The sequence below is a fragment of the Pongo pygmaeus genome, chromosome 13 (assembly GCF_028885625.2).
Source record: "Pongo pygmaeus isolate AG05252 chromosome 13, NHGRI_mPonPyg2-v2.0_pri, whole genome shotgun sequence".
In the NCBI taxonomy this organism is placed as follows: Eukaryota; Metazoa; Chordata; class Mammalia; order Primates; family Hominidae; genus Pongo; species Pongo pygmaeus.
The window spans coordinates 22513876-22569812 of NC_072386.2; the positions used below are offsets into that span (position 1 = coordinate 22513876).

Below are 55937 nucleotides of genomic sequence, written 5' to 3' on the forward strand. Positions count from 1 at the left end.
ATAACAATGGCCTACAAAACCCTGTGTTATCTGGCCCCTGTTATTATCTAACTGTATGTCTCTACCACCCTCCCCTTTTGGCCTCCTTGCTATTCCTCAGATACGCTCTTGCCTCTTTGCCCTTGCTGTTTTCTCTACCTAGAACATCTTCCCACAGACCTCTGCATGAATTTCTCCCTCACCTTCTTCAGGTCAACTCTCTGCTCAAATGTTATTAGTAAAGGTTTTCCTGACTGCCTTATTTAAAATAAGCCTCCCTCAATACTCCCTAACCCTCTTGCCTTCTTTATTTTTCTTCATAGCACTTATTGCCATCTGAGATAGTATAGATGTTTCTTGTTTGCTTATTGTCTGTCTCTTTCATTAGCATAACAACTCTGCAAGAGCAGGAACGTGTATCTGTTGTGCTTACTGCTGTATCTCAGTGCCAAGAATGGTGTCTGGCACATAGGAGGCCCTCAGTAAATATTTATTGAATGAATGTGTAACAGATGCCTTGTTTATTATTATTTCATTATTTCACCCTTTCCTGCTGATTCTCAGGGTCCTTCCCAACAGGCACTCCAGGCAGATGGTATTGAAATTGAATTAAAACCTTTCCACCAGCTTTGCACTATATGATTGTGTCATTTAGGATCTTGGCAGGAAACAAATGGCATGCTCAAAAAAGGTTAATGGAAAAGAATTTAGTGAAGGGACCACTTACAGAGGTGAGAGCACGGTTGTTGTAGGCAGCCACTGCACATGAATTAGTATAGCGCCAAACCTCAGACCATCTCTTCTTCTAGGCAAAGTGTACACTAAATATACGGCCCCAAATTCTGTCCACTGAGAGGACTTCCCTTAACCACTGTATTTCAGGACCATCCCTGGTTGGGGCTGTAATCAGCTGTCTCTTCCAGCTAATGCCAGCATACCTAACAGACCCTCTGTTAACCGTTTGTAGAGAACATCTCCGTGAAGCTGTAAGTGTGATCAGAGGAAGAAGCAGAAAACAACACAAGTAGGAGTCCAAGCCATCTGAACATGCTTTTATTCATACCTTCTGAAACTTCCAAGGTCTGGTGTCATATATACAATTCATTTCATGATGAATGCTGCTGTGCACATCCAACTATATGATTTGCTTAGATAGCACCCTTAGGTCACATTGTCACTGGATGAACTATAATCTGAGTTTTAGACCAGGGCCCCAAGGCCTATCAAGAGCTGCTTTTCAAATAGAAAAGAACTGTTAGCAGAAGAAGCATGGCCTTACTCCACTACACTTAAGATTCTTTGCTTTAACTCTCTTATTAGGGCTCCTACAGCACACCCTTATCTGCCACAGACAACATGAAGTTCACTGGATTTGTGGGTCATTCAGCCAGAGCAGCGGGGCAACTTTCCCTGGAGCCTGGACCTCATTCAAAACTATCAGCTTCGGCTGGGCACGGTGGCTCACACCTGTAATCCCAGCACTTTGGGAGGCCGTGGCAGGTGGATCACCTGAGGTCGGGAGTTCAAGACCAACCTAAACAACACGGAGAAACCCCATCTCTACTAAAAAGACAAAATTAGCCAGGTGTGGTGGTGCATGCACATAGTCCTAGCTACTCAGGAGGCTGAGGCAGGAGAATCACTTGAACCTGGGAGCTGAGATCGCGCGATTGCACTCCAGCCTGGGCAAACAAGAGTGAAACTCCATCTCAAAAAAGAAAAAAAAAAAAACCTGTCATCTTTATGAGCCTTTATGCAATATCCAGTCAAAATTTTGCAGTAGTACATATAAATACGGTATATATTGCCTCTAAAACCCAAAATGCTCTTTAACGTTATGCCCTAGATGACTATTTTTCAGCTCGTCCCCATCTCCTTAGCCTGGAAATTTCACCACATCTTGAAAAACACTGACTAGGAGGAAGATTTATAGAATCCGCCTGTGAAAGAGATCCAGGATCTCCCAGCCCCCCACCCAATCAAGAGGATTCAGTTCTGGGAAACTGGCTTAAGTCTAGGAACTGGGTAAGACTGTAAATCCTTAATATAACCTGAAAATCAAGTTTCTACTTACCAGGTCTAGAATTTTTCCACTTGTATGGGTTGAGTAGAACATTAGTAAGCTGTCCATGTATTTCATTACTAGGAACACCATGATTAATTAGCTACCACCACATATTCCTATGGGGCAAAGTACATGATTACCACACGTGCCTACAGATTTCATAGTAATTTCACTCACCTCACTCATGGTTACGTGGTAACACCTGTCCTCTACCACGCAAGAATTCCATCATTCACCTTGAAATACCGGTCCCAAGAGAGCATCTCACAACCTCATGTCTAGCCTATTAAAGAAGTCACACAGTGCTTTTCAAAGAGTTGGCGTTACCCTCACTAATGTGTTCTTGCTGCCTTGAAGAAGAAAGTATCTTTCTGGGCCCTTCGGAGGTGTACAAAATAGGTAATTTCAACACTCATTTCTAACCTTTGAACCTCTTCCTCTACTTTACTATTCTAGGTATAGTCCAAGGACCACAGCATCAGTATCATTTAAAAGTTTGTGAAACATGAAGGCTGGGCACAGTGGCTCAGGCCTGTAATCCCAGCACTTTGGGAGGCTGAGGCGTGTGGATCATCTGAGGTCAGGAGTTCAAGACCAGCCTGGCCAACATGATGAAACCCTGTCTCTACTAAAAATACAAAAGTTAGCTGGGCGTGATGGCGTGTGCCTGTAATCCCAGCTACTTGGGAGGCTGAGGCAAGAGAATCGCTTGAACCCAGGAGGCAGAGGTTGCAGTGAGCCGAGATTGTGCCACTGCACTCCAGCCTGGGCGACAAGGGTGAAACTCCATCTCAAAAAAAAAAAAAAAATTAGCCAGGCGTGGTGGTGCGTGCCTCTAATCCCAGCTACTTGGGTGGCTGAGGCAGGAGAATTGCTTGAACGTAGGAGGCAGAGGCTGCAGTTAGCTGAGATTGTGCCACTGCACTCCAGCCTGGGTGACATATTGAGACTCTGTATTAAAAAAAAAAAAAAAAAAAAAGAGAGATAGACCCGTGGAAGGGAGGCAACCCAAAAGGATCACTGTAGACCAGTGGGCCTCAATCTGTAGACCACTTTGGGAAGCCAAGGTGAGCCTTGGGATTCTCCTGCCTCAGCCTCCTGAGTAGCTGAGGAGTCAGGAGTTGAGATGGGGTTTCACCATGTTGGCCAGGCTGGTCTCAAACTCCTGTTCCAGATAAACAAAACTTAGGAAGTTCATTAATAGTAGACCTGCCCATAAGAAAAGCTAAAGGGAGAAACAAAAAACAAACAAACAAAGAAATGCTAAAGGGAGACCTTCAGAATGAAACAAAAGGACAAAAAGTAATAACTTACAGCCACACAAAGAAACAAAGATCTCTGATAAACATAACAACATAGCAGGCTGGGCGCAGTGAACTTCTTGGATATGTATATTCATACTTTTCATCAGATTTCAGATGTTTTGTCATTATTTCTTCAATTTTTTTAATGCCCTGTTCTCTCTATTCTCCTCCTGAGACTCCTGTGATGAGGTATATTTGATGGTATCCCTGAGGCTCATTTGGATCTCAAACTTTAGCACGTATCAGAGTCACCTGGAGGGTGTGTGAAAATGCAGTTTGCTGGACCCCATCCTCAGAGTCTCAGATGTGGTAAGTGGGAAATAAAATCTAAGAATTCGTGTTTCTAACAAGTTCCCAAGTGATGCTGCTGCTGCTACCCAAAGGCTACTCTTTGAGAACAACTGTCACAGGGGAAATTATTCACTGCCAGAACTGCAGCAAGATGAAGGATTTGGGGAATTAATACCCCAGCCTCTCTCTTTCCACCACTGATCTCCTGTTGCTGTTTCCCATGGGCCAGCCCCAAACAGAAGCCAGAGAGCAGGGGACCCTGAGTAATGCTATCTGCAGAGGTCAGCCTTCCAGGGAGCAGAGCAGGGCCGTGACGAGTGGCGAATGGATAGGTTGAGGCAAACAGAATAACCAGAATCACCACGGACAGAAGAATGGATAGATCAATGGAAAGAGGGGTGGATGGATGAATTAATGAACAGATACCTGAATAAAAGGATAGAAGGTCAGGCATGGTGGCTCATGCCTGTAATCCCAACACTTTGGGAAGCGGAGGCGAGCAGATCATTTGAGGTCAGGAGTTCGAAACCAGCCTAGCCAACAAAGTGAAACCTCACCTCTACTAAAAATACAAAAATTAGCCAGGTGTGATGGTGGGTGCCTGTAATCCCAGCTACTCAGGAAGCTGAGGCAGGAGAATCCCTTGAGCCCAGGAGGTGGAGGTTGCTCTGAGCCAAGATCATGCCATTGTACTCCAGCCTGGGTGACAGAGTGAGACTCTGTCTCAAAAAAAAAAAAAAAAAAAAAAAAGGACAAAAGAAGAACAATGGCTAACAGAGCTTATTGTGCGTCAGCCTCTAAGCTAAGAGCTTTACTCAGGGTACCTCATTTAATCCTAAGAAGCAGATCTTCTACCATTCCCATTTTACATATAAGGACACTAAGACACAGAGACTGGAGAATTTTCACCTTGTCGCAGTTAGTAAGTGGTGGAATCTGAATCCCAAGCTAGGCGCTCTGTCTACAGTCTCCCTCCTCTGCACCGTGTACTACCTGCGGTGTGCCATGACCAAGTGGCAGACAGGCGGTGTGGGGTGGAGGTAAAGAATGCAAACCCTAGAGCACACCTGGGTCCAAATCATGCTCCAGTACTTACTAGCTGTGTGGCTTTGTGCTCTGAGCCTCATGTTCCTTATGTGTAAAATAAGAATAATAACATGAAAATAAGAAAAACTACATCAATGGTATTGTTTTGGGAAAGTTAAGCAAGGTAATAGTGGCAAAGTCCTTGACATAGAGCCTAGCACATTGTAAACAATCAAAAATACCATTACTATTATTATGATTGATGAATGGGAAGAAGCTAAGTCAGAAATTTAAGAGGAAAATGTTCCCTCTCCCTCTCCACATCCAAAAGAGGGTCTAGGGCTTGGGTGACGATGGGTGAATGGGTGTTTCATATTTAGTTTCTCTTTCGAGGCCTTCTCTTCTGACCTTTCTCATAAGGATGGGAAGTCACTTGTCCCCTCCCCCATCAGCCAATTCCTTGAAATTTTAAGATTTGTCTGAATATGAGCTGGCCAGCCCCTCTCCTTAGAAATCCCCTCTTGGTTCCCAGGACTGAGAAAAGGGGGAAAATGAAGGGGGCTATTCCAAGCCAGGCTCCCTCCAGCTGTTCCTTTGACTCAGGTGTTGGACATAGGAAAACGGTAAATAGAGGAAGGGGAGGGTTTGCTGAGCCCCAGAGGCCTGAGATGTGGGATGGGGGTCCTGGGTCTCCTCCCAAGGTACCTGGCCTTTCAGCTCTGCTTGCCCCAAGGGAAGGACTGGTTCCCACATGGTGGGTGGGCAGGCACTGTGATGACCTTGGAGGCCACCCCAGGCTCTCATGGTTGTCCCGAGGGTGCCAGTGAGCCTTCTTCACCACCAGCCTCCCAAGAAAGAAGCACCAGTGAGGACAAGGGATAAACCTAAGGAAGGGAGCACAGTTCCTCACCGTGGCCCCTACCTTTGACCGTCACTTCTGAACCCCAGCTTCATGGTTGATGATTCAAATGCCCCCAGTGGGATGACAGGGCAATCCCTCTCGCTGGAGAAACAGTGCACAGCCCCTTTACTGGGCCAGACTGCAGACTTAAGTTCTCAGAGCAGGAGCCAAGGAAAGCAGAAGGAAAGGGCAACTGCAGGGGAAGAAGGGGGGCGGGGTGAGGTTCTGCCGGAAAGAGGGGGGTAACCGGGGAATCACAGAATGGGACGTGAAGGGGAATTTCAGGCAGAGAAAGTGAAGCTCTGGCCATAAATAGGAGTCAGCTGCAGGGCTCACATTCCCAGCCTCACATCACTCACACCTTGCATTTCACCCCTGCATCCCAGTCGCCCTGCAGCCTCACACAGATCCTGCGCACACCCAGACAGCTCGCGCTCACATATTCGCCATTGGCCTGCCTCTGTTCACCCTCCATGGCCCTGCTACTGGCCCTCAGCCTGCTGGTTCTCTGGACTTCCCCAGGTAAGGCTGAAGGGAGAGTCAGGGTCAGGGGCAGTGGGGGGCTGGCTGTAGGTAATGTCTAGATCTCAGATTGCCTGGCACTGGACGTAAGGGACATGGTGAGTTCAGGTGAATGCTTAGGTCTGCATGTTTCGGTGAGCCTGGCTGGTCCCTGCATGTGTGCCTGTAAGTGTGGGTGTCCCTGTGCTCCTGAATCCCAACGCGGGTGTGTCTCTTAGCACATCCTGGGGCCTATGGCTGTGCAAGCTCTATTTCCTGCTGCCTCCGTTTCCCAGGCAGAAGGAGATTTGCTTAAGGTAGGGAGAATGGCAGACACTAAGCCAAGGCTGATATTCAAAAATTTTAGCAATTAATAAGGCTCCTAACACCAGCCTACCCCACCCCACGCCCCTCCCACACTGTGACCTGCATTAACTCTTTACTTGCTGGATTGTCCTGGGAGAGAGGTTGGGGTGATCAGGGCACCAGGAAGTCATTTGTGGGGCTCAGGGCAGTGGTTATTTACAAAACAGTTTAGAAGTATGACAATATATTTAGCAACCAGTAGAGCCAGAGCCATATTAGTGCATACTGGCTGAATACCAGGTCTAACTCCTCCCCCACCCCACAAGACACACACACACACACACACACACACACACACACATACACAGATGTCCTCAATCCGAGCTAGGGCCATGGCCACGCCACCCTCAAGGGTCCCTGTGTCCTGTGTCAACCTTCTTTCCCCATCCCAGCCCCAACTCTGAGTGGCACCAATGATGCTGAAGACTGCTGCCTGTCTGTGACCCAGAAACCCATCCCGGGGTACATCGTGAGGAACTTCCGCTACCTTCTCATCAAGGATGGCTGCAGGGTGCCTGCTGTAGTGTGAGTTGTGGGGAGGATGTCTAGCCTCATCTCCCGTTTCAGCCCTTGTTGAGAGTCCCACCTTCCTATTCCCCTTCTCCATGCCAAGCCCAACCCCTTCAAGGAAATCCCTGAAGCAGGTTCCTAGACATGGTCCCCATGCATGCTGGATTCTGGGGCTCCATTCTCTCTGGCCTCTCACCCCAGGTTCACCACACTGAGGGGCCGCCAGCTCTGTGCACCCCCAGACCAGCTCTGGGTAGAACGCATCATCCAGAGACTGCAGAGGACCTCAGCCAAGGCAAGCCTGGCCCTCCCTGGCCCTGTCTCCTCCCTCTGAGCTCCTGTCTAAGATTCCAGCCCATGACCCTTCCTCTCCTTCCTCCTCTAGATGAAGCGCCGCAGCAGTTAACCCATGACAGCACCAGAGGGAGCCCGGAGTCCGAGTGAAGTGTTGTGAATTATTACCTAAGCTGGGGAACCGAGAACCAGAAGGAAGCACCAGGCCTCCAGCTCCTCTGCACCAGACCTGACCAGCCAGGACAGGGCCTGGGGTGTGTGTGAGTGTGAGTGTGAGCGAGAGGGTGAGTGTGGTCAGAGTAAAGCTGCTCCACCCCCAGACTGCAATGCTACCAATAAAGCCACATGGTGTTTACAACTAATTGATCACAACCAGTTACGGATTTCTTTGTTCTTTCTCCACTCCAACTGCTTGACTAGCCTTAAAAAAAAAAAAAAAAAAAAAAAAAAAAGCCACCTGGCACCCATAGATCTGTCTGCTGTCTCTTTGCTGTCTAGCCAGGAGGACAGGAATAGGAAGTGGGAGGTGGAATGGCAGGATCTATTTTCTCTTCTGTGGCCTAGGGGGTCTCCTCGCTCACCTCCACTTAACAACCTGATGCTCTCAGGATCAGCCGCATTGCTTTCCATAGTTCAGCGACACTAAGCTTGGGTCAGTTCCCTGAATGAGCCAGTGTCTCATGCCTCCCAGTCTTTGCTCTCCAAGGCAGGTGTTCAAGCACCCAGGTGTCTGAGGGATCCAGTGTCACTGGGGGGAAGGGAGTTGTGGGGAACCAGCTCTCACGGCTGGGGGAGGTGGAGTGGGGCAAAGGGCCCAGCTCTACTGCCTGGGGGGAGAATACCCATCCACCCATGCCCTTCCCTTGGTCTGGCACACTCTTATCTCTCCTGTGCCCACCTGGCTTCCCATCTGGGTCCAGACACCTCTTCCTCCAGGAAGCCTTCCCTGACCCCACGCTGGGTTAGGTAGCCTCCTGCAGTGGCCCCTCACAGCATTCATCACACTGACTTGTATTTGCTGGTTTGTCCAAATTTGTCCATGTTCTTGGACTGGGATCACATCTATTTTGGGTTCCACTGTTTTTCTGGTGTCCAGCATGCTGCTTGGCACAAGGAAGTCCCTCCATAAATATTTGTTTAGAGAATGAATAAATATGTGAGGAAAGGCTCAGCAGCCAGGGCTGAGGGTCCATCTGTTCATTCTGTCCATACAGAATCTGACCTCCAGGCCAGCCTTCCTCTCTCAGCCAAACTGAGCAAGGTCCAGTCCCATCTTTGCAATCCTGGGGCCATGCCTCTCAGGGACACTGACAGACAGACCTTGGAGTCAGAGGTCAGAGACAGGAGACAGGCCCACGGGGTGGAAGAAGGAGTAGCCAGGGAAGCACAGGAGATTCCACATAGAGGAGCCCTACTACCACCCCTACAGTCTACATGGGCTCCAGGGCTCAAAGGCAACACTGAGACCAGAGACATCTCCCCAGATGAGACCAGAAAGGAATCTCAGCTCTGGGAGATGAGAGCCGTGTGACTCTTGGAGCATCCCACAGGGCTTCTCTGTACAGAGTGAGCACCTCGTACTTGAGAAGTGCCCTGGGGAAGCAGGCTAGCCTCCAGACGGTGTTCTCTAAGGGCCTCTCCAGCTGGAAGTGACAAGTCTGTGCCACTGGGGTCTGATGACAGCAAGGAGGCCAGATTAAGCACCCTTGCCTGGGAAGAGAGGTCATTATACCAGGTATACCTCAGCCAGCCACAAAACCAGGACTTGAAATGGGAGAAATGGTGAGGGAGTTGTGGCAGCCCCTCCTCACTGAGAGCATGACATCCTCTTCCTCTCGTCTGCTCCCAGATGCAGGTGCTCAAAACCTTGGGTATCCCAGGTCTCAGAATCACCTGGGATACCAGGTGGGTGGGAGGGATAGGGATAGTTTTCAAGAACAGCTGCAATAACCCATCCATTCATGCATCCATGCATCCATTCATTCAGCTGTTTCTGCATTCATCAGACCTTCATCCAGCCAACTGTCCACTCACCCACTTCCCACCCAGCCATTCTTTCATCCACCCACCAAGCCAGCCAGCCATGGCGTTCTAGGTCTCCCAGCTGTGGACCCCGTGCCCTGCATCCCAGCAGGCTGGTGTCTCAGAGGACAAATGCACATGGGAGGGGAGCACATTGCCTGAAATCCTTCTCAGTGCCAGTGACATTTAGAGGAAGTCAGCCTGCCACAGAAGCAACAAAAGTGATCTTTCTGGACTATCGGAGGAACACACAGACAGAGCAGGGCAGGTGAGAGTGGGAGCCTTGAGGAAGATGCTACCAGGACAGGGGCCCCTGGACGCTACCTCCATGACACTGCCGCCAGGAGGTACAGAGCAAATCTTGAATTCACCGCCTGGGCCAGAGTCCCATGATCCTGTCTCTGCCCCACTCATTGTGTGACTCTGGGCAAGTTCCTTTTCCACTCTGCACCCCGAGACCCAGTTTCCCCATTTGTCAGACGGGAGAGAGGAGCTTGATTTTTGAGACTCCTTCCAAACAAAGACTTGACTCCTGAATCTTTGGTTCTCATGCTAAACCCCCAGCATTTGCATAGACACCCCACAAAGTCTTGCACATCCAGAAAACTCTCCCTGGGGCCACCCTCTGAGATAAAAGGAGATGCTGAGGCTCATAAAAAGAAAAATAATCTAGGAGCTTGTGAAGTGCCTTGGATTCAATTGACCCTGGAAGCCTGGGAAATGAAGAACTTGGAGGAAATCTGAGGGGGTGGACACCAGAGTCCCAGAGGAGCTGGCAGGCAACCCTCCCCACCCCTTCTACAGCCAATGCTTTTCATCCTAGCTTTCTGCCTTCCTCTTTTTCCTGCCCCCCAACCATACCAACCCATCCTGGGCACTGGGTCTTACCCCCGCCCAGGTACAATTGTATCTCCCCGCCAGGTACAATTGCCCAGCAATCTGAGCAATTGGAGCAACTGAGCATCCTGCCCCACTCTAACATTCTCAGCACTATGATTCCATTTAATCAACATCTGCTTCCTGTTTCAGAGTGAGTCACTGACAATTGTTGCATTTTCATTTATCCAGAGTTCTGGTGGGCCAGGAGCCCACCAGAGATTGTCATCTCTCTGAGGAGTGGCGTGGACTCCTAGCTTCCCAGTTAGGATGTGGAGGCCTTGTTGCCTGCCTCTAGATAGACACCTTCTTCTCTAGGGCACATGGCATCTGTTACAGGTTCAAGGCCTGCAGCTGGGTGATACCTCCCATCCTAAAGGCCAATATCTCAGCAGCCAATATCTCCCTAAAAGTATCTGACATCCCTGCTCAGGTTGCTCTTAGCCTTTGGGGGATGAAAATCTCCCCCTCCTACTTGTTGAGAGAGCTCCCAAGGGAGAGGTTGGGCCTCACCCAACTCCATTGCTAACATTGCTCTGCCAGGGTCTGGCATGAAATAAGCCCCAATACACATATGATTAACAAAAATGGAACTGAACATGGCCTTTTCCCACCATGCCCCGCCCCCCACCAGGAGCACATCCAGTTCTCAAGACAGCTGGAGCTATCTCTGTTGTGTGGTTGAGCGTTTGTTCAGAGCCAGCTTCATACGGTTTTGATCATGTTTTGATCATCTCATATTCAACTTCTCGGCAGGCAAGCTCCATGTCACCCCCTCCTTCTAGGCTACGGGAAACTCAGAAACCACCAGAAAACCTTAGATATAAGAGTTTCATGAAGGCTCAGGACTCCTAATTGGGAAATTTCCTCCAAGTGCCCCTCTGTAGGACTCAGCAGGTATTTCTCCAGTCAGATAACTTTCTAGGTGATCCCTGAGACTTTGTCCACATGGAAAGACATGGCTGTGAGTATTAGCTAATTCACCACTGATGCTTACCAGGTACTGGGCACTGCTTTAAGTGCTATTACCATTCTTATGTTGCAGCTGAGAAAACTGAGGTACAGAGGTTAAGTCACCTGCCCAGGATGGACAGCTAGAAAAAAGGCAGAGCTGGGGTTCCTGTCTGGGCAGTTTGGCTCCAGAATATCTACTCTGAACTATTACTCATACCACTTCTCTGAGTTGACCTATCTCCTAATTACAAATGGAGAACAGTACAGCAAGGCCAGATGTGGAGAAGCGGCCCATGGGAATAGGGAAAGCCACTACTTTTGGGTGCTGGACATGTGCAAGTCTCCAAGCTGAGTCCTTTCTTGGAACTACATCACTGCATCCTCAAACGATCCCATGAGGTGTTCATTAGTACCATTCTGTGTATAAGGAATTTGAAGCACAGAGGAGAATGACCTCCCAAGTCAACTCAACTGGTGAGTGGCAAAGCTGGGATTGCAGTCTAAGCCTGACTGATGGGCAGTACTTGGACTGAGGGCTGGGGGGCTGGGAAGTCTAGTTGGGGTAGAAAAGTTCAGCTTGCTAGAAAGAGCTGGGGAAAAAACAAGAAAGGAAGCTGGTGGCCACATGTGGGGTCCTAACACTTGAACCCAGACACAAAGACACACCCTAGAGGGCTTCCAGCTTCCCGGGCCTCTGCAGTAGAAGGGGCATCAACTTCCCCAGAGCCTCAAAGAGGGAGTTTACTCAGGCCTCAGTTTTCCCAACAACAGAGTAGAGAAGGGGATTGGGCTACAGCAATGCCCACCCTACTCCTATTCCCAGGGGAGTATCAGATGCCAGGACCTGGTGATATTGAAGGAAATGAGGAATGTAGGAACAGTTCTGGGGATCTGGAGGGTAGGGATAGAGGCAGGACAAGGAACCTTGTGACAGGCAGGGCTTCTGGAAAGGAGTGGGGCCAGGCGTCTGATCAGCAGATGGCAGAGGACCTCTGAAGAGCAAAGCATCTGAGGGCAGCAAGGCAGCATCAACTCTCAAAAGGTCCATTTCTGAGAGACACTTCCATCTCCCAAGGGGCCAGGGGCAGGCAGGGCAAGGTTGGAGGAAAAGAGCAGGGACAGAACCTCTAAGGATCAGGGTAGATGAGGGAATCAGGCCTCCCCACCCTACTTCTAGGGCCTTTGGGTCTTCCCCGTGGCTCCAGGGGGATGCAGAAGATGTGAGCCGCCCTCGGCTCCAACCTGGCAGAGGTGGGAGAGCTTTCACCCCAGCCGCAGGAACACTACCATTCTGGGACAACCAGATCTCCTAGGGCTTTTGATCTCAGAATCCCAGTCCCTGGAAATCTGAGCCTAACACCATCCAAACCCCAATCACCACGTCGACCTCATTCCTGTCAAACCATCATTTCAAGGGTCCTCTCCCAAGAGGAAGCCAGCCCTTCTTTCAGGGCCTCAACACTGTAAAGTGCTCATCAGTTGAGGAACCCCCATCCCTGACAGGATGTCCCAATGCCTATTATGTCCTCATTGCTGACAGGACACCCATTAATGTCAAGGTCCCCCCGTTACTATCAAGCCACCATTCCTCTCAGGAAACCCCACCACTGTCAGGAACACTTAAACCTGTCAGGCAGGACAGCAGCACTGCACACCTCCAGGGGGCACCATCCTCTCTGTAGTCTACATAAATGGCTCCTGGTATGGCAGCACTGAGTGCCAGAGTATCACTCTGAATGTTAGTGTAGGGCCCCCAGCAGTCTCAGCGCTGCCATCACATAGGTTTCCAGCCCTGGGAAAACCCCTCGTGTCTAAAGTGATGCCTCATCATTGTCTGCAACCCAGAACACTTATTCATGCCAGGCACTATTCTAGGTGCTGGTGATACGATAGTGAACAAGACAGATACGGTCTTGGTCTTCATGAAGCTTCCCCCTCTCCTCCAAAAACAAAAGGCAAATAAACAAGTGTTGATCAGGATTCTTGCTTGCAAGCCACTGAAACTCAATGGCTGATTCCAACAGAAAAGGAGTTTATTATAAAAAGATCCTGGGAAGATGCAGAAAATAGCAAGAATAAGTGAGCCTAGGCAGCCAGAACCACTCCCAGAGCATACAGTACAGTACAGATGGTCCAGACAGGCCTCCAAGACAGCATGGTGGCACCACCAAAAGGGGATGCCAAGTGGCCAGGACAATGCTTATATCCAGACAACTGGAGCCTTTGCCCTGCATCCCATGTTGTAGATGACCCTGATCTGGCCCTCCTCTAATCATATCTCTGGACACAGGAAAAAAAAGTCCACAGGACCAAGGGAGTACCCACCCAGAACTCATTCTTTTCTTCTAGACCACATTTCAGGAATTGAAAAACAGAGAATTTCCTGCCCAAATGCCCCCAAGTAGCTTCCAATATCATTATGGGCCTCTTCCTCAGATTTGTTCTTCCTAGGATAGACTATGTTACTGATATACACACTACCAGGTCCAGAGGGTAGCCAAGAAGTAGCTATTTACAGGGAATGTAGAAGGAGCTTGTATGTATGGGGCTGGAGCGTTTACACCCAGACACATGAGACCCTTCATGGTGCAGGATAGAACTGTGGATAGGAAGAGGAGAGGGACAAGTGGAGGGCTAGTGATGGGCTCTCCCCTTACCACCTCATTCCATCATGGATCTCCAAGGAGTTCAAGAATTCTCAACTTGAACCTAGCCTCCAAGTTGTTTTGAAAGTATATTTTTTGGCTGGGCATGGTGGCTCACGCCTTTAATCCCAGCACTTTGGGAGGCCAAGGTGGGTGGGTCACCTGAGGTCAGGAGTTCGAGACCAGCTTGGCCAACATGGCAAAACCCTTTCTCTGTTAAACATACAAAAATTTGCCAGGTATGGTGGCGCATGCCTGTAATCCCAGCTACTTGGGAGGCTGAGGCAGGAGAATCTCTTGAACCCAGGAGGCAAAGGTTGCAGTGAGCTGAGATCGTGCCATTGCACTCCAGCCTGGGCAACAGAGCAAAACTCCGTCTCAAAAAAACAAAAAGAAAAAAAAGAGAAAGAAAGAAAGTATATTTTTCAAGGTAAGGAAGACAGACACATTTTTTATTTGACAACTTGTTCGCTTGATTTTTACCTTTTAAATATTTAGATAGTGGGCCTCCATTTGTACTATTGCCCCAAGCTTCACCAGTGTTAGGTGGTCAGCCTGCCAGATGCCACCTCTGGAATCATAGCTACAGCTGCCCCTGTAAAATAGACATCACTTTCACCACCACTGCTACCACCACCAAAAATGGATTCTCTAATAATCCCACTCCTTCACATCACTACTAGTTTCCTATTCGCAGTCTTATGATTAGCAAAGCCTAGGTCATGTGTCCAAGTCCTAGTGCAGAGGGGGCTGGGAAAATTAGTATGTGACCTTTGGAGATTCTATGATGGAAAGCAAAGTCTACCAGTAACCAAGAGTAATATAATAGGAAATTTCTCAAACACAGAAAGGGGCTAACTTTGTGGGCAATGAAAATAATAATAATAAATATCTCTATAGTCCACACTATGGCTATCCAAGATCAACATACATCCTTCTTCCCAAACCCTAGACTTCTTAGAAAATTAAGAGTATCACCTAACATAATATCACCTTTGTTTATACAGCCAAAAAAAATTCACCCCTCCCCAAAGACAGACAACTCAGAGCCTTAGAAATTACCACATCCATCTTAGTCTGTTCAGGTTGTCATAACAAAATACCATAGACTGTGTAGCTTAAACAACAGAAATTTATTTTCTCACAGTTCTGAAGGTTAGAAGTCCATGATCAAAAGTGCTAAGATGGGCCAGGCTCAGTGGCTCATGACTGTAATCCCTGCACTTTGGGAGGCCAAAGCAGGAAGATCATTTCAGCCCAGGAATTTGAGACCAGTCTGGGCAATGGCTCTACAAACAAAAAAGAAATAATTAGCCAGGTGTGGTGGCAGGTGCCTGTAGTCCCAGTTACTTGGGAAGCTGAGCTGGGAGGAACTCTCGAGCCTGGGAGGTTGAGACTGCAGTGAGCCGTGATCATGACACTGCACTCCATCCTGGGCAACAGCAAGACCCTGCGTCAAAAAAAAAAGTGCCAAGATAGTCACTTTCTGGTGAGGGCTTTTTGTGTGGCTTGCAACCAGCCAGCCGCCTTCTTACTATGTGACAGAGAGAGACAAAGAGAGGTCCCTTCCTCTTCTTCTAAGTCTATACTCCTATCGGATTATGACCTCATTTAACCTCTTTTTTTTCTTCTTTTTTGAGATGGAGTCTCACTCTGTCACCCAGGCTGGAGTACAGTGGCATGATCTTGGCTCAATGCAATCTCCACCTCCTAGGTTCAAGCAATTCTCCTGCCTCAGCCTCCCAAGTAGCTGGGACTACAGGTACACACCACCACACCCAGCTAATTTTTGTATTTTTAGTAGAGACAGGGCTTCACCATGTTGGCCAAGCTGGTCTTGAACTCCTGACCTCAGGTGATCCACCCACCTCGGTCTCCCAAAGGGCTGGGATTACAGGTGTGAGCCACCACATCTGGCATCATTTAACCTTAATTACCTCCTAAAGACCCCATCTTCAGATACAGTCACATTTAGGGTCACATACGAATTTGGGGGGGACACAATTCATTCCATAGCAACATCTGATTCTAAATCCAAGATATTGGGGTGACATGTTTTCCCCCTCCAGTTTTATTGTAATCTTACATCTCTATTTTCTAACAGCTGGTAACCACCACCAACACACCTGATTGGTCAGAATAGGCTAGGTAATGCTGTAATAACAAATGGCATCCAAATCTGAGGAGCATAATGCAACAAAATTCTATTCCCCATGCGTACCAAGCCTGCTGTGGGTCCAGGCAAGTCTCCAGCACAGCTGTAGTCCATGTGGCTGCTCAAGTTTTCAAGTGTTTTGATCTTTTGGCAAGCTTCTTCATCTCAACACAGGCTTCCATGGTCGCTCCAGTCAAGGAAGACAGCAAGGGAAATTCTTGCTTAAATGTTTTTGTCCACAAGTGACATATGCCATTTCTGTTCACATTTTATTGGCCAAAGTGGGTCACACAGCCATACCTAACATCGAGGTGGTAACTCCCAAGATGAGAAGTAAAACCAGAATCTTGCTGAGTAGTAGTAATACCACCACAACCTATATTCAAGAATGCAATAAAGGAGGATAAAAGAAAAGAGGAGTCAGTTAAAGAACAGAAAAATAGACACATTTCACAAGGAAGGGAATATGGATAAAAGTTACAATCAGTAGTTCTGCAACTGGTTCTGGGACTTAGCTGACATTTATTATCCTCTTCTTGTATTGGTTTTCTTATTTTATTTTATTTTATTTTATTTTTTGAGACAGGGTCTCCCTCGGTCACCCAGACTGGAGTGCAGTGGTGCGATCTCGGCTCACTGCAACCTCCGCCTCCCAGATTCAAGCAATTCTCCCGCCTCAGCCTCCTGAGTAGCTGGGACTACAGGCACCCCCCACCATGCTTGGCTAATTTTTGTATTTTTAGTAGATATGGGGTTTTACCATGTTGGCCAGGCTGGTCTCAAACTCCTGACCTCAGGTGATCTGCCCACCTTGTCCTCCAAAGTGTTGAGATTACAGGCATGAGCCACTGCACCCAGCCTTGTATTGGTTTTCTATTGCTGTAAAAGAAATCACCACAAATTTAGCAGCTTAAAATAACTCAAATTTATTATCTCACAGCTTCTGTGAGCCAGAAGTGTAGGTCTAGGTTGACTGGGTCCTCTGATCTTGGCCTCACTAGGCTGAACTCAAGGTGTCATACAAACATATTCAGACTGTCAGGCAAAAATAAAAATTAAAAATATAAAAGAAATGAACTCAAGGTGTCATCCAGCACTGCAATCTCATCAGAGGCTCAGAGCTCTCTTCCAAACTCACTGCTATTTTTGGTAGTTGTGCTTGTAGGACTGAAGCTCCCAGTTCTTAGAACTGCCTGCCGTTCACTGACACATCATCCTCTCCACAATATGGAAGTTTTTTGAGAAGGAGTCTTGCTCTGTCACCAGGCTGGAGTGCAGTGCCGCGATCTCGGCTCACTGCAACCTCCGGCTCCTGGGTTCAAGCAATTCTCATGCCTCACCCTCCTGAGTAGCTGGAATTACAGGCACGTGCCACCACACCCAGCTAATTTTTGTATTTTTAGTAGAGACGGGGTTTCACCATGTTGGCCAGGATGGTCTCGATCTCCTGACCGCGTGATCCACCCGCCACTGTCTTTCAGGATCACCCTGAATGGGGCCTTAATGCTATAGTGATCCACCCTAAACTAGTTCCAGAAAATTGTGCAGAATAATATATACCCAGCTGAAAAATTGGATTATGAGTTAATGGTCATCAAGAACTCTCCATGAGGCTGCAGGTGCAGACTAAGGGAAAGGTGACAATGACCCAGGAGCAAGCATGCTGGAAATGTGAGCAACCTGCTCTTGGGCTTCATACTGCATGTTAATTGGCCACAGACACCTCAAACACCACTGGATCTGCTGAGTCAAAGGGCCAAGTGAGAGACAATGGCACTGCCACCAATTCTACTGCCACCACCAAAATGGATTCCCCATGGTCCTTGCTTCTTTGCATCACTAGTACTTGATTCACAGCCCTGAGAAGGTACATCCAGATTGGCTGGACTTTCTTAGATGCAAGGGACGCTGGGAATGTGAGTATCTGGCCTGTTAGGCTTTTATGCAGGAAGGGGGTTCAAACCTGACAGGTGTTAGCTTAAACTCTAAAGGGACGGAAATAATGGAATAGACATACCTAAAGGGGCCGGGTGTGATGGCTCAGGCCTGTAATCCCAGCACTTTGGGAGGCCAAGGCGGACGGATCACCTGAGGTCAGGGGTTTGAGACCAGCTGGCCAACATGGTGAAACCCCATCTCTACTAAAAATACAAAAATTAGCCGGGCGTGGTAGCCCATGCCTGTAGTCCCAGAGACTCAGGAGGCTGAGGTGGAAGAATTGCCTGAACCCAGGAGGCGGAGGTTGCAGTGAGCCGAGATCGCGTCACTGCACTCCAGCCTGGGTGACAGAGCAAGACTCTGTCTCAAAAAAAAAAAAAAAAGAAAGAAAGAAAGAAAGAGCCAGGCGTGGTGGCTCTTAATCCCAGCACTTTGGAAAGCCGAGGCGGGTGGATCACCTGAGGTCAGAAGTTCAAGAACAGCCTGGTCAACATGGTGAAACCCTGTCTCTACTAAATATGCAAAAATTAGCTGGGCGTGGTGGCAGGCGCCTGTAATCCCAGCTACTCAGGAGGCTGAGGCAGGAGAATCGCTTGAACCCAGGAGGCAGAGATTGCAGAGTGAGCCAATATCGTGCCATTGCGCTCCAGCCTGGGCAACAAGAGCAAAACGTCATTACAAAAAAAGAAAAAAGAAAGGAAGGAAGGAAAGAAGGAAGGAAGGAAGGAAAGAAGCAAGGAAGGAAGAAAGGAAAGAAAGAAATATATAAAGGGGGGGAGTTTAGTAAGTATTAACTCACATGATCACAAGGTCCCACAATAGGCCGTCTGCAGGCTGAGGAGCAAGGAGAGCCAGTCCGAGTCCCCAGACTGAAGAACTTGGAGTCCAACGTTCAAGGCCAGGAAACATCCAGGACGGGAGAAAGATGTAGGCTGGGAGGCTAGGCCAGTCTCTCTTTTCACATTTTTCTGCCTGCATATATTGCCAGCAGCAATTAGATTGTGCTCACTCATGTTAAGGGTGGGTCTGTCTTTCCCAGCCCACTGACTCAAATGTTAATCTTCTTTGGCAACACCCTCACAGACACACCCAGGATCAATACTTTGTATCCTTCACTCCAATCAAATTGACACTCAGTATTAACCACCAGGACACCTAAAAGAGAAGAAGCCAGCCATTCAAGGAGGAATGACCAGTGTGGCCAGAGGACAATGGACGAGGAGGAGATGGCATAAGAAGAGGTAGGACACAGAGGCTGGAATCATAGGATCCAAGTCTTTGCAGGCCACAGGAAGGAGTGAGCATTTTCTTCTATAAGTGCTGTGAAAGATTTAATCTGAGGAGTAACATGATCTCATTAACAGTTTACTGGCCGGGCACGGTGGCTCACGCTTGTAATTGCAGCACTTTGGGAGGCCCAGGTGGGCGGATCACGAGGTCAGGAGATCGAGAACATCCTGGCTAACACGGTGAAACCCCGTCTCTACTAAAAATACAAAAAATTAGCAGGGCGTGGTGGCAGGCGCCTGCAGTCCCAGCTACTCGGGAGGCTGAGGCAGGAGAATGGCACGAACCCGGGAGGCGGAGCTTGCAGTGAGCCAAGATTGCGCCACTGCACTCCAGCCTGGGCGACAGAGTGAGACTCCGTCTCAAAAAAACAACAAAACAAAACAAAACAAAAAACAGTTTACAAAGACCCTATCAGCAGTCTGGAAAAATTAATTGTACAAAGAATGGGGAAGTCAGAGGGCTTTTCCAGTAGTCTAGGAAAGAGATGATGCTGGCCTAACCTAGGTGGTGGCAGTTGGAATAGAGAAGAGGAATCCAATACGGACTTACAAGTAGAACAAGAGGCTGAGCTGATGGATTATATTTGAAGCATAAGGGCAAGGAAAAACCAGGGATGACACCAGGCTTCAGGCTTGAGCCCCTGGAGGGACGGTGGCTTCCTTTTCTGAGATGGATAACTGGGGAGAAGACAAGCTAGGAAGGAGGTGTTGAGAATCAGGAGTTTGGTTTTGGAATAAGGTATCTGATATAGTTTGGAAATGTGTCCCTGCCCAAATCTCATGTTGAATCGTCATCCCCAGTATTGGAAATGGGGCCTGGCGGGAGGTGATTGGATCATGGCAATGGATTTCTCATGGATGACTTAGCACCATCCCCTTGGTGCTGTCCTCCCGAAAATGAGTGAGTTCTCATGTGATCTAGCTGTTTAAGAGTGTGTGGCATCTCCTCTATTTCTCTCTTGCTCCTGCCCCTGCCATATGAGACGCCTGCTCCCCCTTCACCTTCTGCCATGATTGTAAGCTTCCTGAGGCCTCCTCAGAAGCAAATGCCAGTGTTATGCTTCTGTATTGCTTGCAGAACTGTGAGCCAACTAAACCTTTTTTCTTATAAATTACCCAGTTTCAGGTATTTCTTTATAACAATGCAAAAACAGCCCAATCCAGTATCTGTAAGAAAGCCAAGGAAATCCCAAATAGGCAGTTGGCTCTGCAGCCTGGAACCCAGAAGTAGATCTGTACACCATCCCTGGCTCTTCCAGGGTCTCACTCTGTTGCCCAGACTGGAGTGCAGTGGCATAATCATGGCTCACTTCAGCCTCAACTTCCCAGGCTCAAGAGATCCTCCACCTCAGCCTCCTGAGAAGCTGGGACTACAGGTGCCTGCCACCATGCCCAGCAAAGTTTTGTATTTTTTGTAGTGATGTGGTTTCCCCATTGTGCCTAGGCTGGTCTTGAACTCCTGGGCTCAAGTGATCCACCTGCCTTGGCCTTCCAAAGTGCTGGGATTACAGGCATGAGCCACCATGCCCAGCCCAACTTCTACCTCTTTAATGTCTCTGGTATCTGTGCCACTTCTTCAGCCCTGCTACTACAGCCCAGCCCTGACTTCAGCCTCTTTCCTAAGGGCAGTTGCAACATCTGGGCTTGGCCATCCCCATGGCTCCTTCCTCAGGAATTTTTCAAAATTATATATGACCAGAAATAACTCCCCCACTCCACCTCCCACACACATATAGCCTCTCCCACCACTAGCCCTTTCCCCACCCCACCTACATTGGGATTAATCACAAACTCTTATGTCCCTCCTCTGAGCCTTTGTGCTTGCTGTTCATTCTATCCGGAATGTCCTTTCTCCATTCCCACCCATCCTTGAGGTTCTTTTTGCAAAGCTCTCTCCTTCAGGCAGCCTCCCCTCCCTACTTCCCTCTGACGCCCCAGGGCTCCCCATCTCCAACCACACAGCAGAGGTCACCCTCAGCTTTGCATCCAGGGGCCCTTGTTTCCTGAGCTTCTCCCAAGCAAGCTCAGCCCAGGCCCAGGCACCCTGAGGTTCGAAGTGACCCAAATTGCAGGGAATAGAGGAGATAACTATTGAGGAAATCCTGGCAGTGGCGTTACTTCAAGCTCCAGGGGATAGGAGGCAGGGAAGCGGTGTATGCTATTGCTCAAGACTTCTTCCTATCCTGATATCCCATCACCTCCAGAAGTTCTGTGCAATGTTCCACCCACACTCTGGACTGCAGAGCCAAGCTCTGCCCCTCCAGCTGGACTGAGACCCTCCAGACATGAATAGAGGATTTCCAAAAGGATAGGAAGTGAAGCAGACCCCTTCCCAGGATCAGGGACTTTCAGAAGTTGAGTAATTTGGTTTCTTGCTCATTTCCAGCTCGTTTCTGGAACAAGACATGACAGCCCACTTAGGCCAGATCCCCACTTCCACAGGCCAGGAACCACACACTCCATTTTCTCTGTATGCTAGATGCCCTCTGCAGGCCCCATGAGGTTGAGAATCCAGGCCAGGAGCCCCTTTTCCCTAGGCACTGGACGCCCCCTGCAGGCCCTGGAGATTGAGAACCACAAAGAGATAGATTGAAAAAGCAGCCAGAAAACAAACCCACCCAGCGCAGGGGCTCACACCTGTACTCCTAGCACTGCGGGAGGCCAAGGCGGGCGGATCACTTGAGCCCAGGAGTTTGAGACCAGCCTGGGCAACACGGTGAAACCCCATCTCTACTAAAAATACAAAAAATTAGTGGGGTGTGGTGGCACGCACCTGTAGTCCCAGCTACTTGGGAGGTGGGAGGATAGCTTGAGCCCAGTGGCGGTTACAGTGAGCCGAGATCACGCCACTGCATTCCAGCCTGAGTGACACAGAGAGACCCTGTCTCAAAAAACAAAAACAACAACAACAACAAAAACATACACAAACACATAATTGCTGACACCCTTACCCACCTACGCATCTCTACCCACACACATACATACACAGACACATAATCAATCACACAGCCAATCACTCACATACACCAAGGACACACTACAATCGTTTAAGCATACAATCACAGTGCAAACACAAGGGCACTCCCTGTTCATGTTCCCAATAATAGAATATAATATGTCTTCCCCATTGATCCAGACTAGGATTGGCAAACTATGGCCCATGGGCCAAATGCAGCCTGCCACCTGTTTCTGTAAATAGAGTTTTATTGGAATACAGCCATGCTTATTCATTTAAATATATCTATGGCTGCTTTTGTGCTACAACAGCAAAGCTGAGTAGTTACTACAAAGACTGTATGGCCCACAGAATCTTAAATATTTACTATCTGGACATTTACTGAAAGTTTACCAATCCTGATCCAGACTCAGCTTCAGAATTGAAGTTGGCAAGTGAAACAAGACTAATTGCCTTCAGTGTCTTGGCATTGAAAGATGCTCAGAGAAATAAATGGATGGGACGGATGGATGGATAGATGGGCAGATGGACACATACAGGTAATAAAGCAGAGTTTTGCTCCAAATACCAGTGTTCCACTCGATATAAAGTGGGAAATCTTGGGAAAATTAACCTTTCTGGGTCTTAGTTTCCCCATGTGTATAATAGGGATAATACAGTCATTTTTACTAAGGGCTTTTTCGGTTGCAAATCGCAAAAACCCAATTCAAATCAGCTTAAGCAAAAAGTTAAATTTGTTATATCAAAACTAGGTATGAGGCCAGGTGCAGTGGCTCACGCCTATAATCCCAGCACTTTGGGAGGCTGAGGCAGGTGGCTTGCTTAACCTCAGGACTTTGACACCTGCCTGGGCAACATGGTGAAATTCTGTCTCTATAAAAATTAGCCAGGCTGGCCGGGTGTGGTGGCTCACACCTGTAATCCCAGCACTCTGGGAGGCCAAGGCAGGCAGATCACAAGGTCAGGAGATCGAGACCATCCTGGCTAACATGGTGAAAACCCATCTCTACTAAAAATACAAAAAATTAGCCAGGCGTGGCGGCAGGTGCCTGTAGTCCCAGCTACTCGGGAGGCTGAGGCAGGAGAATGGCGTGAACCCAGGAGGCGGAGCTTGCAGTGAGCTAAGATCGCACCACTGCACTCCAGCATGGGCGACAGAGCGAGACTCTGTCTCAAAAAAAAAAAAAAAAATTAGCCAGGCTGTGGCACCCACCTACTCAGGAGGCTGAGGTGGGAGAATCACTTGAGCCCAAGAGGCAGAGGTTGCAGTGAGCTGAGATCGCACCACTGCACTCCAGACTAGGCAACAGAGCGAGGCTCCATCTTAAAAAAACAAACGAACAACAACAACAAAAAAGCTTCTCGTTAAGGAGAAGATTATCTGCAACCCTGGCTGGATCCAGGGGTTGAAATGTTGTTATCTCCTTCTCTTACCTTAATTCCTCTCTTTTTTTTTTTTTTTTTTTGAAATAGAGTCTCGCTCTGTAGCCCGGACCGGACTGCAGTGGCACGATCTCGGCTCACTGCAACCTCCCGCTCCCAGGTTAGAGAATTCTCCTACCTCATCTCTCGAGTAGCTGGGACTGCAGATACATGCCACCATGACTGGCTAATTTTTGTATTTTTAGTAGAGACAGGATTTCACTAGGTTGGCTAGGCTGGTGTCAAACTTCTGACCCCAGGTGATCTGCCCGCCTTGGCCTCCCAAAATGCTGGGATTACAGGCATGAGCCACCGTGCCTTGACTAATCTTTTTGTGTAGGGATCTCATTCCTGTCATAGACAGGTTGCTATGGTTTGAATATTTGTCCCCTCCAAAACTCATGCTGAAATTTAATCCCTGGCTGGGCATGGTGGTGCACACCTGTAGCTGTAGTCTCAGCTACTTGGGAAGCTGAGGCAGAAGAACTGGCTGAGACCAGGAGTTCAAGGCTGCAGTGAGCCATGATCATGCCACTGCACTCCAGCCTGGGCGACAGAGTGAGACTTCGTCTCTTAAAAATATATAACAAATTAAAAATAAATAAAAGAAATGTAATCCCAAATGTGGCAATATTGAAAGGTGGGGCCTTTAAGTAGTGATTGGGTCATGAGGGCTCTGCCTTGATGAATGGATGAATCCATCCACGGAGTAATGGGTTATTATGGGTGTGGGACTAGGGGCTTCCTAAGAAGAGACATGGGCTAGGACACTCAGCCCCCTCACCATGTGATGCCCTGTGCCACACCTCAGGACCCTGCAGAGAGTCCCCACCGGCAAGAAGGATCTCACCAGGTATGGCCCCTCAATCTTGGACTTCTCAGCCTCCATAACTGTAAGAAATAAATTTTTTCTTTATAAATTGCCCAGATTTAGGTATTCTGTTTTAAGCAACAGAAAATGGTCTAAGATACAGGTGCTCTTCTAGTAGCAAGAAATATGGCCACTAGAAGCCTCAAGCCTAAATTTTTATATTGATTGATCTAAAAGAGACTCTTTCTCCTAGCATCCAAACACCAAATCTCATAGAAAGCTCTGGTTAACTGTACTTGTGATACATATTCAGTTCTTCAGTCTGTCACAGTGGCCAGGAAAAGAGGTACTCTGATCAGAGCACTGTAGCTGACAGCCCCACGAAGACCATGTTAAGTGGGAAAGGAGTTTCCTACAGGAACCACAAAAAGGGGTATAGAAAAGTAGAAAAGTGGTCTGCATGAACAAAAACAGCCCACAGCAATCTACTTCATAGATTTGTCATGAGACAATGAATTTAAAGCATTTAGCATGGTGCCTGGCACTTAAGTATCAATAAATGTTAATTATTACCATAAGTGAGGGACAAATAAATGAAGGGAAACAATAAATGAATAATGGTTGAACATACAGATGAACAGGTCACAATGAATATATGAAAAAATAAATGAAAGATGAAAGAAGGAAGAATGGGCTGATGAAGAGACAAAGATGAGTGGACATATAGACACATGGATGGATGGATGGATGGATGGATGGATGGATGGATGGATGGATGGATGGATGGGGCAGAAAAATACAGGCAATTAAACCTGCTCCATTATATACTCTAGATCTGGAATGGGAAACAGAATAGCACTCCACAATAGTGTCTTCTGAGAGGTCTATCTCTTGGGTCTGGCAGAACAGTTCTCTGGGTGACCGTACACTGACCCAGTTCTCCTCCCTTTCTCACTTGGAATGCAAAATCTTGAGATAAGGAAGAGGTGACAGAAACAGATAAGCAACAGGCTCTGTTCTAGTCCCACCCCAGAAACAGAATATCCTTCAATGTTTTAGCCCAGGAATTCACATTGTCCTGGGGTATAAAACCCAAGGCAGGCTGCTTTCTGGAGTCCTTGGCTGCAGCGCAAGTGCAGCATAGGCAGATGAAACCATCTGCCCTGGGCAGCTTTCCTGAGCCTCGGGGGCTGCCTCACAATTAATCCTGGGATTCTGTTTCCCTTGCTGCCTACCTGAAAGTAATAAATCCATTTCATATAACTTGTTGGATGTGTTCTCCCACTGGACTCAGACAAATTGGCAACCAGTACACAGTAAGCCTGCTTCACAGGACTCCCTCATTCCTTTCTTTCCCTGTTACTCTGTGAGCTGACCAAACCCTCTCCTCAAAATCCCTCTCAATTCCCAGGATAGGGAGGCCACGGTAGAGAACAGGCGTGTTCTAGGCCAAGTTCTGCTCCAGCTATTCTAACTCAGCTCTGGGGCATAGGAAAATGGGTCAATAAGGGAGAGGGACAGTGCTGTCTGGGCCAGGAAGGTGAAGTCCTAGAGTCCAGAGATGAGAGAGAGGGGAGCTGAACCTGCTTCCAAAGAATGTTCCCTTTAGCTTCACTTTCCAAGGGAGGAATGGATCTCAGATGGTGGATATATAGGCACTGTGATGGGCCCAGGGAGGTCTGGAGAATCTGGGAGGGGACCTTCTCATCCCTACCCTGCTCCAGTGATTGTCCCTCAGGGAATCCAGGAGGTGGCTATGTCCCATCTTTCCCACTCCTCCTACTCCCAGGTGTCTTAGTACTACAGAGAAGAGCCGGCAGTGAGGAACCTAGGGAAGAGACACATTCCTACCTCTGACCCTAACTCCCAGCCTTGAGACTGATGGCTCAAATGCCTCCAAAGGAGCAACATCACAAACCTTGCAAATCTTCCCCTAATGGTAATAGTGCAAACACTCCTCCCCTTGTCCAAACTGCTTATTGCTGAGATTCTCAGAGCTGAAGCCAAAAAGTGAAAAACAGGTGCAGTCTACTGCGGAGAGTTGTGAAAGAGAAAAGAGTTTCCTCCACAAAAAGGGAGAGAGAGGCAATGGGGAGCTATCCAGCAGGAAGGTATTCTGCTACCAACTCATGGACTGCAATTCACTTGTGACACTAGCCATGTAGAGTTAGCACCAGATTCCACAGATTTAAGGGAAAGATCCCCAACAGACTGTCCCCAGTTTAGATACCAGCCACAAGTAGGGTCTCCAAGCCACCCACATTTCTGGCCAACTGGCTACAAGTCTGAGAGTTTCCCAAAACCCCTGTCAGTTTTGATAATTTGCTAGAGTGACTCACAGAACTCAGGAAAGTGCTGTGTTTAATTAGTTTATTAAGGGTATAAATCAGAAACAGCCAAATGAAAAGACACACAGGATGAAGTCTAGGAGGGTCTCAAATGCAGAGCTTCTCTCAGTGGTTTCTCCTTGTGGAGACAAGGTGCATCAGCCTCCTGGGACATCAATGTGTTCATCAACCAGAAAGTTTTATGAGCTTTGGTGTCCAGTTTTTATTGAGGTTTCCTTACATCAGCATAATTGAATTACTGGCCACATACCTGAATTCAATCTCCAGCGCCCCCTTCCTCCCCAGAGGTCAGCCTGGCCCAAAGTCTCAACTCTCTAATCACATGGTTGGTCTTTACGGTGGACCAACCTCTAACCTGAGTCATCTCATCTCTTAGCATAAACCCAGGTGTGTTCCAAGGGGCTCATGAGTAATAAAGACACTCCTATTACTTGGGAAATTCCAAAGGTTTCGTCTCCCTCTCAGGAGCCAGGGACAAAGGCCAGTCAAATTATTTATTACACACCAGAAGGGGAGGAAGTTTCTGAACGTAGAAAATGAAAGTTTTAGGGGGCCATAAATAGGAGACAGCCACAGCCTCCTACAGATCCACACACACTCATGGACCCTCAGTCTTCCAAGGACTCCCTCACCCTCATGATCATGATCCCTCCCCTGCTTGCTCTCCCCATCCAACCTCACACACAGTCTCACAGACTCCACACAAGCAGAAGGCCTCCTGCACACCCATGCACACCTGCTGCTCCCAGGGACTCTCCTCATTTTTCCATCTGTGCTCATCCTCCATGGCCTCTTTTGTGGCACCACTTCTCTTCTCAGCATACTGGTTTTCTTGCCACGAGTGAGTAAAATGGGGCAGGGGTTAAACGGTAAGGTGAGGGGCATGGCAGGGATCAATGCGCAGGTCTCAGGGAGTCTGTAAAGGAAGCTGAGTTCATGTTGTGAATCCAAAAGTATCTGAGATGGGTCTCAATCAATTTAGAAAGTTTATTTTGCCAAGGTTGAGCACACACTCATGACATGATACAGCCTCAAGAGGTTCTGACAACACGTGCTAAAGGTGGTCGGGGCACAGCTTGGTTTTATACATTTTGGGGAGACATAAGACATCAATCAATACGTGTAAGTGTACACTGGTTCAGTCTGGAAAGGCGGGACAACTCGAAGTGGGGGCTTCCAGGTCATAGGTAGATAAGAGACAAAAGCCTGCGTTTTTTTGGGTCTTTGATCAGTCTTTCAATGAATACACAATTTACATGGAGTGGGGAATAAAGGAACAGTCACACTGATGCCTTAGTCTGGCTCAGTGGATCTGCATTTTTGCATAAACAATAAGGCAGAAGAAGCAATCAGATACGCATTTGTCTCAGGTGAGCAGAGGGATGACTTTGAGTTCTGTCTATTGTCCTGCACCTGTGAAGATAAGCTATCAGTTTACATTGCCAGGGTGAAATTCAACACAACTGTTTTAAGGTAAAGATCTTGAGGCCCACAAGGAATTTCCCTGTGGACAAATTGTGAGGGAGGTATGTAGCTTTTTCTTTGTAGCTATCTCTTTTAGGAATAAAACGAGAGGCAGGTTTGCCTGACACAATTCCCAGCTTGACTTTCCCCTTGGCTTAATGATTTGGGGGTTCTGAGATTTATTCTCCTTTCACAATGTCAACGTCCAGGTCCAAGTATGAACCTGAGACTGTACATATGCCAAATGGGTGTGCCCTTGTGATGACTGCACATCCTGTGTGACATGGGTATACCTGTGCATCGTGTGTATTCCTTTGCAGTCTATGTGTGTGCCTGTGTGGTGTGGGTATGCCTATGCCCTTTGTGTGCACCTGTGTGATGTAGATGTGCCTGTACCCCAGCTGTTCCTGTATGTATCAGTGCCTGGATGGGTCCTGGAGCCTCTGGCTGCTCTTCTCTTTATAGGATCTGTCTCTCTAGCCTGGACTTCCCAGAGGAAGAAGAGAACAGTGCATGGGGGTGGAGTAGAGAGCAACACTAAAGCTCTGGACACAGATATCCCAAGTTCCAGTCAGGCCTGTGGCCTTCCCATCTTAAGCCCTAAAGCTAATACTCACTCCCTAGCTCTGGGTGATACCAACAACTCTGAGGACTCTGCCTCTTAGCAAATCAACACCCAATTCCTGGGAACATTTTTGGTGCCTTCTGCGACCTCCTCTTCAGGGATGGCTGCAGGGCACTTTGTCCTATGAGTCGGGGTGGAGAATGTCCAGTCTCCTCCCCTCCCAATCACTTCCTCCATCATCCAGGTCTCCATTCACCATCTTACTTCCTTCACTTCTCCTTGCCCAATCCCTCCCACAAGGAAGCCCCTAAAACAGGTTCCCAGATCTGGTCCCCAGCATCTGCCCCTCACACCAGGGCCTTTCGGGAAGATGAGTTCTACGGCTCCATTCTCTCTGACTCCAGATTCACCACACTGAAAGACAGCCTCTAGATCAGCCCTGGATGGATTGCACCATCTGGAGACTGCAGAAGACTTCTGCCAAGGAAAGTCTGGCCCTCCCCAGTCCTGTCTGCCCCCTCTGAGCCCCGTCTAAGATTACAGCCCATGGCCCTTCCTCTCCTTCCTTTCCCAGAGCAAGAGCCACAGCAGTTAGCCCATGAGAGTGCTAGAGAGAGGCCTGGCCTGGGGAACCAAGAACCAGAAGGGAAGACCAGGCCTCTAGTCCCTCGGCACCAGACCTGACCCAGCCAGGCCTGGAATGTCAACATGAGTGTGAATGTGAGTGACAGGGTGAACGTGGTGAAAGCATAGCTTCCCAACTCCCAGAATGCAGTGCTTCCAATAAAACCACCTAGCACCCATGGATCTCTCTGTCTGCTATCTGTATGTGGCTCAGGCAAGGGAAGACAAGAATGAGAGGGAGAAAGAGGGTGGGATGGGGGAGAGAAGAGGGGTATCCATTCCTCACATTTCAACCAGAGGAAACTTTCACCCCACTTATTTCTGGTCACTCCCTCCTATACAGTCAGCCCAGCCCCAAGACTGTCTTTCCCCTTACTCAAACCAACTACAGCTCAGTATTAGGCCTTGACTGGGATGTCAGAGGTCTGGGGCAGCTATTTCCAACCTCCCACACTGGGTTAATTGCCCTTTCTTGGCACCTTCTACTTCTTCCAGCCAGCCTGCTCCATTTATAGTAACAATCTCACTATTCTCTTTTGATCCTCCCAGCTCTACCCCTACCTCTCAGAGGGCAGACAAGGCGCCTGTCTTGTGTTTTGTTTTGTTTTGTTTTCTTTGTTTTTTGTTTTGTTTTGTTTTGTTTGAGACGGAGTCTCACTCTGTCACCCAGGCTGGAGTGCAGTGGTGCGATCTCAGCTCATAGCAACCTCCGCCTCCCAGTTTCAAGCAATTCTCTGCCTCAGCCTCCCGAGTAGCTGGGATTACAGGAGCCTGCCACCACGCCAGGCTAACTTTTGTATTTTTAGTAGAGACGGGGTTTCACCATCTTGGCCAGGCTGGTCTTGAACTCTGAACTCGTGATCCACCCACCTCGGCCTCCCAAAGTGCTGGGATTAAAGGCGAAAGCCACCGTGCCCGGCCACCTGTCTTCTTTACTACTACATCCCCATGCCCAGCACAGTGCCTAACACAGGTGGTCATTCAGCAAATATTTGTTGATTGAATGAATGTAGCAAAAAAAAAAAAAATCACAGGAAGATAGGTCTCAGGCCAGAGAGGAAGGGCAATGACCCTCCGGCCATTCAGTGACTTAGCCGAGGCCACTCAACCAGGTATTTCCGTAACCTGGCCTTTTCTAGACTGGACTCTATCTGAGGACCTATTCCTCCTCAGCCCAGGGTCATACAAGGGGAGGGAGGCAGGCAAGAGAGGCACTTGGCAGGGCAGAAGCCCAGGGAGGGGTAGAGGAGATGTGGGGATTGGGAAAACAGTACTGGACTTAGTCCCAACTCTCTTTTCTTGCTGCCTGCTGCGGAAGCCTCGGCCCCCCAAGGTGTAGCTCCAAAACCTGACTTGACAACTATAAAAGAGGGTCCTTTGCCCGCATCTTAATCAACCGACTCCGCCCCTGGCCTCACCCCGTAAGATGACGTTTCGACTCCGCCTCCTCTGGGAGACATGCACATCCCACCCCTTCCGGGGGACAGGCAAACCTAGTGCGCAACGGCATCCCTGTGACGTAATAGTAACGGTCCGTTTCCGGGGTGGAGCCAGGGAGGGCGGGAGTTTAGGCTGCGCTGACCCCTCTCAGCCCCCCCTCCAGGTGACCCCAGCCCCTGAAAATCCTCACCCAGGGCCCCAAATCTCCCAGCCCCATGACCGCCAAACCTCTCGCCCTGGCCCCCTAAATGCCCCAGGCCCCGGAGATGACCGGCCTCCTCACCCCTTAACTTCCAGTGCCTCCCAAATCTCCAAGCCCACCCTGTCCCGTGGTGGCAACTGAGGCTTCCCGGGGGCATCAGCCTCAGATTACCTGAGAACTGGGCAGCTTCGCCCTTAGAATGACGGAGAAGGGGACCTGGGGCTAGGGAATCCCTGATTCAATCATGCCGCTCCCCAGGAGACGTTCGGAGCCCAGGACATGTCGGGAATGAGGAGATACGAGGTGGCGCTGGAGGCGGAGGAGGAGTGAGTGGAGGCGGGTTCTGCGGAGGAGGAACCAGGCGGCTCCGGGGTGGGGGAGGGTGGAGTTCTGCGGGGGCGAGGGGTGGGCAGGGCGAGCCTCCCAGGGGCGTGGGCGCGAAGGGAGCCGCTTTTAGGAGCGGGGCGGAGCCTTCCTCGAGGGCGAGGCACCGCAGGGCGGAGTCTGTAGGGTCAGCTCCTCCCCGCCCCGCCCCGCCCCGCCCGGCTCTGCCCTCTCTCTGCAGGATCTACTGGGGCTGTTTCTACTTTTTCCCCTGGCTTCGCATGTGGCGGAGGGAGCGGAGGTGAGGGGGCTGCGATACCGCGGACCCGCCCTGGGCATGGACGGGACTCAGTCTCTGAGGATCCATCGGGGGGAATCCGGTAGCTCCCGCCCCGCCTCATGCCAGTGTCGGGTCGCCCCACAGCTCGGCGCACCCCGGGGAGCAGAAGCTGGAGCCTCTGCGAGGCCTGATGAGCTGTCTGTCCAGCGGCCTGGGTCCTACTCCCCAGCGCTCGGGTCGTGGCCTCCCCCGCCGCAGCCCCACCGCCGCTGCCCAGCCAGGCAGTGCATTAAAGATTTAAACCGAAGCCCACCGTACTGACCTCCTGACTCTGCCGCCGCTGTCGCCATTCGAGCCGAGCGCCCCTCCCCACACTGGCTCTGTTCCGTACTGACAGGACGTCCCTCCCTGGAAGGGTGCCCTTCCACGTCAAAGCCCCTCATCAGTGTCAGGCTTCCTGTTACTATCAATGACTGTCTCCCCCAATCCCAACCCCCAAAAACCCATACTGTGAGTCGCCTATATGGAGAAAATTAAATAATCCTGCCTGTTACTCCCTTCCTCGGAGCCAGAACTTTGCCAGCTGTCTGAAGAATCTTCTCTGCTGGGAGTGTATCTAAAACATTTTAAGCAGAGGTGTAGGATGCAGGCTGTAAATGATAAGAGGGGGAGATTTCCTAGAAGCTGCCTGCCACAGAGGAGCGACTTGGGTTGGCGACCTTTTCTACAGTTCATACCCCAACTTTTGGCTCCTCCAGTCTGATCCCAAGTTTAGAGATCCTTGGCATCAGCCTACCTAACAGTTCTTGCTCCCTCCCTAGGAGAGTCCAAGGTCCACTGCTCTCTGCCGCCCCCTTCTGTCACCCAATCAGCCTGGGACCCACTAACTCCTCAAGTGGTGAGAATCAGGGACTGCTATGTGGGCCTGCCTTCAGTTAGGGACTGGACCCAGCACCAGAAAGGGCACCACAAGATTAAGTTAAAGAAACAGACGGCCCAGTTTCTGGCTGGGGCCAAAGCTACAGCAGATTGTGGCTGGGGAGAAGACTTGGTCTTAAAGGGGAGAGATGGGTGCACACCCAAAAGCATTTGTTTTCTGCCTTCCGAAGGCCTCTGGACCGACAAGTCCAGGGAAGACCAGAAAGTAGGTAGCGCACAGCCAACTGATGAAGAAGGTCTATGACAAGACCGAGGAACCTGGGAGATTTCCTTGGGATTTCCTCAGTGGCTACACCCAACAAGCCTTGGGACACAAGAGAAAGGCCTAAGCCCTATCCCAAAAGAAAGCCTACTCCATAGAGAGTGGCTGACCCTACAGCAGACGACTGCAACAAGATAAGGGCTGGATTACTGCGTTATGACTTGGTTTATGTTTCAAATATAGAGCAGGACTTGCAGATTGAGATCCCTGGACCAGGAGTGGGAAATTCTTAAAGGAGCCAGGGGCACTGAACTTGGCAGCATACCCCCACCCTAGGCAGCTCCCAGCTTCCTGGAAAGGACTGGATAAAGATGAATAGGAGCTTTGCATTGCGGGGAGGGGGTAAAGAACGGAGTGACAGCTGGGTATGGGATTAGGAGAGAAGCGGCTATACCTGGAGGGTGGGATGCAGGGGGTATAGCAGTTGGACATGAGGGTGTGACTGAACCCGGGTAGGGAGGGGGGATGTTCCTCCAGGCCCAGGAAGGAGGCTGGAATTTGAGTAAAACAAAGATGTAATTGAGTGCTTGAGTCCGATGTCTTCAACAAGTCAGGGACTGGATCTGGAGACCCTAGGCCCCTGCTGGCAAGAGGTTGGCATTCCTGGAACAGGACTAGACAAAAACAGGAAGGTAAGATTCAATGGGCCTTTTACCTGTTTTGACAACAGTAACCTAGCACCAAAGAGCTTTTATCTTCCCTCCTTATCTACCCCACCTTTCCTCCCTGTCTCATCATCCTGGGAAAGCTGCCCCACCTCAGCATCTCCAAAACACCCTTAATATTACCATAAAGGGCCTTCCCCCAGCTTCTCTGAATGTGGCTGGCCTCAGCCAAGAACCCTCCTCAGCCAGAAGGGCCTGCTCTAGGGACCCATTCCCATCAGTTTCTTCTGATAAGACAGGCAGGCCAAGCCAGGAAGTGGGGAGGAGAAGGTGAAGGCAAGTTGGTGCTGGCCTGCCCTCTGCTCCCACCCCACTCACAACTCCCCTATCAGAATCTGTGTGTGCTAGTGTGAATTTGCTTGTGATTGGATGACTGTGAAAACACAACTGGGTGGGAGAGGGACTTTGAGTATAACCGGGGCTATATAATTTTGTCTATGGTTGTCTGATCATGAGTATGACTTTGTGAGGTTGACCAAGTGATTGAGGAGTGACTTTGAATGTGTGGTTATGGGTATTTGAGTGTGAATGTCTATCATTAGATGCTGCTGTGGATGCTTGACTGCCCTTACTCATTGTTCTATCAGTCTCTACATCACACACTAATCCTTTCCCCAGCTTCACTGCCCAGGGCTTAGGAGCACATGGGAAATGGCTATCCTAGATGAGGAAGGAGTCTGTGGCAACAGGCCGAGAATTAGGGCCCAGGAGTGTCACAGGTTACTACAATACATCTCCAACTGCCTCTGACTCACCTAGTGCCCCAGGTAAAAGACACCCAGATAAAAGGTAGGGGAGGAGGAGAGAGAGAGAAGGAAGAGTCTAGGCTGAGCAACATGAAGGGGCCCTCAACCTTCTGCAGCCTCCTGCTGCTGTCATTGCTCCTGAGCCCAGACCCTACAGCAGGTGAGTACTTGGGGGTATAGAAAGCTGGGGGTCTGGGTGAATGGGATGAAGTTGAAAAAGACCCAGGAAATCCAACCTAACCTCCAGCTATCTGGCAGAGAGGTTCTTGGTCAGGATCCCTCTGAACACATGGCCCTGTTGCCCCCTAGCATTCCTACTGCCACCCAGCACTGCCTGCTGTACTCAGCTCTACCGAAAGCCACTCTCAGACAAGCTACTGAGGAAGGTCATCCAGGTGGAACTGCAGGAGGCTGATGGGGACTGTCACCTCCAGGCTTTCGTGTGAGCTCCCACCCCTGATACCCCTGACTCTGACCTCAGTCCCAACCCCTAATGCTGATCCCAACCCCAGCCCTAACTGCTAATTCTGATACCAACTCAGGTTTTCATCTGGTCCTTGCTCCTAACCCCTAATTAGGGTCATTGGGGATGACCCTAATCTCATCCCCAAGCTATGGTCATAGCTTTGGACCTTTCTCTACCCAGGCTTCACCTGGCTCAACGCAGCATCTGCATCCACCCCCAGAACCCCAGCCTGTCACAGTGGTTTGAGCACCAAGAGAGAAAGCTCCACGGGACTCTGCCCAAGCTGAATTTTGGGATGCTAAGGAAAATGGGCTGAAGCCCCCAATAGCCAAATAATAAAGCAGCATTGGATAATAATCTCTAAGTATAATCTCCAAGAACTTCCTTATTCTCTTTATTCACACCTGCACAGTCCCTGCAAGGGGAAAGGCCAAGAGCCAAGGACCCACACACACTCCCCAGGTACCTACATACATGCATGCAGAGAATACATGTTCCCTGCCTCACAGACACATGGTCACACATGGACACAGATGTACACATTACACACGTTCCTCGAGCAGAACTCCAACTCTGGGGTGAAATCAGAGGTACAAGCACCTTTCAGCTGCAAATTTGAAATATAGGGTCTCACAGAAATGGGCTCCAAACAGAACTTCCAGCTGAGACCCAACCATAGGGATCTACTGTCCTGCATGGTTTCTATCTGTCCATCCATCCACACCAGCAAGACAGAATTATAGGTGGAATCTGCCGAAGCCCTCCTGGGTCCGCTACAGGTTTGGAGCTCCTAGAAGAAGCAGGAGGCAAATCAGGAGAGACAGTAAGACCAGATCTTGGCCCAGGCACCCTGAGAATGAGGGAGGTGACTCAGTTCTAAGCTTAAGACTCTTAAGATGAGTAGAGGAGCCCAGCTCTGAGGGAGCCTCTTCAACACACTGAAGATACGGGAGTGGACCTAGCTCTGGGCCCAGGCACATTAAGAATGAAGGAGGGGACCTAGCACTGATCCAAGACACCTGGAAAAAAAAGGATGAATATCCAGCTCTGAGTCTAATACCCTGGAAGAGTATTAATACTAATACTAATACCCTGAAGGGAAATCCACCTGGGGTCCTTCCTCAGTACCCTGAGAGGAGGGAAAGAGACCTACTTCTGAGCCCAGGGACTCAAGAATGAAAGGCCCAGCCCTCAGCCTAGACATCATTAAAATGAGGAGACCCAACTTGGATTCCCAGCATGTTTAAAATGACTAGGGCAGCCAGCTTTTAATCTGGACATTCAAAATAGGGGCACACATCTCCAAGTCCAAATCTGGATGTCCTACTCACCTGGATGCCTGTCCACTGGAATCACTGAGGCCAAGAACCCAGGCTTTGGGGATCCATCCTTCCCGCCCCGTCTCAGCCTCAGCCTGGGGCATAGAAAGTCAGCTGTCTCTCCAACAATGTGGGGTATCTCAGTCTCCTCCAAAGGGTTTATTAGTAAAGGGTCAGGAGAGGAATCAGTTAAAATCAAGTGGGGCATGGGGGATGGAGGTATGGGGAGGTAGTTCCAGAATCAGACAGGTTCAGCGGGCAGTCATGAAGGGTGGAGATGAATGTGGTCTATGGGCATCAGAGCATTTGTGAGGATCAGAGGCTGAGGGACCAATGGCAGTCACTTACCAGAGCCCCAGTGCCAGGGCCCCAGCCACCAGTCCCAGGAAAGAAAGGATTCCCAAAGACACCAGCACAGCTACCTGCTCCACAGAGTCCCTGTGATCTGAGGGGGAGGGCCACATGTCACTGAGAGCGAGCCTGACCAAGCTCGGTGTCCCCTTTTCTCTGGGGTTTTCAGTCCTTTACAAGTCTTGCCCATCTGCCCAAGCTCACCAAGTAGCCGAGGATGTGGTTGGAGGGAAGGCCTTGGAGGAGCAGGGCTGTCCACCTGAGGCTCCACCTCTGGCTGCGTGTGTAGCTGGCCCCAAGCTGGTATCTCCTTTGGTACTGTCCCTAAAGGAAGGCAAGACCCAATAAGTGTCCATACGCTGGTGGGGACGGGGGTCACGTCCTGTGCTCTAGGCCAAGGCCTAGGTTGGAAGTCAAGGTACCTAGGAGGAGGAGCCTGATAGGGCATGGCCAGCTCCTAGGGAGCATGGCAAGCTCCAAGCTTGTAGAAGTGGAGCCTGTAACTGCAGGAGTGGAGGCCAAGGGGCAGGACTTAAGCTAAGACAGGGCTGTAGGCAAACAAGTCTGAAGTCTGGGGCAGCAATTGCCGTGCCTGTGTGGGCAGGGCATGTGCCACCTGGCTGTCTTTTGGAACTGGTTCAGCTGATAGATGCTTTGGGATGGGGCCTCTGCCCTTTTCTTTGGCTTTGTCTCTCACCAGTGCTCGGGGTTCCCCAGGCCTCCGGGCTCCAGGTGCTCCAGGTGCCAGCATCTAGAAAGTCCCGGGCACTGACTCGTACAGCATGGGGCAGCCCAGCCACAGCATCTGTGATCACCTCCTCCAGTCCAGCTGGCTCCACCTGGGGGTAAACATGACTCACTGTTACCCAGCTTGTAAGTGCAGGGCCTTCCCAGCCACCATCTACAAAGAGCACCCCTTGCTCCCAGTCTCATCCTAAAGCCTAGTGGAGCTGTCTAGGTCTCATGTTGGGTGTCTGGTGGGGCTGAGTCTACACCTAGTGTTTGTAAGACGGCAGTAGTGATTACTTAGAGAGGCTGTGGCATCAGGCGGCCTGGGTTCAAATCTTTGGTGAACCACATATTGAATGACCCTTTGGGCCTCTCTGTGACTCAGTTTCTTCATTTGTAAAATAGAGGTGAATACACCTAAACAAAACAATGTATGCAAAAAGTGTAGCCAGGTACCCCACAGGCAGGCAGCACTAAATAAATATTAGTTATTATCTGATGCTGCTGCTCCCTAGTCCTGATACCAGCCAATCTTTAACATCTCCTGAGACACAAATTCACTGCTATCCTTAGCTGGGTATATGAGTGTTTGTAGGAGAATGTGCCTCTAGGTGAAAGGCACTCCTTTTCCTAAGAGTTATTTTTAGGCCGGGTGCCGTGGCTCACACCTGTAATCTCAGCACTTTGGGAGGCCGAGGTGGGCAGATCGTGAGGTCATGAGTTCGAGACCAGCCTGGGCAATATGGTGAAACCCCATCTCTACTAAAAATACAAAAATTAGCCAGGCATGGTGGCGGGCACCTGTAGTCCCAGCTACTCGGGAGGCTGAGGCAGAAGAATTGCTTGAACCCGGGAGGTGGAGGTTGCAGTGAGCCGAGATCACACCACTGCACTCCAGCCTGGGTGACAGAGCGAGACTCCCTCTCAAAAAAAAAAAGAGTTATTTTTTTAAAAGCCATTGCTATCTTCCCACAGATGGGCTTTACATCATAGTTATAGCCCACAGGACAGACATTCAGTCTGTCAGTCACCGCTGCAACCCAGCACCCAGTACAAAGCCTGGCCCACAGGGAAGTGTTGGGTCTTCAGTGACCTGCCAGCACTGGAAAGCTATACAGAACACCCAGGATCATGAAATCAGAGACAGGACCCACAGCCGCGGGTTGGGACACACTCCAGGCCTCACCGTGGACCAGGCTGGATGCTGCGCCGGACGGTACTGCAAACGGAACTTGAGCAGGAAGTGGGGCTGGCGCGGCCAGGAGGCAGGGTATGTCCAGCTGGCTCGCAGGCGTCGGGGGTAACCTGGTACCGACTCTACCCGCAGGCCCTGGGGTGGGTCAGGGCGCACTAAGGGCATCAAGACACAAAGTTAGGGTAGGCTATGGGTCTCCGTCACTTCCCCACCACTTCCCAAAGTGTGTGTTTAAAGGAGCCTTAGCCAGACACTGTTGAGAGGGGAGGGGAAATCTTAAACTTGATCATCCATTAGACTCAGACCGGTCATCTGTATTATGAAATGGGCTGAGGCCGGGTGTGGTGGCTCGTGCCTGTAATCCCAGCACTCTGGAAGACTGAGGCGGGAGGATCACTTGATGCCACGAGTTTGAGACCAGCGTGGGCAACATAGCAAAACCCTGTCTCTACAAAAAACTTTAAAAATTAACCAGACATGGTGGCACATGCCTGTAATCTCAGCTACTTGGGAGGCTGAAGTGAGGGGATAGCTTGAGCCCAGAAGTTGCAGGCCGCAGTGAGCCAAGATCACACCACTGAACTTCATCCAGCCTGGGCACAAAGTGAGACCCTATCTCAACAAAAAAAGGAAGAGAAAGAAAAAAAGAAACCACCTGAGATCTGCGGGTGGACTTTTGAAGTGCTTGTTGAGTGAATAAAAGAGCAATTCTTATTTTCATCCAAGGAAGACAAATTGGCCCAAATTCCAGCTAGAGTTTTAGTGTCCCACTCCCATGCACAGGTCAAGGAAGGAGGGGCCAGCAAGGGAGGACATGACATATGGCTGCATTCGGTACAGGGCCCAGAGCAGGGCCTGCTCTGAGGCTAGGCAGCCAATCCGGCAGTGTGGGTAGCAGCAGCAGCCTCTAGAGTGTGTGCTGAAATAACCATGCCTCCTGGGCTCTGATCCCTTTGCCTTCTCAGGCTCCACAGGGCCTTCTCTGTGTGAAATGGAGTCTATGTTGGGAGGAAACTGGGAGCTGTGGGAGTGGAGAGATCTGAGTCCATTTGGGGTCTCTATGATGGGGGTCTGGGGTGGGTACTCACAGATGCTCTGCAAGCTCACATCCAGCAGGCGTGTGCTGGCACCCAGTGGGTTCACCTCAGTCACATTAATCCGGTACTGGCTCCAGAACTCAGCCCCGTGGACAACACAGCGGGCAGCCCCTAGGGGATCCTGTGGGCATGGCCAGGGCCCTGTGGATGGACTCCTCCTAGAAGGGAGGACGTGGTCTTCGGCTTTGAAAATGCCTACTGTGGGACCCAGCTGGAGCCCCCATATGCTCCCTCACGTCCTACCTCTGGCTATCAGCTCCTAGGACTGTCTTCTTCCTGGTGGGGAGGGGGCCATCTGAAGTCAGGAAGGAAAAGTGGGCTTTCTGCCCTCTCTGAGGCTTTCCTCAGAACCTACCTCCCTGCCTCCCACACCCACATTGCGTCAGCATACCCAAATGTGTAGGCATCCACACCTGATCACGCACACACCTGTAGGAGGTGAGGTAGCGGGTGGGTAAACCGCTGATCTGGCTGGGACTCCAAGTGCAAGAGAAGTTCTCATAGTCGGCTGCTTGGCAGGAGACAACAGGGCGGGCTGGAGGGTCTAGAGGCAGAGGGTACACCTGGAGACTGAGCAGTCCTCAGGTCCTCCTGGTCCCAGAGGGCTTACTTAGGTCCTATACTCCCTCAGGATCCCTATGTGTCATCAGTGCCACCCTCCCCAACTCACAGCCCAGCTGCAGGGTCACTGTGCCCCCAAGTGCACCATCCAGGGTCCGGCAGATGTAGGTGCCCTCATCAGTGCTGTCTGCCTGGGCCAGGACCAGTTCATGCCCTAGCCCAGAGTCAGGTCCCTGGAGCAGCTTTGGCTCCCCGTCCCGAAACCAGGACACTGGGTCCCTGGAAGTAAGATGAGGTGACAATGGACAAAGACAAGATGTCAAACATAAGTCAGACCATGCCACAGCTCTCCATTGGCTTCTAGCTGCATTTGCAATAGAACCCAAATTTCTTTTACTGGCTTTCAAAGCCCCTTGTGAGCCAGCCCTTGCCTTCCTTTCCTTCTTCAGCTCCTGTCTCTCTCCCCCTCACCCACTGAAAACTCCAGCTACATTGGTCTTCTTTCTATTCCTCGGGGGTATTGAGCTCATTCCCACCTCAGGGCATTTTGCACTAGCTGTTCCCTCTGTCAGGAGCGCTTATACCTTAATGCGTGCATAGCTGCCTCCTTCCTGACCTTCAGAAATCAGCTTCAACATCACCTCCTCAGAGAGACCTTTCCTAACTACCAGTTAAAAGGTAACCACGGGCCAGGCACGGTGGCTCACGCCTGTAATCTAGCACTTTGGGAGGCTGAGGCGGGTGGATTACTTGAAGTCAGGAGTTCGAAGCCTGACCAACATGATAAAACACCGTCTCTACTAAAAATACAAAAAAAAATTAGCCGGGCCTGGTGGCGCATGCCTGTAATCCCAGCTACTTGGGAGGCTGAGGCGGGAGAATTGCTTGAACCCAGGAGGCAGAGGTTGCAGTGAGCCCAGATTGCACCACTGCACTCCAGCCTGGGCAACAGAGTGAGACTGTCTCAAAAAAAAAAAAAAGTAACCACTCAGTTGTCCTCTTTGACATCCCTCTCTTTGGTTTTTCTGCCCTGCAGGTATTACTATCTGGCAAGATTCTCCTTTGCTTATTGTCTTCCCCACTAAGATGTAAGCTCTGAGAAGGCAGGCACCTTGCCTGGCATTAGCACTGCTGTATCCCAGAGCCTAGAATAGACCTGGCACTTGGCAGGTGCTCAAAACATACCAGTTGAATTTTCTGTTGAATAAGGATAATTAGAGGGTTAGGACAGATAGAGAGGTGAGGATTACAGACAGAGCGGGCAAGGACGGGAGGGGCGGGACATGAGGACTAGGCAGAGTCAAGAAAGGGTCATGAGTGTCAGACCAACAGGCAGGTGGGGCACTTACCCGGCAGTCACTCCAGGACAACACAGCTTCACAGACCTGCCGGGCTGCCCATACTGGACCCCTGTGGAGGGCACTTCTGAGGTGAGGCTCTTCTTTTACCCCCCTCCCCACTTTGTGAGAATGACAGATAAGAAGCAGACTGTTAAAACCTGGGTGGTGGGGGGCTCACTGGATCAAAGCATCATGTTATAATCTGGAGACAGAGGTCAGAGAACAGGGAAGAGAGGGGACCCAGGTTGGATGACAAGAGCAGGGGTGGTGTCACAAGTTAGGCATGGGAAGGGGCCACAGTGAGGATGGCAAGTCACAAGTCAGAGTTGGGGGGTTGTAGAGCAGGGTTCTTCTCACCTGGGGGGCCCCAGGCCTGGGGGCAGGGGGAGGAGGCAGACACCAGGGCTGTAGCCACGGCCACCAGGACCCTGCTCAGCCCTGAGCAGCTGCTGCTCATCTGTGGGGAGAGGTAGAGTCAGAAATCCCCGACCCCTGAGATGGGAGGCTAAAGCCTGGCTCTTTCTCTCCAAAACTGAGGCTTCCTAGGAGAAAAATTGATGCAGCAAGTGGGGTAAGGCTGTTAGAAATCACTGGGGGAACTGACCTGAGGTCCCCTTTCCCACTGTATAGGCAGTGCTTCGCATGTGCGTGCACACACACACACACATATACACGGACACACACACCCCCTCACACCCTCCATCTCAGTCCTGGGCTTAGGGCCCAGAACAAAAGCCGGAGGCAACAGACTGTGCCAGCAACTCCCCCTCCACCGCCCTTGGCGCCCACCCCTGGCACCAAGCACTGGCACCAGCTCAGCCACTCCCATTAACCCCTCCAGTCCAGCTGTTGGGAATTCTGGTATTTACCCCCACCTGGTCCAGGGCTTATCACTGCCTCTGATTAACCTGGGCAGACCTTATCACCCTGGGGGAAGGGTGTCACTATGGATCTGAGCCCATCCTGCACTCCCGCCCTGAGGCCTACCCCTGCTCTGGTTGCCAGGCTTCTCGCCTGAACCTGGCTCCTTGCTCTGGCTACTTGGGCCATTCAGCTGGGCCTGGCTCTTGACACTTCGTTGGTCTCCAGTCTGTGAAGCTGGATGGGGCTAGGGTGCAGGCTGGGGCTGTGTAGTTAAGCAGATCCAGATGCCCTGGCTGCTGCCAGAGGCTGGGAGTGGGCGAGGAGCCAGCAGATGGAAATGGAGACAGGGTGGCGGGGAGGGGAGGGGAGGGAAGGGGATGAGAGGCTGAGAGGAACTGGGAGCCTGCAGGGACAGGCATGGGGGCCACAGCACCAAGAGATACTCAGAGATCAGGACTAGGAGGTGATGGGGCAGTGTGGGAAGTGTTGGAAAGACTGGATTGGGGTCAGCGGAAACTCAAAAAGCTAACAGTGTGTCTATATGGCAGGTGGGGGATGCTAGGAGAGAGAGATTCTGGACGAGGGGGAGCAGAAGGAGGAAGGCAGTGGTGAAGTGGATGGAGAACGAAGGGGCAGGCGGGGAAAGGGCTCTGGGAACAAGACCAGAAGAGGAAGAGCATGGACCCTTCAGGAGTAGCAGTAGAGCAGAGCAGGGCCTCCACCTGTCTGTGTGTCTGTCTGAGTGTGTCCAGTTGGCTCACCCCTGGCCACCCAGCCACACTTACCCTGCTTAGCCCCACCCTACCTCGGTGATCCCAGCAGCAGAGTGTCCATGGCCTCCAGGACTTCCTCTCACCAGCTACAGCCCCCGTCTCCTACTCCACTCAGTTCTGGGACCCCAGAGCCATCCCCTCCTTCCCCTTCCCTGCCCCGCCCCCTCTAAGCCCTGGAGCTCCGCCGCCCCTAGCCAGGCCCCCTCCCCGCTCCTGCCTCCTCCCTCCTTCCCTCCCACCCAAGGCCCTGGGAAGGGAAGAGGCCTCCCCCAAGTCTGGAAAGGAAGCCACAGACACAGCCAAGGCCAGCAAGAGGGAAAGGAGGGTGGCTAATACTTATGTCCCTGTCAGTGAGAGATGCCCTGTGTTTTCACACAGCCAGACATAGTCACATTCACACATAGACTCAAGAGGCACAGTTAACAAAAGGGCATGACTTTGAACACACGTGGACACAATCAAATGAAAAATCAGATACAAAGTCCCCCTCTTTTCACTCCTCACCAAATGTTTCCTTAGGGTACAGCTGGCTGTGCTTCCAGGGGAAGGGAGGCCCCAGGTTGGGGGATATAAGGAGAGGCCAAAGAGTCCAGTTCCCCCTCCCCTGGAAGTTCCAGCCATTTCTCACCTCCCCCTCCATTCTTTGGGCCCCAGCACCAGGAAATGCCTTTGGTCCCTTGGTGCCAGATACACAAGACCCACAGTTACCCTCAGACTCACACACTCTTACATGCGGTCACTCACAGTCACACGGGCACAGTCACACGGGCACAGCCACACAGCCTCAGACTCAGACACACTTACACATATTCATACACTCACGCAGTCACACACGCACACAGCCCCTACCAGGGCTCACAGCACCGCCTAAAAGCAACTCTTCATCATGGTCTAAGCCCCCTCTCTCAGGGAGCTCTTAGCAGTGGCAGACCCGCATCTCATCACTGTTACAAGCCCCGAACTAGCCAGAGATCAAGATCAGCAGGGAAGGCAGGCATAGGGGCACAGGGAGAGACAGAGAGGCAGGAGAGGCAAAACTGGAAATGCACCCACACAGAGAGACCAGGGGAACAAAGCTGTGATGAAACACACAGAGGTAAGACAGCAATAGGGAGAGAAAACGGCACGTAAGGGAAACTGAGCCAAGCAGGGAAACAGAAAATAAGGAGCAGTAGACCTGATGCTGGGGATTCTTGAGCAGAGGAAGAAGGAGGGGAAGCCACGTGTGTTGTGGGTGTGTCTGTCCATGCTGGACACTTAAGAGAAAGGTCAGTCCCATGGGCTCTTGAAGTAGGTCCCCCAATACATGAATACAGCTGTAGTCCCACACGGTTTAAGTTAGGACCCAGGACACACACATAGTCACAAACCTCACTTTTGCTCTGCTACTGCTGAAGTCACACATTGGCACACACAAAGCCAGCCACCCACTCTCACGCTGGCAGACATGGTCTCAAACCCCACAGAGACCTTCCCAAAACATATTCCCTCATGTGGTCACAGTCCCTCTCACACAAACACACAACCCAGTCCCACCAAAAATGTGCATTGACAGATACACACATAATCCCACACTTGCACAGCCACACGCACCCCCAGCTCCATGCACACTGACACACGCAGTCACATTAGCTGACAGCTGCACCAAGTGACACTCAGAATCGCACACAATGATACTGTCACACAGACACAGCCTCACAGGCACACACACACTGACAGTCGTTAGTCACTCCCGGCCTTTCAGATCATACATCACCCTGCCCCGCCCACTCCTGACAAGACTTTGGCGTCTACACCAGGCCTCACCTTCCGCGGCCGCTGCCGCCAGCGCCCTCTGCCCTCGCCCTCTGCCCCGGCCTCTACTCCCTCCCGCCCTGGGCCCCCGCAGCGGGGGCGGCTCCGCCCAGGCGCCAATGGAAGGAGAGGAGCAAAATAGGGGGGCTCCTGGCCCATTGGAGACTCCAACTGCCAATCACCTCCACCCCCACCTCCGCCGGACACTTCCTGTCCCGTCCCGGACTGAAGAGGCTGCCTGGGACAGAGTCTGGAGCTGGATTCCTGGGTCTCCGCCTGAAGGCCCATCCACCCTGGAACAGCAGGACTGGAAACAACAGCCACTGGCCAGGTGATTGGAGAAGCTGAAGGTGCCCCTGACTCCAGATAAGATAAAGAAGAAGGAGGGCTGTGTAGGGCAGTGGTTCTCAAACTTTGCTGGATATTGTGGTTTGAAAACTGCAAAACCCCACCCCATACCAATTAAATCAGAATCTCTGGAGGTTGGACCTAGGCATCAGTATTGTTTAAAACTTCCCAGATGATTCCAAAATGCGGCCAAATCAGAGGTGTGAGGTGTGTTGGGTATATGTATGCCTCAAGAAACCAGCCACCCACCCAGGGTTCTCATCTACTCCCCAGTCATGGGAAGCTCGAGGGAAATGTGTGCATACTATGTCTATCAGATCTTCTAGACCAGGGCAACACTCCCAAGTTCCAGGTACTTCCCCTCCAGGATCTCAGGGAAGAAAAACCCTGGTCTGGAAGGCAGGCAGCTAAGTTTCTCCTGGGCCAGATTCAGTCACTGTCCAGCCTTAGTGTGATTTCCCTACCCACAGGCTTGGTTCCCCTGGGAAAAGAATGAAGGCAAAAACCATTCTGGCCATCCCTGCATCATTCACAATCCCTGCCTTCACCTTCAAATTTGGAGGACACCAGGTGGCATCAGGTCTCCTGTGTTGCATAGACTGTTGTTCCCACAGCGTTGCCAGGGAAACAGGTCCAGAGGGGACTGAATAAACCCCAGGTCACTCTGAGAGCCATACCTTCCTTCCAGGCCCTAGGGTTCCTAACTCTAGCAGTCCCTTCTCTGTCAGAGCTGTTTCTGTTTGTGCAATGATTGGGGCACAAGGGCAGCAGAAGTATATGGTGCCCGCATATGTGAGAGTCTGGAGGAGCCAAGGACACAAAGCCACGTACACGCTCCCTACACGCTCCCTACCCGCCCCTTTAGCCCCTGTGGGCTGGAGCAGAGCCAAGCTGCAGCCACTCACAAAGCCAGGGTTCTGGCCAGCAGCCCAGGATCTGGCCACTGACCACTGAGATCAGGATCCAGCTCACCCGCTCCCCATCAAACCCTCAGGCCCAGGCTTGGAGCTGACACCGTAGGGGTGGTGGCAAAGGGGGCTCTGGCCTTCCCAAAGCCTCAGCCACAACCAAGACACAAGATTTTACAACAGTTTCCTAAACTGGGAATGCTGTCATTACACCAAGAGTAAGAGAATCTATATGCCAGATATAATACTGAATATTAATTTTGTTCAGAAATTTGGGGTAAATTTTTGCATCAAGATTTTACACATCTGTAGACAGAAAAGTTGTAGCTGGAGCTATGCCTTTAGCTTTTAACCCTGGATCTCTGAAGGTTCACACTCCTCTGATATTAGAGTATGTGATAAAAGTTTGAGATGCACAGTTTTATTAATGCTATATCTGCCCAAATTCTAGGCCAAGATTCAAGGCCCTTTCTGCTTAATTTAGCAAGACTGTTGAAAAAAAAAAAGGATTCAAGGCCTTGTGGTCGGCGTGGTCAGGCGATGGTTGCTGTCTCCCTGTCCTTCTGCCCCAGGCGGTAATGAACCTCAGGAAGTGCCCTTAGTCTCTCTGCAGCCTGGAAAAGGGACAGGGAGCAATTAAGGAGGATAAAGGCTGGGCTGCCAAGAATGGTGGCATGGACTTCTTTTTTTCTTTTTCTTTTTTTTTTTTTTTGAGACAAGGTCTTGCTCTGTTGCCCAGGCTGGAATGCAATGATGCCATGATCATGGCTCACTGCAGCCTCAAACTCCTGGGCCCAAGTGATCCTATCTCAGCCTCCCAAGTATCTGGGACCACAGGTATATGCCACCACACCTGGCTAACTTTTTAAATTTTTTTGGTAGAGACGGGGGTTTCCTATGTTTCCCAGGCTAGTCTCGAACTTCTGGGCTCAAGCAATCCTCCCATCTTGACCTCCCAAAGTGCTGGGATTAAGGCATGAGCCACCACACCTGGCCAATGGTATGGAGTTCTGGGTGCTCAGGAGACATTTTGCTGGATATTGTGGTTTGAAATATGAATATGAAATATGAATATGAATATGAAATATGAATGCCACAGGCCTACTGGGTATGTGCCACCAGGGGATGAAAGAGTTGAGCAGCTCCTGAGTCCCAAGGAATGCACAGGTTGTTATGGGAACTATCAGGGTCAGACTGTTGGGTTCGCTGGAGGAAGCAGAAGAGAAAGGGGATCTGAGGACCATACTCTCCTTCCAGGCCCTAGGGCTCCTAACTTTGGCAGTCCCTTCCTGCCAGAGCTGTTTTCTGCCTTGTGCAATGACTGGAGCACAAGCGCAACAGAAGTATCAGGTGCCTGCACATACTGCATGTGAGAGTCTGGAGACGCCAGACTGCTCTGAGTCCTGACCTGCTCAGGGGTGAGGTCCCTCTGAGCCTGAGCAAGCATTTCGTAGCCAACCATGAATTTCCGGACAGTGGCAGAGCGCAGGAGCGGAGGGTAGTAATGAGCGTGCAGCTGCCAGTGGTCCCAGTTGGCCCCAGCCTCTGATCCTGTGGGAGCCCCTGACAGAAAGAAGAGAGACAGTGGGGAGAGAGAGCCCTTTTACAGTTATCCAGCTTAGCACCTACCCCCAAACCCAACCAGGTATCTGAAAACTACATCTCCCAGGATCCCCTGCCTGAGAAGAGCTGGCAGGAGATTAGAAAGCACATTGGAGACATAGTTTCACCAAGTTTGCTGCTCCACCCTCAGTCCCAGCATCTCTGCTCTGGCCACTTCCCCCAGCAACTGTTTCAAGGCTTACTCCTTTGGGGTTGCAGTTCACTGGGCTGAGCCCCAGGAGCCCAGAAATGGTGTTGGGGCTAGATATAGGTACTTGAAAAGCCTCACCATGCCAGCCCATGGAGTAGGGAAAGGACGTCTCAAAGAGGTTGTCATACTTGGTCAAGAGCTTCTTCATGATGGAGGCTAGATCTGGAATCAGAGCCTGACTCTCAGCCTGGGGTCCAGATGCTGACCCTACTGGGAGCAACCCCCGTCCAGTGCCTAGCCCCAGGATCCTACTTGGGAGACTGACCATCACGCTCAGCAGGCGTCAGCTCAGGTAGCCGCCGCACATGCCGACGGGGCAGCAGCAGTGTCTGGTAGGGCCATGTTGCCCAGAAGGGGACCAGTACTAACCAGTGCTCACTGGTTAGGACCAGACGTTCCTAGGCAGACAGAATGGATAGGAGGCCATCAAGGTGACATAGGAGCCGGAGTGGGGTCAGCAAATAGGCAGGGGAAGCAGAAGAAAAGAATGTGCCCAGGATCTGATGTCTTCTCACCACCTCTACCACTAACCACCCGAGTCTAAGTCACCATCATCTTTCCTTTAGATTACTGGATTATTGCTAAGGCCTCCTAGCAAGTCTCTCTCTACTAGTTCCCCTCTAGCTTTCTCCTTTACACACCTCTCTCTAGTGGGATAAGAAAGTTAGGGACTCCTTGGGGACACAGGGCTTGGCTCTCTCCCACCTTCCTGAGTAGCTCCTGGCGGCTGTACTCCATTAGCAGGGGCTCTCCATGCTGACTCTTATAGGCCTGCTGAGATCGCTCCTCACGCTGGGCAATATCTGGCAGGAAACTGCTGGCCCATACCTGTCAAGGGGCAAAAGCAAAGAACAGGCAGGTCCTTTACCTCCAAGCCTCCACATCATTGGCATATCTCCTTTGTCCCATCCATTAATCCTGTTCCCATGTCCACAGTGCTGGCTCAGACTCAGCCAAGAAACCCACTGGAGTCCCTGACACCCTTACCTGGCAGTGGGGGTGGGGGTTGGAACAGCCCATCATGGCACCTTTGTTTTCAAAGATCTATCAGATAGGGATAGGGACCTTTGTTAGCCAAAAGACACCAAGTCAACTCCCTCCTGACCACACCCTGTGGAAACAGAAATGTTACTCCCCAGAACCAAAGCTTCATCACCCCCTTCCTGCCCATCCAGGGGAAGGGGCGACCTCACAAACCTGCACCCAAGGGTACTGGGCACCCAGCTCCTCTGTGACTGAGGCCCATGCATCAACAACAGCCCGGATCTCAGGGACCGACATGAGTGGCAGCGTTACATCCGACCAGGGGTGGAAGCACATGACCTTACTGGGTGGTGACGGGAGAAAAGATAATCAAGAGGTAGGGCTTGGCTGTGCTACGGGCAGGGCCCAACCCCGAAGCTGAGTCTCCAACCCTGGTTTGAAAGTTATAAGAGGGGAAATCCATAGTTACCAGACTCCTCGAGCAGACTTTGCTTGGAAAAGGGGATGATCACTGGGTCCTGAGGTAAAGGAGTATCACTCTCTGCAGCAGAAGTCCCTCAAGAGGTCTAGCCACCCTCCTCCCCAGCAGCAGTTGGAGCCAGGTTACCTGGACTGGGGGCATCAGGCTGCAGAGCTGGGAAGTCGTTGTCAAACAGGAAGGTGCTATCGTAGTGGGGATTCACCTACTGACAAGGATGGGCTAGAAGCACTCACTGCCCCATACCACCAGTTACCTGGTGGGCTTCAAAGACTGGACAGGCTACAAGGGAGTAGGGAAGGCCCACCCTAGGGGACCAAAAAGCTTAGTGGGACATGATCCAGAAGGAGGTTCACTATCCCTGTGGGTGGAGGACAGCTCTAAGAGGGAACTACTCCCCGTGGCCCAGCCTGCAGATGCAGGGCTCTGCAGGCTTACCTCTCCATTGGCTCGGATGGCCCCAGGACACAGAGGGTTGAGGGGGTCATGGCGGGGCACTGTCTTCAGAAGCTGGGGCTCCACTTGACCCTGCCAGGGCCGCTTCATGCGGTGAGCTGACACCAGCACCCACTCATCCTGCAGCGGGTTGTAGCGGATATGCTGATGGTCTGGGGGCAGACAGTCAAGATCAGTCCTCAGAGCTCTCTAGCTCCCTCTCTCCTGGGTCTCACCCACCAGCAGGCCCAAGCTCGGGAGCGCCCTCTCAGCCCTGTCCCGCTCAGGAGCTAGAGGCCCAGGATTGGACTTTCCCAGCGCCAATTGGCCTGCAGCTCGTCGTACACGGGCGATTGTACGCCTTGTCGGTCTGGCTCGGGATGAGCGTTCCAACCTTCGGAGGGGACGAAAGCTTCCTAAGGAAGGGGAGGGCTCGGCTCCGCGCCCCAGCGAGTCCCTGCCGCGGTGCAGTTACCGTTTGCCCGGAAGGTTGCTGCTGCGGTGTCCGTCTCCGACGCCTGCTGGCGTTGCTCAGAATCGGTTCCACTGCGCGACATGAGTCCACCGGGGGATCCGCTGGAAAATCTGCAGGGCCGTGCCTCACCCTTCACTTTCTCCGTCTACACCACCCCTCCCCGCGCCGCCCCCGATGATTGGCCAGCCGCCAGCACGTGACTGACTGACTGGGCTGCCCTGCCACCTGGGGGCGGGGCTCAGAACAGCTGTGAACCCTGGGGACCGACATCGATGATCCTACTTCACCCAGAGCTAGAGCCACTACACTGGAAGAACCTCTGTGAAAGCTGCCTACTGCAGAATCCTTGGGCTCCAGGATGCCTACAGGACTTGCTTGCTGCAATCATTCATTTGATCTTTCATTCAGCAAATATTTACCGAGCATCTAGCATGTGCTGGGCACCTAGGCTGTGTAAAGCATTGGGATACACATGTCAGGCATGGCCTCTGCCCTGCCTGAGCTTACATTCTAGGGCGAGTAAGGATATGACCCTGGATCAACAGCGCCTCAGTCACCTGCTCAGTGGCTGTAGCGGAGGAGAGGCAAACTTGGTGGGGTCTGTGTGGAGTACTTCACCATAACCATATCCTATCCCCAAAAGCAAAAACAGATTTTTTTTTTTTGCTGAGTAACCATATTCTCTTTTTCTCTCACTCTTGCTCTCCTTCCTCTCTCTCTCTCTCTTTCATACACGCACCAAGACAGCACAAGAAGTGGGAGGGGTAAAAGGGCTATAAAAATATCTAAAAATGGCCGGGCTCGGTGGCTCACGCCTGTAATCCCAACACTTTAGGAGACCGAGGCGGGCGGATCACGAGGTCAAGAGATTGAGACCATCCTGGCCAACATGGTGAAACCCCGTCTGTAGTAAAAAAAAAAAAAATTAGCTGGTCGTGGTGGCGTGCACCTGTAGTCCCACCTACTCGGGAGGCTGAGGCAGGAGAATCACTTGAACCCCGGAGGCAGAGGTTGCAGTGAGCCGAGATCGCGCCCCTGCACTCTAGCCTGGCGACAGAGCAGACTCCATCACAAAAAAAAAAAAAAAAAGTAAAAGAAAGTCTGAAAATGTGGAGAGTACAAGACTATCAGAAACTCCAGCCACCATCTAGGTGGGGCCTAGTGTTTCCTTTACACATCCCCTTCCCTTTTCTAAATTTTCCTTGGATGGGACCAATTGGCTAACACTAGGATAAAATTCAAATTAATTCCTCCCCTGGTACTTTTGTTTGTTTGTTTGTTTGTTTGAGAGAGAGTCTCACTCTGCCACCCAGGCTGGAGTGCAGTGGCGTGATCTTGGCTCACTGCAACCTCCACCTCCCAGGTTCAAGCAATTCTTCTGCCTCAGCCTCCCGAGTAGCTGGGATTACAGCTGTGTGCCACCACACCCGGCTAATTTTTGTATTTTTAGTAGAGGCGGGGTTTCACATGTTGGCCAGGCTGGTCTTGAACTCCTGACTTCAAGTGATCCTCCCGCCTCAGCCTCCCAAACAGCTGGCCCCCTGGTAATTTTAAAGAGCCATCTAAATATTGTCTAAACCTCTTCCCCATTTCACAGTGGGGGCCAGAGGACTCAAGGTCACCCAGAGAATTAGTGGCCAAGCTGAGATTTGAATGCAAGTTTCCAAGGCTTTTTCCAGTGCTGTGAGATGCCTCTGAGACTTCAGTGGAATGCAGGACAGAGACCCAGTGAGTTAGAAGTTGAGCCATAGCAGGGACATCCCTTCCCCCAGTCAAGACCAAGCCAAGCCAGGTGTTTTGCAATTGAGCTGCAAAAACTAGGTCATGGGTCATTTACTTGATCTCTGCCCTAGGGTCCTCAGACTGGAATAGGAAGAGGCTACCTTCAGAGGTAGGGGGCAGGGAGCTGAGGACTGAGAAACGGGGGTTTTACCTGTCCCACTAGCTGTTCATATTACCCAAAGAGGTGAGACAGGAACAGGAGATCTGCTTTTCCATTCTCTCAGTTATATTTGTTTGAGTGACTAGAGTTTGTAGACAGCTCCATTTTCCCAAGAACACCAGTGCTTCAGTGCCACCCCCTAAATCATGCTAACTGCATCCTGACCCCCATCAGGAACATCTCTTCAGGAACATCTCCATAACTCTCCTCTATGACTCCCCAACGTCATTTTTTGGAGGAAGAGGAGAATGACTAAGATGGGGCCTAACCAGCTCCCTCCCTGCCAGATCCCAGAGGTGTTGTTACAGTAAAGGGGTCCCAATCCAGACCCCAAGAGAGGATTCTTGGATCTTACACAAGAAAGAATTCAAGGTGAGTCCATAGTGTGAAGTGAAAGCAAGTTTATCAGGAAAGTGAAGGAATAAAAAAATGGCTGCTCTATAGACAGAGCACCCCTGAGGGCTGCTGGTTGTCCATTTTTATGGGTTTTTTTTTTTTTTTTGAGACAGAGTTTCACTCTGTTGCCCAGGCTGGAGTGCAGTGGCTTGATCTCGGCTCACCGCCACCTCTGCCTCCCAGGTTCAAGTGATTCTCCTGCCTCAGCCTCCCAAGTAGCTGGAATTACAGGCACCCACCATCACGCCTGGCTAATTTTTGTATTTTTTAGAGACAGGGTTTCACCATGTTGGCCAGGCTGGTCTTGAACGCCTGACCTCAGGTAATCTGCCCATCTCGGCCTTCCCAAAGTGCTGGGATTACAGACATAAGCCACCACACCTGGAAAGGCATGGAAAAGCTTTCTGAAAGACCAGATAGGGGAGGTGTAGGCCCAGATGATCCCGGAAAGCTGTTCCTGGAATGGGGAGCAGAGACCAAATTTGGGAGCTAATCCCTGCTGCCCAGGGTTCTTAGTGAATTGTCGAGTCGGGAATGCCACAGAAGCCAGAACCAATACAAAAACATGTTCCCTCAATCCTGCATTCTCCTCTAGATAATCCCTTCTTTATCCTTAATTTCTCTGCCAAGTTTCTTTTTTTTTTTTTTTTTTTTTTTTAGATGGAGTCTCGTTCTGTCGCCCAGGCTGGAGTGCAGTGGTGCAATCTAGGCTCACTGCAACATCCGCCTCCTGGATTCAAGTGATTCTCCTGCCTCAGCCTCCCCAGTAGCTGGGATTACAGGCATGCACCACCACACCCAGCTAATTTTTGTATTTGTAGTAGAGACAGGGTTTCACCATGTTGGCCAGGCTGGTCTCAAATTCCTGATCTCAGGTGATCTGCCTGCCTCTGCCGCCTAAAGTACTGGGATTACAGGCGTGAGCCACCGTGCCCGGCCTGCCAAATTTCTTAAAAACAGAGGCCATCTTTCTGGTCTCTACTCTTAGCTGCATGGTATATTGTAACACATCTTTTGCCCTATATTTGTCAGGGTAAGTAATCTTAATTGCTGTAACAAACACTCCCAAAACTCAATGGCTTAGCACTACAGTCAATTCTGGGGGTAACAGGGAGCTCTGTTCCAAGCAGTATTTAGGGATCCAGGTGCCATCCATCTAGTAGCTATGTCATTTCCTAGGGCCTCAGAATATTCCACTAGAGATCCTCTATAACTACAGTAATAGACGAGGGAAGAAAGAAAATGAAAAGAAATTCAAGCTGGGCATGGTAGTATGTGCCTGTAGTCCCCCAGCTCTTGGGAAGCCAAGGTGGGAGATCACTTGAGCCCAAGAGTTTGATACCAGTCTGGGAATGACATAGCACAATCCTGTCTCTTAAAAAGAGAAAGAGAAAAAAAAAAAAATGAATCTCAGAGGAGACTTTAGGAGCCAGCCCTAGAAATGTCATACATCATGTCTATCTATATTTCATTGGCCAGAATGCAATCACATGATCCAGAGTAGACTGTGGAATGTAATCTAGCTGTCCAAGAGCAAAAGGAAATGGATTTGTGAATGTATAGCATTGTCTCTGCCACATGCCCCTACTGAGAAGTCTAATTATCATTTCCCATCATCTCATTGAATCTCACAATTATATTTCACTGTGTTAACCCTTCATTCTGTCACTCTTTTTTAAATTTTTTTAGATGGAGTTTCGCTCTCGTTGCCCAAGCTGGAGTGCAATGGCGTGATCTCAGCTCACAGCAACCTCCGCCTCCCAGGTTCAAGCGATTCTCCTGCCTCAGCCTCCCGAGTAGCTGGGATTACAGGTATGCGCCACCACACCTGGCTAATTTTGTATTTTTAGAAGAGATGGGGTTTCTCCATGTTGGTCAGGCTGGTCTTGAACTGCCAACCTCAGGTGATTCCCCCATCTTGGCCTCCCAAAGTGCTGGGATTACAGGTGTGAGCCACCGTGCCTGGCCCATTCCATCACTCTTGAGAAAGAAAAGAAACTTTTTATCTGAGAAATGCCAGCCCCTTTTAATTATCAGGCCCAGAGAGGCATTAAAATGTGACAGCATGGGCCTGGCGCGGTGGCTCACGCCTGTAATCCCAGCAATTTGGGAGGCCAAGGTGGGCGAATCACGAGGTCAGGAGTTCAAGACCAGCCTGGCCAACATGGTGAAACCCCGTCTCTACTAAAAATACAAAAAAATTAACTGGGCATGGTGGCGGGCGCCTGTAATCCCAGCTACTCAGGAGGCTGAGGCAGGAGAATTGCTTGAACCCGGGAGGCAGAGGTTGCAGTGAGCCAGGATCGCGCCACTGCACTCCAGCCCCGGCGACAGTGCAAGAGACTCCGTTTCAAAATAATAATAATAGTAATAATTTTTAAAAGAAAAAAAAAAGGCCGGATGCGGTGGCTCACGCTTGTAATCCCAGCACACTGGGAAACCAAGGCGGGCAGGATCACTTGAGGTCAGGAGTTTGAGACCAGCCTGGCCATTATGGTGAAACCCTGTCTCTACTAAAAATACAAAAAGCTGGGCGTAGTGGCAGGTGCTTGTAATTCCAGCTACTCGGGTGGTGGAGGCAGGAGAATCGCTTCAACCCAGGAGGCAGAGGTTGCAGTGAGCCGAGATTGCGCCACTGCACTTCAGCCTGGGCGACAGGGTATGACTCAGTCTCAAAAAAAAAAAAAAAAAAAAGTGACAGCATGTAACAGCAGTCTTATCTCACCTTCCCCCACCCCCATGGAGCTAAATAATTACCTCTTGAAGCCACTTGCTATGTGGGCTCTAAATTGATACCACATAGCCATAAAATGCCATAGTCTAGACACCATAACTCATACCCTATAGTTCAACAAGGTATAGCCAATCACTAATCAATGTTGTTTCTGTAAACCAGTAAGAATTTCTGTTAAACAATTTTGTATCAGCCCACTCCTTGTCCTCTTTTGCCTTTAAAAACTTGCTTGTGGCTGGGTATGATGGTTCATACCTGTAATTCCAGCACTTTGGGAGGCTGAGGCAGGATGATCCCTTGAGCCCAAGAGGTCAAGGCTGCAATGAGCTGTGATCATGCCACTGAACTCCAGCCTGGATAACAGAGCAAGATCCGGTCTCAAAAAATAAAAATAGGCCGGGCGCAGTGGCTCATGCCTATGATCCCAGCACTTTGGGAGGCCGAGGCGGGCGAATCACAAGGTCAGAGTTCAAGACCAGCCTGGCCAACATGGTGAAACCCCATCTCTACTAAAAAAAAAAAAATTAGCTGGATGTTGTGGCGGGCGCCTGTAGTCCCAGCTACTCGGGAGGCTGAGGCAGGAGAATTTCTTGAACTGGGAGGCAGAGGTTGCAGTAAGCCAAGATTGTGCCACTGCACTCCAGCCTGGGCGACAGTGGAGACACCGTCTCAAAAAAATAAAATTAAATTACGTTAAAATAAAGTGTCTGGGTGCAGTGGCTCACACCTGTAGTCCCACACTTTGGGAGGCCGAGGAGGGTGGATCACCTG

The 55937-nt window shown here is 50.5% G+C and overlaps 5 protein-coding genes across 18 annotated transcripts; 3 read left to right on the forward strand and 2 right to left on the reverse strand.

The window, feature by feature from the left end:
* Positions 1-5839: 5839 nt before the first annotated feature.
* Positions 5840-7599, forward strand: CCL19 (C-C motif chemokine ligand 19). The gene is made up of 4 exons (XM_054502728.2): positions 5840-6088; positions 6826-6958; positions 7145-7238; positions 7329-7599. The coding sequence occupies exons 1-4, from the start codon at positions 6040-6042 to the stop codon at positions 7347-7349; spliced, it is 297 nt and encodes a 98-aa protein (XP_054358703.1). The 5' UTR covers positions 5840-6039; the 3' UTR covers positions 7350-7599.
* Positions 7600-28447: 20848 nt separating this feature from the next.
* LOC129044661 (uncharacterized) lies at positions 28448-35000 on the forward strand. The gene is made up of 7 exons (XM_054502737.2): positions 28448-29402; positions 30625-30909; positions 31207-31274; positions 31514-31573; positions 31697-33385; positions 34037-34324; positions 34811-35000. Exons 2-5 carry the CDS (start codon positions 30733-30735, stop codon positions 31851-31853), a joined length of 462 nt encoding a protein of 153 aa, XP_054358712.1. The 5' UTR covers positions 28448-29402; positions 30625-30732; the 3' UTR covers positions 31854-33385; positions 34037-34324; positions 34811-35000.
* On the reverse strand, positions 32901-46180 carry IL11RA (interleukin 11 receptor subunit alpha). Of its 11 annotated transcripts, none has more exons than XR_008504735.2 (14): positions 44666-44811; positions 41580-41679; positions 41232-41292; positions 39992-40161; positions 39713-39865; positions 39565-39616; positions 39313-39479; positions 38216-38379; positions 36998-37139; positions 36505-36624; positions 36298-36394; positions 35962-36044; positions 35265-35420; positions 32901-33367 (listed from the first exon to the last, which is right to left on the reverse strand). XR_008504735.2 is itself a non-coding variant. In XM_063650193.1 (13 exons), the coding sequence occupies exons 2-13, from the start codon at positions 41677-41679 to the stop codon at positions 35404-35406; spliced, it is 1269 nt and encodes a 422-aa protein (XP_063506263.1). In that variant the 5' UTR covers positions 44836-46180; the 3' UTR covers positions 35003-35403. The 11 variants fall into 11 exon arrangements, 7 of the variants coding, with proteins under 7 accessions (XP_063506263.1, XP_063506262.1, XP_054358704.1 ...); XR_008504737.2 differs by having other exon boundaries at positions 39565-39597; positions 39751-39865; positions 44666-44807; XR_010123412.1 differs by lacking the exon at positions 44666-44811 and adding an exon at positions 42210-43020 and having other exon boundaries at positions 39565-39597; positions 39751-39865.
* Positions 34203-35000, forward strand: CCL27 (C-C motif chemokine ligand 27). Its single transcript, XM_054502738.2, has 3 exons — positions 34203-34324; positions 34474-34606; positions 34811-35000. Exons 1-3 carry the CDS (start codon positions 34255-34257, stop codon positions 34944-34946), a joined length of 339 nt encoding a protein of 112 aa, XP_054358713.1. The 5' UTR covers positions 34203-34254; the 3' UTR covers positions 34947-35000.
* A 130-nt stretch (positions 46181-46310) lies between the features above and the next one.
* Positions 46311-50275, reverse strand: GALT (galactose-1-phosphate uridylyltransferase). 4 transcript variants are annotated; one of them, XM_054502735.2, is made up of 12 exons: positions 50095-50238; positions 49949-50013; positions 49623-49792; positions 49314-49389; positions 49176-49224; positions 48920-49049; positions 48710-48766; positions 48428-48550; positions 47988-48120; positions 47801-47884; positions 47318-47472; positions 46311-46523 (listed from the first exon to the last, which is right to left on the reverse strand). In XM_054502735.2, the coding sequence occupies exons 3-12, from the start codon at positions 49728-49730 to the stop codon at positions 46443-46445; spliced, it is 996 nt and encodes a 331-aa protein (XP_054358710.1). In that variant the 5' UTR covers positions 49731-49792; positions 49949-50013; positions 50095-50238; the 3' UTR covers positions 46311-46442. The 4 variants fall into 4 exon arrangements, with proteins under 4 accessions (XP_054358710.1, XP_054358709.1, XP_063506264.1 ...); XM_054502734.2 differs by lacking the exon at positions 49949-50013 and having other exon boundaries at positions 50095-50271; XM_063650194.1 differs by lacking the exons at positions 48428-48550; positions 49949-50013 and having other exon boundaries at positions 50095-50273.
* Positions 50276-55937: the final 5662 nt, after the last annotated feature.

Excerpts from the sequence above, each read along its gene's own strand:
- CCL19 (XM_054502728.2), top strand. The coding sequence starts at position 6,040 with ATGGCCCTGCTACTGGCCCTCAGCCTGCTGGTTCTCTGGACTTCCCCA. Across the intron at positions 6,089-6,825 it reads GGTTCTCTGGACTTCCCCAG|CCCCAACTCTGAGTGGCACC; the intron begins GTAAGGCTGAAG and ends TCCCCATCCCAG. Across the intron at positions 7,239-7,328 it reads TGCAGAGGACCTCAGCCAAG|ATGAAGCGCCGCAGCAGTTA; the intron begins GCAAGCCTGGCC and ends TTCCTCCTCTAG.
- LOC129044661 (XM_054502737.2), top strand. The coding sequence starts at position 30,733 with ATGACGTTTCGACTCCGCCTCCTCTGGGAGACATGCACATCCCACCCC. Across the intron at positions 31,275-31,513 it reads GCGCTGGAGGCGGAGGAGGA|GATCTACTGGGGCTGTTTCT; the intron begins GTGAGTGGAGGC and ends CTCTCTCTGCAG. Across the intron at positions 31,574-31,696 it reads ATGTGGCGGAGGGAGCGGAG|CTCGGCGCACCCCGGGGAGC; the intron begins GTGAGGGGGCTG and ends GTCGCCCCACAG.
- CCL27 (XM_054502738.2), top strand. The coding sequence starts at position 34,255 with ATGAAGGGGCCCTCAACCTTCTGCAGCCTCCTGCTGCTGTCATTGCTC. Across the intron at positions 34,325-34,473 it reads GAGCCCAGACCCTACAGCAG|CATTCCTACTGCCACCCAGC; the intron begins GTGAGTACTTGG and ends GTTGCCCCCTAG. Across the intron at positions 34,607-34,810 it reads TGTCACCTCCAGGCTTTCGT|GCTTCACCTGGCTCAACGCA; the intron begins GTGAGCTCCCAC and ends TTCTCTACCCAG.
- IL11RA (XM_054502731.2), bottom strand. The coding sequence starts at position 42,272 with ATGGCCCAAGTAGCCAGAGCAAGGAGCCAGGTTCAGGCGAGAAGCCTG. Across the intron at positions 41,293-41,579 it reads CCAGGCCTGGGGCCCCCCAG|GGGTCCAGTATGGGCAGCCC; the intron begins GTGAGAAGAACC and ends TGCCCTCCACAG. Across the intron at positions 36,395-36,504 it reads ACCACATCCTCGGCTACTTG|ATCACAGGGACTCTGTGGAG; the intron begins GTGAGCTTGGGC and ends CCTCCCCCTCAG.
- GALT (XM_054502734.2), bottom strand. The coding sequence starts at position 50,176 with ATGTCGCGCAGTGGAACCGATTCTGAGCAACGCCAGCAGGCGTCGGAG. Across the intron at positions 48,121-48,427 it reads GCCAGGAGCTACTCAGGAAG|GAACGTCTGGTCCTAACCAG; the intron begins GTGGGAGAGAGC and ends CTGTCTGCCTAG. Across the intron at positions 46,524-47,317 it reads GGGACCTCACCCCTGAGCAG|GCTGCAGAGAGACTAAGGGC; the intron begins GTCAGGACTCAG and ends TCCCTTTTCCAG.